Here is a 72,089-nt window from a genome sequence, read left to right as displayed (position 1 = left end):
CAACAATACACAACACTAACTAAGCCCCACTAATTACAACTTAGAAAGGCTTAATGAGACTTTTATAATAAAAAAAAACGTTATAAGGCCTACATAGATGCTTAACCAAACATTTATAAGCACATTTTTATTACAGGTCCTTCCATCTTAACTTGTTTGCCAACCTTCATATACTGTAGCATGATATTTCATTTGTGAAGCATAGGCCTTATTATAGGTAATGGTTTATTATAGGTGAAGGTTTCTTAACGCCTAAAGTTTATTAAATGGGACAGTATTTTAAAGACTGGTTAATTCTAAAAGTTTATCCCTGGTTAGGTCACATGGTCAAAACAAAGTCCTGCCCACAACTATATTCAGACACTGTGTCATTGTTTCCCTTGTATGATTATGTGGTGATAAGAGTGCACTGGGGGGTATTCCATGAACGCTAATTTCAGTGAGAGTCTTAAGTCTCGACATTAAGTCTAACCAGGCTTTTTCAATTAATTGCTTACATAGTTAGCAACGTTAATGAAATACCGCCCTGGTCGTGCTTGAGATGAGGTTAAGGTTAGCAATATCATCATGCAATATTATCTGTGTTACAAGCTACATAGACCTAATATGAAATAATTTAGACCATTGTAAATCATCATTAAACCATACCCTGACAGGTGTACGTATTCAACTCCACACTTGATTTATTACAAAGCACACACGCACAACTGCTTAACCATGAACATAATGTTATGTCCATGTGTGGTGCCTGCCTGCCTGCCTGTGTGTGTGTGTGTGTGTGTGTGTGTGTGTGTGTGTGTGTGTGTTTGTGTGTGTGCACAGTCACTTCCTCTTCTCCACCATCCACCTCTGCTTCTCTGTCTCATATAAGGCAGACTGTTGGAACAACGTCCTGGTCTCCTTTACCCTGCCCTTTGAATGAATGAATGAATGAATGGTCTTTATTGTCATAGCTACAGTACAGGTACCAAACAACGAAATTTAGGAGGGGTGGCTCCCCTGGTGTTAGGAAAGGGGGAAAAAAAAAACTTTTAAAAAAATCACAAGAAGGGAAGGAGCTGGTTTACGTAAATAAAGGCTATGTACACAATCCACTGTACTATACTGTACAGATAGACGACTAGGGTTGTCATATTGCACAATAGTATTGTTTCACGTTATTTAAAGTGTCACAGTTTGCAGGCTTGAAATGCAGGCTTGAAATGTACATGTTTGTGCCTCAGCACTACACCTGATTTTTGAGAGGGAAGAAGACGTATTTTCCTGCCACCCCAGGGAATCCAGTGTATTTATGAAGACTGTTGGGACCCTGCTTCAGCAGCTGGTGGCAGAACCTGCACAGGCGGCCGGAGGGCTGCTGCTCTGAGATGTTCCTTTTCTCCGGTACCTTTGTTCTCTTCTGCAACACTGCCACCCTCTGGTTCAAAAGCTTCAGCTCCGGTTTGAAGAATTCAGTGGCAGCAAAATGTAATTAGATTCGACTTTTGGTTGTTGCACAAAGTACAACAAAATGTATTTTTTGCTCTAGGCACAGCCATAGTCAGTGCCCCAGGAGCGATTATGGGTTAAGTGCCTTGCTCAAGGGCACAACGGTAGTGGTAGGCACCATAGATATGATGCCAGCAACCCTCCAGTCACCAGCTCACAAACAGCTCCCTCTTGAGGGGATGGAACCAGCAACCTTCCGATTGCTACCTGGAATTGATGAGGCCTTCTACTGCGTATGACTGGAAGACTTTTGTAGAGCAATAGAAGTACCTCACTTCTCCAGTTTGATTAAAAAAAGAAGTGAATGGAGGAGCCATCACCAAGGTAGCGGGACTTGTAGGGAGCTGACCACACACTGGACAGATCCTGGTTCTCTTGTGCTGGTGTTCTTGCGCTTGGCTAGATGATTAACATACCTGGAGATAATGAATGAATGAATGAATGAATGAATGAATGAATGAATGGTTGTTGCTTTGTGGTAGCGTGGAGGAGGCTGCACATACTCTGCACCAGCATAATCCTCCAGCTTCAGGAAGTCTTTCTCCCATAGGCGTTTCTAAATCTGGTTATCTATTTAAACAGGGGTAAGCTGTGACATTGTCTAAATACATTTTTGACTGAGCTGGGCAGCTAGGGGTGTATACAGATAAATAGTATAAATGAAGCAGCAATGGAAGAATGTGTATATTGTGCAGTGTGAGTGGAAATATTGGAAAATATTTCAGGTACAATGGAAAATGTGCAGGTAGTGCTGCTGGGCAGCTAGGGGTGACCGTTCAAAAGTAGTATGACCTGGAGATTGAAGCTGTCTTGAAACCTGTCGGTCTGAGACCAAATGCTCTGTTACTGCCTGCCTGGAGGCTAGTGGAGAGAACAGGGTGTGACACTCAAGGTCAGGACTGACGTGTCGTAGAGAGGAAACTCAATGTGTGTCCAGTGCCCTTAACAGATCTTATGAAACATTGTCTGTGCCAAAATGCATAGTAAAAACAACCACAAAATCACAAAGGAACGTTTTTTTAATGAATGCTCAGAATTTCACCATGAAAATCATATTTTATGTTTTCACAATCGGTGCAGCACAGAGTGTGTGGTCTTGTTTATTCAGCCTCTTTGCCCTGTGAAACGAGAAAGAAGATAAGGGATAAACATCAATGAACCTCTTAAGTATGATCACTTCAAAGAACAAAATAGGCTGTTTAGGACAAGCACTTCTTTGGCTCTGGGCTTAGCTTTGAGTTTAAGTTTGATTATCAGCTTGGTTTGTATGAATCTGTCATTAGCAGGAGGACCCTAATGCATTGTGCAATGCCCTCCCGCCTGAAGGATACGTTTCTCAGAGACTTCCCAGACAGTTGTGAATGTAAAAGTCAATATTGACCTCTATGTGTACAATGAACCTGAAATGGTGTTGTTGATGAGGTCATATTGGGACAGGAGTCAGGTATAGGTTTCATAGCAGCTTTGTACCTTTCCAGAGTCGCGGCTCTTAGCCCTGAGCTTGTTGACCTGGGTCTCAAGGCCCCCATGGCGATAACATCCCTTCCACCACCCCCCCCCCCCCCATAGTTCTTCATTACACTATATTTGGTATATCATACAATCATAATAATACAACAATTACAGGTTAACTTCACATACAACACAGCCTACAACACAGTCACTCCATCAACTCTTTTATCCTATGTATTGCAGAGGTCCATGTTTGAATTGTCCTTTCTTTAGCTCCATGTATTCTGGCTATAGATTGTTCCATGTATAGTATGTCCAGGAAAGACAGCAGCCATTGTTTACGCGTAAGAGTATGTGGAGGATTCCATCGTAATGCTAACATCTTTTTGGCTGCGGTAAGACCAGCAAATAAAACACGAAACATGGAAGCTGACAGATCTAACGATGAAGTATCATTCAAGATCAATAATCTCGGACAACAAGGTATATGGATCCCCAATAGATTAGATAAAGTGGAAGATATTAGTTTCCAAAATGCCGCCACCCCAGGACATTCCCAGTACATGTGTAAAAAGGAGCCCACATGACCGAGTGAACACAGATCACAAATTGAGGAGGGTATGATTTTCATGAGGTGGCGTCTTCTCGGAGTGAGGTATAACCTGTGTAAGAAGTTAAAGTGAATAAGCTTATGATTAGGATTTTTAGATGTGATATCCAGATTGTCCCAAACAGTCATCCAATCAATATCCCCATCAGAAAAATCAAGGTCTCTCTCCCATACCTGGTGAACAGCAAGAGGTTTACAGGAAGCTTCTAGTAAATTAGTGTATAATTTAGAGACTAAACCCCTTGTCTGTACTCCCACATCTAACATCGTGTGAAGCTCATGGGTATATAGAGATTGTCCCCAGGGAACACCATATGCACGCATGGAAGATCTAAGTTGCAGGTAAAGAAAAAATGAGAACCCTGGTAAATTGTAGGTCATACGCAGATCATTAAACATTCTAAGACCCTCATCATTAGAAATGTCAGAAAGAACATGTATACCTTTATCACTCCATTGGGGATATGAAAAGGGAACTTTTCCGGTTAGAAGAGCGAAATTGTGGAAGATAGGAGTATGGGTGTGCCACTTTAACTGAGAGTGAGTTGCCTTCTCGACAGCCAGCCATACTGATAAAAGAGAGGACATTATAGGGCCCAGCTTAGATTTGGATTGTTTAGTAGATAGACTTGAGTACACTAAGTCCTGTAAGCGGAGAGGGGAAGCCAAATTTTCCTCTATCGCTCGCCATGAAACCGATGCATTACAATCTAACCAGGTTGATAAAGGGCGCAGCACATACGCCCAAAAATACATTTTAAAATTGGGGACAGCTAGACCTCCATCCTGTCTGCTGCGCTGTAGAGTGGATAGTTTTAAGCGAGGGCGCTTGCCTTTCCAAATAAATTTTGATATAAGACTATGGATCTTGTCCCAGTAACATGCCCAAACATTCTTAAAATGTTTTTGGGATGTTATTAAAAATTCAAGTTTCAGATTTGCACCAATAACCGAGGAGGCTGAGGACGTGGCAGACCAATCAAACGACTCTGATTAGATTTCACGCCTGACTGAGATGTTCAGTGGTCGGGCACAGGTAGACGGTTTTAGTTGAAGACAGCACAAGGGAACGGGACACTGTGGATTAAACGGTAAGGTTACAATAACTGTTTTTAATTGATTAACGTTACTTTGTATGGATACATTTACTTTCTTGACCACAAACTAACCGTAAATGCGAATAACGTCGAGCGTGTGTGTTGTCAGAAATTGCTAGGAAGCTGGGCGCAAAATTTACTTTTATCCACCGTCCAAATCGACAAATTGGTGAACGTTCAGATTTGACCAGCCACTCAATAGATTAACGTCATCGTTGTTGGTTTTTTGGCTGGTGAGTGAAGCAAATCTACCAGCCCAAAAGTTTGGGCCAGGTTTGCGAGCTAGCTAGCTAGCTAGCTTTTTACTTTAATATTAACCCTGGTTGCCACCCTGGAGGTCTTTGAGCGCGACATGTGGAGGAGGGCCATGGAGAAGAGACATGTGAAGGAGGAGGGCCATGGAGAAGAGACATGTGGAGGAGGAGGGCCATGGAGAAGAGACATGTGGAGGAGGAGGGCCATGGAGAAGAGACATGTGGAGGAGGAGGGCCATGGAGAAGACACATGTGGAGGAGGGCCATGGAGAAGAGACATGTGGAGGAGGAGGGCCATGGAGAAGAGACATGTGGAGGAGGAGGGCCATGGAGAAGAGACATGTGGAGGAGGGCCATGGAGAAGAGACATGTGGAGGAGGAGGGCCATGGAGAAGACACATGTGGAGGAGGAGGGCCATGGAGAAGAGACATGTGAAGGAGGAGGGCCATGGAGAAGACACATGTGGAGGAGGGCCATGGAGAAGAGACATGTGGAGGAGGAGGGCCATGGAGAAGAGACATGTGGAGGAGGGCCATGGAGAAGAGAACAAGGAGAAGGCCCAGCAATGCTTGCATGGTAATGCAGCATACATTAAAATATTCAAAATCTGTTTGTTAACCCCAATCTCCTACTGCTCACCTCCTTCTCCTTCAACTGGGAGGTGTGTTGAGGGAAGGAGTCCTACAGTATCCTCATTGTTTTCCCATGTTGGAATTTGGAACTTTGAGGCATCAACTGTTTGTAATGAACAGTCTAGTGTTCTAATGCTTTGCATCTTCCAGAACATTCAAATCAAAACATTTCAAACAACAACAAGATGGCAGAGAGCAGTCCTTGGTCTGCTGTCGGCCTTGTTGAGGGAGCAGTGATGAGCCCGTTAGAGGACCAGGAGAGCGAGCAGAAGGGCCTCAGCACTGATGTGAGTAAACCCAACTTGTGGTGGAGAGTGTCTGGCCTGTAGAGGGAGCTAACCCTAACCCTACTCTCAACCACAGTCCTATAGCTCCCCCTACAGGCCAGACGACGCATGCTCTCCACACAACACCTCTGACATGTAGCTGCTGATGAATGCTTAGATAACCCTAACCCTACTTTGGCAAATGCCTATTGAACAGATTTATTTATTATCCTATCTTAAGAAAACTAATGTAACACTCTCATCTGGGGATTTACACGGCAAATCAAATGAAGAACTACAAATCCCTGATGACAGGGAGATGACATATGACTGCTCTGATGAATCAACCCCTATTTCATCAATTTTCTGTATATAACGACGCCGATCATTGCTCTATTATTCTACCTAGCCCAGAGTCCCCGGATGAGTGCCTCTAAAACTGAATTGTATTTTGAGAAAAACTGAATTGTATTTTGAGAAAAACTGAATTGTATTTTGAGAACTGAATTGTATTTTGAGAAAAAACGGATTGTATTTAGAGAAACTGAATTTGAAAACTGAATTAAAATAATGAAAACTGAATTGAATACAATTCAATCTGTCAAATACAATTCAATTTGTGCTCATATTCAATTAAATCTGTCAAATACAATTCAATTTCTGATGGCACTAACATAGCTCCATAGTGAGTTCTGCTACTTTCTTCGGAAGCACTTGGATTTGTTTGAGCTCTGCTATTTCAACAGTTTCAACGTTAGGTGTCATAACAGGTGCAGCTGAATTCAAGTTTGGTTTCTTGGATGAAAACCCGAAACTTTCCAGGCTTGTCGACTCGGTCGGCAGCAGTCGCCTTTTTTGGGGCGGCATGATAGCTAGCTACTGAATGTTTTCTTCTCAATAATCGTATTTTCACGTTCGCAAGCTCTCAACGATCATATTCTGCTGTTGCATACTGTCATTCACAGGATATTAATGCTGGTGCGCGTAGTTCTTTTGGAAAACATGTTTATTTTTAAATATTTATCATATAAATAAATATAAATAATACTCATTACATTGACATTTATGATCAAATAATGGTTGTGGTAATGTATTATTAGCGACTCCCACAGATGTATGATTTTACTGCTTTCATGGGAGCTCAGACCTTCCTTATGGGAGCTCAGCTCCCATTGGCTCCCACATAACTCGAACCCTGGATTTCTCCCTGCAGAGAAACGATGCCATGCGGACCACAGCCGCCACCCAGTCTGAGCAGCCCAGCGAGGGCAGAACCCTCCTGGCCCTGAGGCAGACAATCCTGGGGGAGAGGCTGGTGGGCCTGGAGGAGAGGCAGGTGGGCCTGCAGGAGAGGCTGGTGGGCCTGGAGGAGAGGCGGGTGGGCCTGCAGGAGAGGCTGGTGGGCCTGGAGGAGAGGCAGGTGGGCCTGCAGGAGTGGCTGGTGGGCCTGGAGGAGAGCCTGGTGGGCCTGCAGGAGAGGCTGGTGGGCATGCAGGAGAGGCGGGTGCACGTGCAGAAGAGGCTGGAGGAGGGGCGGGTGGGCCTGCAGGAGAGGCTGGTGGGCCTGGAGGAGAGGCGGGGGGGCCTGGAGGAGAGGCAGGTGGGCCTGGAGGAGAGTCTGCTGAGCGCGTCGGAGAGGCTGGTGGGCCTGCAGGAGAGTCATCTGAGCGTGGAGGAGAGGCTGGTGGAGAAGCTGCAGGAGAGGCTGGAGAGGAGAATGCAGGAGATGGGTGGAGGAGGGGACGCCAGAGGAGGAGGGCCAAGGGCTGACCGCCCAGTGGCGTAGTGGACGGGCCCGCAAGCGACGCACCGCGGGGGGGCCCCAGCCACTAGGGGGCCCCCTAACATTGGATCCAAACTTTAAAAATAAATAAATATATAAAACAAAGAAAATAAGTGGCCCTTCATTGTGTCAACCTTAATTTTAATATATAGGCCTATATTTAAAAATATATAGATAGTTAGCCGTATCCAATAGCAACATGACTTTGACGTCACACGTAGGCAGTGAGACACAAGGAAAATGAGCAAGCGAAAATACAATACAAAGTACAATAAGCATTCTTTAGGTGGTGGTAGATTCTGTATTCGGACATTATAGCCGCTATATGTGGGACTGTCGGTCCGATATTGTAAAAAAATCTAATAAAAAATTTATGTTTACGGAAGTACATGTCTCAAGTATTATCTCGGCGGTTAGTCGAGTGAAAGAAAAACAACACACAGATGATAATTCACACAATATAATACCACGAAAGCGTACAGCACTAAACAATAACATTTATTTGGGCAGCATCATACTCAAACTCAGGCAGAAGGGCAGGGTCTGGCCAGGTTCACAGTCACAGGCTGTCAGTGCATCATACAGGTACATAATTCAGCATGGTTAGGCTATATATAGCTGTTTCTTTTTCTATTCTACTATTCTATTCTACTTCTGCTGTCTGCGTCTCCCTGGGTATTCCTAGACCAGATGGCAAACAGTAAAGAAATGCCACAATATACCAGGACTTAAGAGGACCCCCAAGGACCCCAATTGAAATAAGCCAGTGGCTTTCTTGGGTTTTTATCCTGTTAGTTGACCTTGTATGTAATATGTACTTTCATGTACCTACTTCTGCAAATCTTCTAATAAAGTCTTCAATCAATCAATCAATCAATCAATCAAAGAAACGAGATGTCCAACAAAGGATTTGACAAACCCTGGCCTATTTTACGCAACAAGTAGACTCTGATGCAGCGGAGACAGGGTTGCCAGATGGGCTGGTTTTTGGTGGATTTAGAAGTTTTTAGATTGGTTAGGTTGGAAATTCTCAATCCCATCTGGCAACCCTTAGCGGAGAGTCTACAGCTTGTATGTTTACAGATATCGCACTGCTGTGCACACCACACTTTGTTAAAAGAAATAAAGCTTGTACTTTTCTACTTATAATACATTCTACTGATGTAGTCTACCATTTGGTTTTAGTTATTGCTCTCACTTGTTTGTACCTTTTGCTAAGTCAAGCATTTAGAATGTAGAGTGCATATTGCGGAATTTCGCAACGTCAATAACGCATCGGCCTCTAAAAAACGCACGTTTTTAAAAATATTTTAAAATAATTATTATTATTATTAATATTATTTTTATTTTTTAACCTCCGTTGCGAAAGGGCCCCCGCCGCCACCTTGCGGGGGGGCCTCGGGATTTTGCGGTACGCCACTGTGACCGCCTGGACACAGACTGACTGCCCCTCGCAAGGAGAGAGTGAGGACATGGCAGATATTGGTTGTCCTATTGGTCCTGAAAAGGACAGCTTTAAAGCAGTAAAATGTGATCATCTCAAGTCTAGTATTCTTTTGAGGTTATTGTTCTAGCCTATGTATTGTGCTTATTCTAAGAAATAATATAAGCACATTTGGATGAACTTCTATATTAAATTGGTTTAATTCCCTTCTGGTTCGGGGGCAGAACCTTCAGTGTGGCAGCACCCACCCTTTGGAACTCTCTCCCCACAGTGATCCGCAATGCCTCTACCCTGGACACCTTCAAATCAGCCCTCAAAACCCATCTGTTCACCTAGTTTAGTTTTGTCGCTGTCTCTGTGTTTTCTGTTTTGTCTGTCTGACTTTTTTCTGTAAAATGTGTAAAGCGTCAATGGGTTTCAGTGAAAGGCGCTATATAAAACCAAGACTATTATCACAGACTCTTGTTTAGCAAGAAGGCCTTGAGATGCTGTAATTATTATTAGGATTAGTTATTGGGATCCCCCCCCACTTATGAGTTCATTGGCCACCTTCCACCCTTTGAAAATGGTACAAGATGAAATGAAAGGTGCTATATAAATAAAGCTTTACTTACTTACTTACTTACTTACTTACAAGAGAGAATTGTCATGTTATAAATATGAGCCAGGGGTTTAGCTAATAACAGGGCAGAGATGGGGGTAGCTCGGTGGCGTAGCACACTAAGGCGTCAGTCATGTAATCGCAGCGCCTCCAGTTCGATTCTGGCCGTAGACATATCCTGTATGTCATCCCTCCTCTCTCCCCCCCATCCTTCCTGTCAGCCTCTACTGTCTCTATCCCATTAAAGCAGAAATGCACAAAAAAAGAAAAGAAAAAAAAGGGCAGAGATATGAATCAAGTTTGACCAGGCCTGAATGATTTGGAACTCTCTGCCTGATAGAACCAGGGAGAACAGGGTGTGACTGATAGAACCAGGGAGAACAGGGTGTGACTGGGGTGGCTGTTGTCCTTGATGATCTTCCCGGCCTTACTCTGAGGCCATGTCCACACAGAGACGAATTTGGGTGTATCCGCCAACGTTTTTTATCGTAAGGCCGTTTCGTCCACACGGAACCACGTTCTGGGAGCCTGAATACACTATTTTTTGAAAACGGGTCCCAGAGTGAACAAATCTGACAACGCCACATGCTTTTGACTGGGACTCTCTGCCTTCTCCCCAGGCAACGCTTCCCGCCACGGTGGATTATATTTATAGCTGAGCTCATAAATGTTGAGGGCCTTTACTCTTTTGCATGCTGGCCATACTGGAAATCTGAGATCAGACTTGTTTGCATATTGAATACATACTGACATAAGGCCTTAAGGCAGTGCAAATTGAAGCCAATGGTAACTGTGGGCAAGTGTAACATTGCCGAATATATGATTTTTTTTATTTTTATATATGACCTTGGTTAGGTTCTCTGACATGATTTACTTTTGATACTGTGTAATGTTACAGTATATCAACAATACACAACACTAACTAAGCCCCACTAATTACAACTTAGAAAGGCTTAATGAGACTTTTATAATAATAAAAAACGTTATAAGGCCTACATAGATGCTTAACCAAACATTTATAAGCACATTTTTATTACAGGTCCTTCCATCTTAACTTGTTTGCCAACCTTCATATACTGTAGCATGATATTTCATTTGTGAAGCATAGGCCTTATTATAGGTAATGGTTTATTATAGGTGAAGGTTTCTTAACGCCTAAAGTTTATTAAATGGGACAGTATTTTAAAGACTGGTTAATTCTAAAAGTTTATCCCTGGTTAGGTCACATGGTCAAAACAAAGTCCTGCCCACAACTATATTCAGACACTGTGTCATTGTTTCCCTTGTATGATTATGTGGTGATAAGAGTGCACTGGGGGGTATTCCATGAACGCTAATTTCAGTGAGAGTCTTAAGTCTCGACATTAAGTCTAACCAGGCTTTTTCAATTAATTGCTTACATAGTTAGCAACGTTAATGAAATACCGCCCTGGTCGTGCTTGAGATGAGGTTAAGGTTAGCAATATCGTCATGCAATATTATCTGTGTTACAAGCTACATAGACCTAATATGAAATAATTTAGACCATTGTAAATCATCATTAAACCATACCCTGACAGGTGTACATATTCAACTCCACACTTGATTTATTACAAAGCACACACGCACAACTGCTTAACCATGAACATAATGTTATGTCCATGTGTGGTGCCTGCCTGCCTGCCTGTGTGTGTGTGTGTGTGTGTGTGTGTGTGTGTGTGTGTGTGTGTGTTTGTGTGTGTGCACAGTCACTTCCTCTTCTCCACCATCCACCTCTGCTTCTCTGTCTCATATAAGGCAGACTGTTGGAACAACGTCCTGGTCTCCTTTACCCTGCCCTTTGAATGAATGAATGAATGAATGGTCTTTATTGTCATTGCTACAGTACAGGTACCAAACAACGAAATTTAGGAGGGGTGGCTCCCCTGGTGTTAGGAAAGGGGGAAAAAAAAAACACAAGAAGGGAAGGAGCTGGTTTACATAAATAAAGGCTATGTACACAATCCACTGTACTATACTGTACAGATAGACGACTAGGGTTGTCATATTGCACAATAGTATTGTTTCACGTTATTTAAAGTGTCACAGTTTGCAGGCTTGAAATGCAGGCTTGAAATGTACATGTTTGTGCCTCAGCACTACACCTGATTTTTGGGAGGGAAGAAGACGTATTTTCCTGCCACCCCAGGGAATCCAGTGTATTTATGAAGACTGTTGGGACCCTGCTTCAGCAGCTGGTGGCAGAACCTGCACAGGCGGCCGGAGGGCTGCTGCTCTGAGATGTTCCTTTTCTCCGGTACCTTTGTTCTCTTCTGCAACACTGCCACCCTCTGGTTCAAAAGCTTCAGCTCCGGTTTGAAGAATTCAGTGGCAGCAAAATGTAATTAGATTCGACTTTTGGTTGTTGCACAAAGTACAACAAAATGTATTTTTTGCTCTAGGCACAGCCATAGTCAGTGCCCCAGGAGCGATTATGGGTTAAGTGCCTTGCTCAAGGGCACAACGGTAGTGGTAGGCACCATAGATATGATGCCAGCAACCCTCCAGTCACCAGCTCACAAACAGCTCCCTCTTGAGGGGATGGAACCAGCAACCTTCCGATTGCTACCTGGAATTGATGAGGCCTTCTACTGCGTATGACTGGAAGACTTTTGTAGAGCAATAGAAGTACCTCACTTCTCCAGTTTGATTAAAAAAAGAAGTGAATGGAGGAGCCATCACCAAGGTAGCGGGACTTGTAGGGAGCTGACCACACACTGGACAGATCCTGGTTCTCTTGTGCTGGTGTTCTTGCGCTTGGCTAGATGATTAACATACCTGGAGATAATGAATGAATGAATGAATGAATGAATGGTTGTTGCTTTGTGGTAGCGTGGAGGAGGCTGCACATACTCTGCACCAGCATAATCCTCCAGCTTCAGGAAGTCTTTCTCCCATAGGCGTTTCTAAATCTGGTTATCTATTTAAACAGGGGTAAGCTGTGACATTGTCTAAATACATTTTTGACTGAGCTGGGCAGCTAGGGGTGTATACAGATAAATAGTATAAATGAAGCAGCAATGGAAGAATGTGTATATTGTGCAGTGTGAGTGGAAATATTTGAAAATATTTCAGGTACAATGGAAAATGTGCAGGTAGTGCTGCTGGGCAGCTAGGGGTGACCGTTCAAAAGTAGTATGACCTGGAGATTGAAGCTGTCTTGAAACCTGTCGGTCTGAGACCAAATGCTCTGTTACTGCCTGCCTGGAGGCTAGTGGAGAGAACAGGGTGTGACACTCAAGGTCAGGACTGACGTGTCGTAGAGAGGAAACTCAATGTGTGTCCTGTGCCCTTAACAGATCTTATGAAACATTGTCTGTGCCAAAATGCATAGTAAAAACAACCACAAAATCACAAAGGAAAGTTTTTTTAATGAATGCTCAGAATTTCACCATGAAAATCATATTTTATGTTTTCACAATCGGTGCACCACAGAGTGTGTGGTCTTGTTTATTCAGCCTCTTTGCCCTGTGAAAAGAGAAAGAAGATAAGGGATAAACATCAATGAACCTCTTAAGTATGATCACTTCAAAGAACAAAATAGGCTGTTTAGGACAAGCACTTCTTTGGCTCTGGGCTTAGCTTTGAGTTTAAGTTTGATTATCAGCTTGGTTTGTATGAATCTGTCATTAGCAGGAGGACCCTAATGCATTGTGCAATGCCCTCCCGCCTGAAGGATAAGTTTGTCAGAGACTTCCGAGACAGTTGTGAATGTAAAAGTCAATATTGACCTCTATGTGTACAATGAACCTGAAATGGTGTTGTTGATGAGGTCATATTTGGACAGGAGTCAGGTATCGGTTTCATAGCAGCTTTGTACCTTTCCAGAGTCGCGGCTCTTAGCCCTGAGCTTGTTGACCTGGGACTCAGCGATGTCAGCGCGCTCCTCTGCCTCCTCCATCTCATGCTGAACCTTACGCAGTTTACCCATGTGGGAGTTGGCTTGTTCCTCCTGGGAGAGAAAGAGAGGTAGAGAATGAGAGAGGGAGACAATAACACTCAGCCTACAATGTTGTCAAAACAAATTAACCAAAATGATATTAGTTATATTGATTACATACTTACTTATTTTTTATAGTGATCGTAATATCGAAGCAAAGGAAGTACTGTGTGTATTATTTCCTTTACAGTCACTTGTGATGTACATTGGTGGATACCAAATTTGTCCATGTATGTTGACTATGAACAAAACCGTATGTCTTATATGCTGTAAGAATATTTGACTGTATGTGACTCACCGCTTCCTCAGCCTGCCTCTTGTAAGCCTTCACTTTAAGCTGCAGCTTGTCTACCAGGTCCTGAAGTCTGCCAACATTCTTCTTATCCTCCTCAGTCTGTGGGAGAAAGTCAAAGAAACCAAAGTCAATGTCCATACTTGCTTTCAGGTGCCGGACTGTATCAGAATGTGTTACAGTGTTTCTGTTACTCTTACTTGGTAAGTGAGCTCCTTGACTCTGCGCTCGTACTTGCGAACACCCTTGATTGCGTCTGCACCCCTTCTCTGTTCGGCATCCACTTCAGTCTCAAGCTCACGCACCTGTATGGAGGGAACACAGCTATGTGTTTAGCTAGCTAGCTTTTTACTTTAATATTAACCCTGGTTGCCACCCTGGAGGACTTTGAGCGCGACATGTGGAGGAGGGCCATGGAGAAGAGACATGTGAAGGAGGAGGGCCATGGAGAAGAGACATGTGGAGGAGGAGGGCCATGGAGAAGAGACATGTGGAGGAGGAGGGCCATGGAGAAGAGACATGTGGAGGAGGAGGGCCATGGAGAAGAGACATGTGGAGGAGGAGGGCCATGGAGAAGAGACATGTGGAGGAGGAGGGCCATGGAGAAGAGAACAAGGAGAAGGCCCAGCAATGCTTGCATGGTAATGCAGCATACATTAAAATATTCAAAATCGCACAGATGATAATGAATTGACAGCATTTCTGAAAGACATCAAACTAAAAAAGCTATCTGAACCTATGGCAAAAGAACTAGATGAACCAATTGAAGAATGGGAAATACAAGAAGTGATCTCTACACTAAAAAACAATAAAAGTCCTGGACCGGATGGGTTTAGTAATGAATTCTATAAAACATTTAAAGAGACAGTATGTCCCTTATTGCTAAAAGCATACCACCATACATTGCAATCTGGAACCACGGCCCCCTCATGGAGGGACGCAACAATAGTTGTAATACATAAAGAGGGCAAGGACCCCACCCAATGCCAATCATACAGACCCATCTCACTTTTATGCACCGACCTACGTATATTAACAGCCATCCTAGCAAGACGCGTCAATAAAATTATCACACAAGTTATCCACCCCGATCAGACCGGGTTTATAAAGGGAAGATACTACGGGGACAACATAAGAAGATTACTAAATATTATGACTCACCCTAAAGTTAAGGAGGAAGAAGCAATTATATTATCCCTCGATGCCCAGAAGGCATTCGATCGAGTATCTTGGCAATACCTATTTCAAACTCTAAAACGACTCAAATTTGGCCCTAATTTTATAAAATGGATTCAAACACTATATTCAAATCCACAAGCTGCTGTAAAAGTGAATGGATTTCTGTCGGACCGATTTACTCTAGAACGGGGTTGCAGGCAGGGGTGCTCTTTGTCGCCCCTGCTGTTTGATATCAGTATTGAACCACTGGCACAGCTCATTAGAGACGACGACAACATAAAGGGACTGACAATAAATGAGGAACAACATAAATTATCATTGTATGCAGATGACGTGCTTCTTTATCTAACTGAACCTGCAACAACAATCCCACGCCTAAAAGATCTTATTTCCAACTATGGGTACTTCTCGGGTTATAAAGTAAATGTTGATAAAACAATGGTTATGGACATAGGAGGTATAATTCCACAAACAATCAAAATCCAGAGTGAGTTTAAATGGCCCAAGGATGGTATTAAATATCTTGGCATTCAAATCCCCTCATTGTTAGAAAACCTAAGTGATGCAAATTACAAAAGCATAATCCAAAATATCAGTAAAGATCTAGACCGCTGGTCAACACTTCCCCTGTCTCTATTGGGCCGTATTGAGAGTGTACGCATGAATGTGCTGCCTAGGCTTCTATACCTGTTCCAGATGCTACCCATTGATATCCCCAAATCCACATTTGATAAGTGGGATAGACTCATCTCAAAATTCATATGGCAAGGAAGGCGCCCAAGAATCAGACTTAAAACACTACAACTATCTAAACCATATGGTGGGCTGAAACTCCCAAACCTAAGATACTACTTCTGGGCGGCCCAGCTAAAGCCTCTAACAGCATGGATCCAAGACTCTTCATATACACGATGGCTCAACATTGAAAAAAGTTTATGTTCGATGCCCTTACAGACCTTGCCTTTCATAGATGTCCCTCTAAAGGAAACTCAACTAGGTGAATGGACCAGAGTCACACTAAAGATTTGGAGGAAAATAAAACTCTCATTTGGCTTACCTAAAGCAATCTCAGCATTATCCAATATTGGTCTTATGAAAAATTTCGAACCCTCCAATACAGATAGGGTTTAGAAATTGGTCGGATCATGGACTTACTAACTTACACCAACTCCATAAAGACGGTAGCCTTAAATCATTTGAACAGTTAAGAGAGGAATTTAGGCTCCCTAACACAGACTTTTTCAGATATCTACAATTAAGAAGCTTCCTAACGAAACATAGAGAATGGAATAAAGTCTTGGAGCCCACTGAAATCGAAGAGTTCTTGATAAAGCTGCAAAAAGGAAACGAGAATAAGAAAAGTATAGGTGACCTTTACCAAAGGTTTCTATCCATGGATTTGAATAATACACTACAGAGGAAAGAGAGATGGGAAACTGAAATGAACACTGACATATCACAGGACATATGGGAGGAAATATGCACTGAAGCACATTTAGTGACCAATTCAAATACATGGAGGGAATTCAAATGGAAAGTGGTTATGAGATTCTTTAGAACCCCAGAAATAGTGGCTAAAATGGGCCCAACACACTCAAATAAATGTTGGAGAAATTGCAGTACACAAATTGGCAACCACACCCACATATTCTGGTCATGCCCCAAATTAAGAACATTTTGGGAAGAGGTGTTTGAGGCCCTTGAAGCAGTATTCCACCAAAAATTTACCAAAGATCCAAAGATGGCACTACTGGGAGTTATACCAGAAGGCATTGATGGAAGGGCAAGAATATATCTCTTACAAATATTACTAACGGCAGCAATTAAATGCATTACAATTAAGTGGTTAAAACCAGACCCCCCTACATACATGTGGACAGAGAAAGTATGGGAAATCTACCAGATGGAACAAATAACATACACTCTGAGACTCCAGAAACATCTATTTATTAAAAGATGGAGCCCGGTTATGTCCATATTAATACAGTGAACCCTTCCACACATCTCGACTCGTATATTTCTGTATTCTAGACTCACTTCATATCACTACACATAGATATATGCCTGCGTTGCATTCACACACACACACACACACACACATATATACACACACACACACACACACACACACACACACACACATACACAACCCCCACCTGACCCAACCCCCCCCGACCCTACCCTTTTTCTTTCTTTCTTTTCAAAATCTTTAATTTTATTCCGTCATTGACATCTCAATGTTTTTGTTGATCGCTCTTTTTTGCTTTGTGTGTCATGCTTTGAACCACATCCATGGACCATATGTGTACAGCTAAAAGAATGGAAAGAATTGTAGACAAAACATGACATGATTGTACAAGTTGTTGAAACTGAAATAAAAACTAAGTTCCCAAAAAATATTCAAAATCTGTTTGTTAACCCCAATCTCCTACTGCTCACCTCCTTCTCCTTCAACTGGGAGGTGTGTTGAGGGAAGGAGTCCTACAGTATCCTCATTGTTTTCCCATGTTGGAATTTGGAACTTTGAGGCATCATCTGTTTGTAATGAACAGTCTAGTGTTCTAATGCTTTGCATCTTCCAGAACATTCAAATCAAAACATTTCAAACAACAACAAGATGGCAGAGAGCAGAGAGTCTGCTGTAGGCCTTGTTGAGGGAGCAGTGATGAGCCAGGTAGAGGACCAGGAAAGCGAGCAGAAGGGCCTCAGCACTGATGTGAGTAAACCCAACTTGTGGTGGAGAGTGTCTGGCCTGTAGAGGGAGCTAACCCTAACCCTACTCTCAACCACAGTCCTATAGCTCCCCCTACAGGCCAGACGACGCATGCTCTCCACACAACACCTCTGACATGTAGCTGCTGATGAATGCTTAGATAACCCTAACCCTACTTTGGCAATGACATATGACTGCTCTGATAAATCAACCCCTATTTCATCAATGTTCTGTATATAACGACGCCGATCATTGCTCTATTATTCTACCTAGCCCAGAGTCCCCGGATGAGTGCCTCTAAAACTGAATTGTATTTTGAGAAAAAACGAATTGTATTTAGAGAAACTGAATTTGAAAACTGAATTAAAATAATGAAAACTGAATTGAATACAATTCAATCTGTCAAATACAATTCAGTTTGTGCTCAGATTCAATTCAATCTGTCAAATACAATTCAGATCTGTCAAATACAATTCAATTTGTGCTCATATTCAATTCAATCTGTCAAATACAATTACATTTCTGATGGCACTAAAATAGCTCCATAGTGAGTTCTGCTACTTTCTTCGGAAGCACTTGGATTTGTTTGAGCTCTGCTATTTCAACAGTTTCAACGTTAGGTGTCATAACAGGTGCAGCTGAATTCAAGTTTGGTTTCTTGGATGAAAACCCGAAACTTTCCAGGCTTGTCGACTCGGTCGGCAGCAGTCGTCTTTTTTGGGGCGGCATGATAGCTAGCTACTGAATGTTTTCTTCTCAATAATCGTATTTTCACGTTCGCAAGCTCTCAACGATCATATTCTGCTGTTGCACAATATTCTACTGCGCCCCATAGTGTCTTGGTGGTAAAGTGCAGGCAGTCAAAGGCATACTGTCATTCACAGGATATTAATGCTGGTGCGCGTAGTTCTTTTGGAAAACGTGTTTATTTTAGAATATTTATCATATAAATAAATATAAATAATACTCATTACATTGACATTTATGATCAAATAATGGTTGTGGTAATGTATTATTAGCGACTCCCACAGATGTATGATTTTACTGCTTTCATGGGAGCTCAGACCTTCCTTATGGGAGCTCAGCTCCCATTGGCTCCCACATAACTCGAACCCTGGATTTCTCCCTCCAGAGAAACGATGCCATGCGGACCACAGCCGCCACCCAGTCTGAGCAGCCCAGCGAGGGCAGAACCCTCCTGGCCCTGAGGCAGACAGTCCTGGGGGAGAGGCTGGAGGTCCTGCAGGAGAGGCTGGTGGGCCTGGAGGAGAGGCAGGTGGGCCTGGAGGAGAGGCGGGGGGGCCGGGAGGAGAGGCAGGTGGGCCTGGAGGAGAGTCTGCTGAGCGCGTCGGAGAGGCTGGTGGGCCTGCAGGAGAGTCATCTGAGCGTGGAGGAGAGGCTGGTGGAGAAGCTGCAGAAGAGGCTGGAGAGGAGAATGCAGGCGATGGGTGGAGGAGGGGACGCCAGAGGAGGAGGGCCAAGGGCTGACCGCCCAGTGGCGTAGCGGACGGGCCCGCAAGCGACGCACCGCGGGGGGGCCCCAGCCACTAGGGGGCCCCCTAACATTGGATCCAAACTTTAAAAATAAATAAATATATAAAACAAAGAAAATAAGTGGCCCTTCATTGTGTCAACCTTAATTTTAATATATAGGCCTATATTAAAAAATATATAGATAGTTAGCCGTATCCAATAGCAACATGACTTTGACGTCACACGTAGGCAGCGAGACACAAGGAAACTGAGCAAGCGAAAATACAATACAAAGTACAATAAGCATTCTTTAGGTGGTGGTAGATTCTCTATTCGGACATAATAGCCGCTATATGTGGGACTGTCGGTCCGATATTGTAAAAAAATCTAATAAAAAATGTATGTTTACGGAAGTACATGTCTCAAGTATTATCTCGGCGGTTAGTCGAGTGAAAGAAAAACAACATACAGATGATAATTCACACAATATAATACCACGAAAGCGTACAGCACTAAACAATAACATTTATTTGGGCAGCATCATACTCAAACTCAGGCAGAAGGGCAGGGTCCGGCCAACTTCACAGTCACAGGCTGTCAGTGCATCATACAGGTACATAATTCAGCATGGTTAGGCTATATATAGCTGTTTCTTTTTCTATTCTACTATTCTATTCTACTTCTGCTGTCTGCGTCTCCCTGGGTATTCCTAGACCAGATGGCAAACAGTAAAGAAATGCCACAATATACCAGGACTTAAGAAACGAGATGTCCAACAAAGGATTTGACAAACCCTGGCCTATTTTACGCAACAAGTAGACTCTGATGCAGCGGAGACAGGGTTGCCAGATGGGCTGGTTTTTGGTGGATTTAGAAGTTTTTAGATTGGTTAGGTTTGAAATTCTCAATCCCATCTGGCAACCCTTAGCGGAGAGTCTACAGCTTGTATGTTTACAGATATCGCGCTGCTGTGCACACCACACTTTGTTAAAAGAAATAAAGCTTGTACTTTTCTACTTATAATACATTCTACTGATGTAGTCTACCATTTGGTTTTAGTTATTGCTCTCACTTGTTTGTACCTTTTGCTAAGTCAAGCATTTAGAATGTAGAGTGCATATTGCGAAATTTCGCAACGTCAATAACGCATCGGCCTCTAAAAAACGCACGTTTTTTAAAATATTTTTTAATTATTATTATTTTTATTTATTTTTTATTTTTTTATTTTTTACCTCCGTTGCGAAAGGGCCCCCGCCGCCACCTTGCGGGGGGGCCTCGGGATTTTGCGGTACGCCACTGTGACCGCCTGGACACAGACTGACTGCCCCTCGCAAGGAGAGAGTGAGGACATGGCAGATATTGGTTGTCCTATTGGTCCTGAAAAGGACAGCTTTAAAGCAGTAAAATGTGATCATCTCAAGTCTAGTATTCTTTTGAGGTTATTGTTCTAGCCTATGTATTGTGCTTATTCTAAGAAATAATATAAGCACATATTTGGATGAACTTCTATATTAAATTGGTTTAATTCCCTTCTGGTTCGGGGGCAGAACCTTCAGTGTGGCAGCACCCACCCTTTGGAACTCTCTCCCCACAGTGATCCGCAATGCCTCTACCCTGGACACCTTCAAATCAGCCCTCAAAACCCATCCTAGTTTAGTTTTGTCGCTGTCTCTGTGTTTTCTGTTTTGTCTGTCTGACTTTTTTATGTGTAAAGCGTCAATGGGTTTCAGTGAAAGGCGCTATATAAAACCAAGACTATTATCACAGACTCTTGTTTAGCAAGAAGGCCTTGAGATGCTGTAATTATTATTAGGATTAGTTATTGGGATCCCCCCCCACTTATGAGTTCATTGGCCACCTTCCACCCTTTGAAAATGGTACAAGATGAAATGAAAGGTGCTATATAAACAAAGCTTTACTTACTTACTTACTTACTTACAAGAGAGAATTGTCATGTTATAAATATGAGCCAGGGGTTTAGCTAATAACAGGGCAGAGATGGGGGGAATCGGTGGCGTAGCACACTAAGGCGTCAGTCATGTAATCGCAGCGCCTCCAGTTCGATTCTGGCCATCGACATATCCTGTATGTCATCCCTCCTCTCTCCCCCCCATCCTTCCTGTCAGCCTCTACTGTCTCTATCCCATTAAAGCAGAAATGCACAAAAAAAGAAAAGAAAAAAAAGGGCAGAGATATGAATCAAGTTTGACCAGGTCTGAATGATTTGGTACTCTCTGCCTGATAGAACCAGGGAGAACAGGGTGTGACTGATAGAACCAGGGAGAACAGGGTGTGACTGGGGTGGCTGTTGTCCTTGATGATCTTCCCGGCCTTACTCTGAGGCCATGTCCACACAGAGACGAATTTGGGTGTATCCGCCAACGTTTTTTATCGTAAGGCCGTTTCGTCCACACGGAACCGCGTTCTGGGAGCCTGAATACACTATTTTTTGAAAACGGGTCCCAGAGTGAACAAATCTGACAACGCCACATGCTTTTGACTGGGACTCTCTGCCTTCTCCCCAGGCAACGCTTCCCGCCACGGTGGATTATATTTATAGCTGAGCTCATAAATGTTGAGGGCCTTTACTCTTTTGCATGCTGGCCATACTGGAAATCTGAGATCAGACTTGTTTGCATATTGAATACATAAGGCCTTAAGGCAGTGCAAATTGAAGCCACTGGTAACTGTGGGCAAGTGTAACATTGCCGAATATATGAATATATTTTTTTAAATATATGACCTTGGTTAGGTTCTCTGACATGATTTACTTTTGATACTGTGTAATGTTACAGTATATCAACAATACACAACACTAACTAAGCCCCACTAATTACAACTTAGAAAGGCTTAATGAGACTTTTATTAAAAAAAAACTTTATAAGGCCTACATAGATGCTTAACCAAACATTTATAAGCACATTTTTATTACAGGTCCTTCCATCTTAACTTGTTTGCCAACCTTCATATACTGTAGCATGATATTTCATTTGTGAAGCATAGGCCTTATTATAGGTAATGGTTTATTATAGGTGAAGGTTTCTTAACGCCTAAAGTTTATTAAATGGGACAGTATTTTAAAGACTGGTTAATTCTAAAAGTTTATCCCTGGTTAGGTCACATGGTCAAAACAAAGTCCTGCCCACAACTATATTCAGACACTGTGTCATTGTTTCCCTTGTATGATTATGTGGTGATAAGAGTGCACTGGGGGGTATTCCATGAACGCTAATTTCAGTGAGAGTCTTAAGTCTCGACATTAAGTCTAACCAGGCTTTTTCAATTAATTGCTTACATAGTTAGCAACGTTAATGAAATACCGCCCTGGTCGTGCTTGAGATGAGGTTAAGGTTAGCAATATCGTCATGCAATATTATCTGTGTTACAAGCTACATAGACCTAATATGAAATAATTTAGACCATTGTAAATCATCATTAAACCATACCCTGACAGGTGTACGTATTCAACTTTACACTTGATTTATTACAAAGCACACACGCACAACTGCTTAACCATGAACATAATGTTATGTCCATGTGTGGTGCCTGCCTGCCTGTGTGTGTGTGTGTGTGTGTGTGTGTGTGTGTGTGTGTGTGTGTGTGTGTGTTTGTGTGTGTGTGCACAGTCACTTCCTCTTCTCCACCATCCATCTCTGCTTCTCTGTCTCATATAAGGCAGACTGTTGGAACAACGTCCTGGTCTCCTTTACCCTGCCCTTTGGGAGGGAAGAAGACGTATTTTCCTGCCACCCCAGGGAATCCAGTGTATTTATGAGGACTGTTGGGACCCTGCTTCAGCAGCTGGTGGCAGAACCTGCACCGGCGGCCGGAGGGCTGCTGCTCTGAGATGTTCCTTTTCTCCGGTACCTTTGTTCCCTTCTGCAACACTGCCACCCTCTGGTTCAAAAGCTTCAGCTCCGGTCTAAAGAATTCAGTGGCAGCAAAATGTCATTAGATTCGACTTTTGGTTGTTGCACAAAGTACAACAAAATGTACTTTTTGCTCTAGGCACAGCCATAGTCAGTGCCCCAGGAGCAATTAGGGGTTAAGTGCCTTGCTCAAGGGCACAACGGTAGTGGTAGGCACCTTAGATATGATGCCAGCAACCCTCCAGTCACCAGCTCACAAACAGCTCCCTCTTGAGGGGATGGAACCAGCAACCTTCCGATTGCTACCTGGAATTGATGAGGCCTTCTACTGCGTATGACTGGAAGACTTTTGTAGAGCAATAGAAGTACCTCACTTCTCCAGTTTGATTAAAAAAAGAAGTGAATGGAGGAGCCATCACCAAGGTAGCGGGACTTGTAGGGGGCTGACCACACACTGGACAGATCCTGGTTCTCTTGTGTTGGTGTTCTTGTGCTGGTGTTCTTGCGCTTGGCTAGATGATTAACATACCTGGAGATAATGTTGCTTTGTGGTAGCGTGGAGGAGGCTGCACATACTCTGCACCAGCATAATCCTCCAGCTTCAGGAAGTCTTTCTCCCATAGGCGTTTCTAAATCTGGTTATCTATTTAAACAGGGGTAAGCTGTGACATTGTCTAAATACATTTTTGACTGAGCTGGGCAGCTAGGGGTGTATACAGATAAATAGTATAAATGAAGCAGCAATGGAAGAATGTGTATATTGTGCAGTGTGAGTGGAAATATTGGAAAATATTTCAGGTACAATGGAAAATGTGCAGGTAGTGCTGCTGGGCAGCTAGGGGTGACCGTTCAAAAGTAGTATGACCTGGAGATTGAAGCTGTCTTGAAACCTGTCGGTCTGAGACCAAATGCTCTGTTACTGCCTGCCTGGAGGCTAGTGGAGAGAACAGGGTGTGACACTCAAGGTCAGGACTGACGTGTCGTAGAGAGGAAACTCAATGTGTGTCCTGTGCCCTTAACAGATCTTATGAAACATTGTCTGTGCCAAAATGCATAGTAAAAACAACCACAAAATCACAAAGGAAAGTTTTTTTAATGAATGCTCAGAATTTCACCATGAAAATCATATTTTATGTTTTCACTATCGGTGCACCACAGAGTGTGTGGTCTTGTTTATTCAGCCTCTTTGCCCTGTGAAAAGAGAAAGAAGATAAGGGATAAACATCAATGAACCTCTTAAGTATGATCACTTCAAAGAACAAAATAGGCTGTTTAGGACAAGCACTTCTTTGGCTCTGGGCTTAGCTTTGAGTTTAAGTTTGATTATCAGCTTGGTTTGTATGAATCTGTCATTAGCAGGAGGACCCTAATGCATTGTGCAATGCCCTCCCGCCTGAAGGATACGTTTCTCAGAGACTTCCCAGACAGTTGTGAATGTAAAAGTCAATATTGACCTCTATGTGTACAATGAACCTGAAATGGTGTTGTTGATGAGGTCATATTTGGACAGGAGTCAGGTATCGGTTTCATAGCAGCTTTGTACCTTTCCAGAGTCGCGGCTCTTAGCCCTGAGCTTGTTGACCTGGGACTCAGCGATGTCAGCGCGCTCCTCTGCCTCCTCCATCTCATGCTGAACCTTACGCAGTTTACCCATGTGGGAGTTGGCTTGTTCCTCCTGGGAGAGAAAGAGAGGTAGAGAATGAGAGAGGGAGACAATAACACTCAGCCTACAATGTTGTCAAAACAAATTAACCAAAATGATATTAGTTATATTGATTACATACTTACTTATTTTTTATAGTGATCGTAATATCGAAGCAAAGGAAGTACTGTGTGTATTATTTCCTTTACAGTCACTTGTGATGTACATTGGTGGATACCAAATTTGTCCATGTATGTTGACTATGAACAAAACCGTATGTCTTATATGCTGTAAGAATATTTGACTGTATGTGACTCACCGCTTCCTCAGCCTGCCTCTTGTAAGCCTTCACTTTAAGCTGCAGCTTGTCTACCAGGTCCTGAAGTCTGGCACCATTCTTCTTATCCTCCTCAGTCTGTGGGAGAAAGTCAAAGAAATCAAAGTCAATGTCCATACTTGCTTTCAGGTGCCGGACTGTATCAGAATGTGTTACAGTGTTTCTGTTACTCTTACTTGGTAAGTGAGCTCCTTGACTCTGCGCTCGTACTTGCGAACACCCTTGATTGCGTCTGCACCCCTTCTCTGTTCGGCATCCACTTCAGTCTCAAGCTCACGCACCTGTATGGAGGGAACACAGCTATGTGTTTAGCTAGCTAGCTTTTTACTTTAATATTAACCCTGGTTGCCACCCTGGAGGACTTTGAGCGCAACATGTGGAGGAGGGCCATGGAGAAGAGACATGTGAAGGAGGAGGGCCATGGAGAAGACACATGTGGAGGAGGAGGGCCATGGAGAAGAGACATGTGGAGGAGGAGGGCCATGGAGAAGAGACATGTGGAGGAGGAGGGCCATGGAGAAGAGACATGTGGAGGAGGAGGGCCATGGAGAAGAGACATGTGGAGGAGGAGGGCCATGGAGAAGAGAACAAGGAGAAGGCCCAGCAATGCTTGCATGGTAATGCAGCATACATTAAAATATTCAAAATCGCACAGATGATAATGAATTGACAGCATTTCTGAAAGACATCAAACTAAAAAAGCTATCTGAACCTATGGCAAAAGAACTAGATGAACCAATTGAAGAATGGGAAATACAAGAAGTGATCTCTACACTAAAAAACAATAAAAGTCCTGGACCGGATGGGTTTAGTAATGAATTCTATAAAACATTTAAAGAGACAGTATGTCCCTTATTGCTAAAAGCATACCACCATACATTGCAATCTGGAACCACGGCCCCCTCATGGAGGGACGCAACAATAGTTGTAATACATAAAGAGGGCAAGGACCCCACCCAATGCCAATCATACAGACCCATCTCACTTTTATGCACCGACCTACGTATATTAACAGCCATCCTAGCAAGACGCGTCAATAAAATTATCACACAAGTTATCCACCCCGATCAGACCGGGTTTATAAAGGGAAGATACTACGGGGACAACATAAGAAGATTACTAAATATTATGACTCACCCTAAAGTTAAGGAGGAAGAAGCAATTATATTATCCCTCGATGCCCAGAAGGCATTCGATCGAGTATCTTGGCAATACCTATTTCAAACTCTAAAACGACTCAAATTTGGCCCTAATTTTATAAAATGGATTCAAACACTATATTCAAATCCACAAGCTGCTGTAAAAGTGAATGGATTTCTGTCGGACCGATTTACTCTAGAACGGGGTTGCAGGCAGGGGTGCTCTTTGTCGCCCCTGCTGTTTGATATCAGTATTGAACCACTGGCACAGCTCATTAGAGACGACGACAACATAAAGGGACTGACAATAAATGAGGAACAACGTAAATTATCATTGTATGCAGATGACGTGCTTCTTTATCTAACTGAACCTGCAACAACAATCCCACGCCTAAAAGATCTTATTTCCAACTATGGGTACTTCTCGGGTTATAAAGTAAATGTTGATAAAACAATGGTTATGGACATAGGAGGTATAATTCCACAAACAATCAAAATCCAGAGTGAGTTTAAATGGCCCAAGGATGGTATTAAATATCTTGGCATTCAAATCCCCTCATTGTTAGAAAACCTAAGTGATGCAAATTACAAAAGCATAATCCAAAATATCAGTAAAGATCTAGACCGCTGGTCAACACTTCCCCTGTCTCTATTGGGCCGTATTGAGAGTGTACGCATGAATGTGCTGCCTAGGCTTCTATACCTGTTCCAGATGCTACCCATCGATATCCCCAAATCCACATTTGATAAGTGGGATAGACTCATCTCAAAATTCATATGGCAAGGAAGGCGCCCAAGAATCAGACTTAAAACACTACAACTATCTAAACCATATGGTGGGCTGAAACTCCCAAACCTAAGATACTACTTCTGGGCGGCCCAGCTAAAGCCTCTAACAGCATGGATCCAAGACTCTTCATATACACGATGGCTCAACATTGAAAAAAGTTTATGTTCGATGCCCTTACAGACCTTGCCTTTCATAGATGTCCCTCTAAAGGAAACTCAACTAGGTGAATGGACCAGAGTCACACTAAAGATTTGGAGGAAAATAAAACTCTCATTTGGCTTACCTAAAGCAATCTCAGCATTATCCAATATTGGTCTTATGAAAAATTTCGAACCCTCCAATACAGATAGGGTTTAGAAATTGGTCGGATCATGGACTTACTAACTTACACCAACTCCATAAAGACGGTAGCCTTAAATCATTTGAACAGTTAAGAGAGGAATTTAGGCTCCCTAACACAGACTTTTTCAGATATCTACAATTAAGAAGCTTCCTAACGAAACATAGAGAATGGAATAGTCTTGGAGCCCACTGAAATCGAAGAGTTCTTGATAAAGCTGCAAAAAGGAAACGAGAATAAGAAAAGTATAGGTGACCTTTACCAAAGGTTTCTATCCATGGATTTGAATAATACACTACAGAGGAAAGAGAGATGGGAAACTGAAATGAACACTGACATATCACAGGACATATGGGAGGAAATATGCACTGAAGCACATTTAGTGACCAATTCAAATACATGGAGGGAATTCAAATGGAAAGTGGTTATGAGATTCTTTAGAACCCCAGAAATAGTGGCTAAAATGGGCCCAACACACTCAAATAAATGTTGGAGAAATTGCAGTACACAAATTGGCAACCACACCCACATATTCTGGTCATGCCCCAAATTAAGAACATTTTGGGAAGAGGTGTTTGAGGCCCTTGAAGCAGTATTCCACCAAAAATTTACCAAAGATCCAAAGATGGCACTACTGGGAGTTCTACCAGAAGGCATTGATGGAAGGGCAAGAATATATCTCTTACAAATATTACTAACGGCAGCAATTAAATGCATTACAATTAAGTGGTTAAAACCAGACCCCCCTACATACAATATGTGGACAGAGAAAGTATGGGAAATCTACAAGATGGAACAAATAACATACACTCTGAGACTCCAGAAACATCTATTTATTAAAAGATGGAGCCCGGTTATGTCCATATTAATACAGTGAACCCTTCCACACATCTCGACTCGTATATTTCTGTATTCTAGACTCACTTCATATCACTACACATAGATATATGCCTGCGTTGCATTCACACACACACATACACACACACACACACACACACACACACACACACACACATACACAACCCCCACCTGACCCAACCCCCCCCGACCCTACCCTTTTTCTTTCTTTCTTTTCAAAATCTTTAATTTTATTCCGTCATTGACATCTCAATGTTTTTGTTGATCGCTCTTTTTTGCTTTGTGTGTCATGCTTTGAACCACATCCATGGACCATATGTGTACAGCTAAAAGAATGGAAAGAATTGTAGACAAAACATGACATGATTGTACAAGTTGTTGAAACTGAAATAAAAACTAAGTTCCAAAAAAATATTCAAAATCTGTTTGTTAACCCCAATCTCCTACTGCTCACCTCCTTCTCCTTCAACTGGGAGGTGTGTTGAGGGAAGGAGTCCTACAGTATCCTCATTGTTTTCCCATGTTGGAATTTGGAACTTTGAGGCATCATCTGTTTGTAATGAACAGTCTAGTGTTCTAATGCTTTGCATCTTCCAGAACATTCAAATCAAAACATTTCAAACAACAACAAGATGGCAGAGAGCAGAGAGTCTGCTGTAGGCCTTGTTGAGGGAGCAGTGATGAGCCAGGTAGAGGACCAGGAAAGCGAGCAGAAGGGCCTCAGCACTGATGTGAGTAAACCCAACTTGTGGTGGAGAGTGTCTGGCCTGTAGAGGGAGCTAACCCTAACCCTACTCTCAACCACAGTCCTATAGCTCCCCCTACAGGCCAGACGACGCATGCTCTCCACACAACACCTCTGACATGTAGCTGCTGATGAATGCTTAGATAACCCTAACCCTACTTTGGCAATGACATATGACTGCTCTGATAAATCAACCCCTATTTCATCAATTTTCTGTATATAACGACGCCGATCATTGCTCTATTATTCTACCTAGCCCAGAGTCCCCGGATGAGTGCCTCTAAAACTGAATTGTATTTTGAGAAAAACTGAATTGTATTTTGAGAAACTGAATTTGAAAACTGAATTAAAATAATGAAAACTGAATTGAATACAATTCAATCTGTCAAATACAATTCAGTTTGTGCTCAGATTCAATTCAATCTGTCAAATACAATTCAGATCTGTCAAATACAATTCAATTTGTGCTCATATTCAATTAAATCTGTCAAATACAATTCAATTTCTGATGGCACTAAAATAGCTCCATAGTGAGTTCTGCTACTTTCTTCGGAAGCACTTGGATTTGTTTGAGCTCTGCTATTTCAACAGTTTCAACGTTAGGTGTCATAACAGGTGCAGCTGAATTCAAGTTTGGTTTCTTGGATGAAAACCCGAAACTTTCCAGGCTTGTCGACTCGGTCGGCAGCAGTCGCCTTTTTTGGGGCGGCATGATAGCTAGCTACTGAATGTTTTCTTCTCAATAATCGTATTTTCACGTTCGCAAGCTCTCAACGATCATATTCTGCTGTTGCACAATATTCTACTGCGCCCCATAGTGTCTTGGTGGTAAAGTGCAGGCAGTCAAAGGCATACTGTCATTCACAGGATATTAATGCTGGTGCGCGTAGTTCTTTTGGAAAACGTGTTTATTTTAGAATATTTATCATATAAATAAATATAAATAATACTCATTACATTGACATTTATGATCAAATAATGGTTGTGGTAATGTATTATTAGCGACTCCCACAGATGTATGATTTTACTGCTTTCATGGGAGCTCAGACCTTCCTTATGGGAGCTCAGCTCCCATTGGCTCCCACATAACTCGAACCCTGGATTTCTCCCTGCAGAGAAACGATGCCATGCGGACCACAGCCGCCACCCAGTCTGAGCAGCCCAGCGAGGGCAGAACCCTCCTGGCCCTGAGGCAGACAGTCCTGGGGGAGAGGCTGGAGGTCCTGCAGGAGAGGCTGGTGGGCCTGGAGGAGAGGCAGGTGGGCCTGCAGGAGAGGCTGGTGGGCCTGCAGGAGAGGCTGGTGGGCCTGGAGGAGAGGCAGGTGGGCCTGCAGGAGTGGCTGGTGGGCCTGGAGGAGAGCCTGGTGGGCCTGCAGGAGAGGCTGGTGGGCATGCAGGAGAGGCGGGTGGGCCTGCAGGAGAGGCTGGTGGGCCTGGAGGAGAGGCGGGGGGGCCTGGAGGAGAGGCAGGTGGGTCTGGAGGAGAGTCTGCTGAGCGCGTCGGAGAGGCTGGTGGGCCTGCAGGAGAGTCATCTGAGCGTGGAGGAGAGGCTGGTGGAGAAGCTGCAGAAGAGGCTGGAGAGGAGAATGCAGGAGATGGGTGGAGGAGGGGACGCCAGAGGAGGAGGGCCAAGGGCTGACCGCCCAGTGGCGTAGCGGACGGGCCCGCAAGCGACGCACCGCGGGGGGGCCCCAGCCACTAGGGGGCCCCCTAACATTGGATCCAAACTTTAAAAATAAATAAATATATAAAACAAAGAAAATAAGTGGCCCTTCATTGTATCAACCTTAATTTTAATATATAGGCCTATATTAAAAAATATATAGATAGTTAGCCGTATCCAATAGCAACATGACTTTGACGTCACACGTAGGCAGCGAGACACAAGGAAAATGAGCAAGCGAAAATACAATACAAAGTACAATAAGCATTCTTTAGGTGGTGGTAGATTCTCTATTCGGACATAATAGCCGCTATATGTGGGACTGTCGGTCCGATATTGTAAAAAAATCTAATAAAAAATGTATGTTTACGGAAGTACATGTCTCAAGTATTATCTCGGCGGTTAGTCGAGTGAAAGAAAAACAACATACAGATGATAATTCACACAATATAATACCACGAAAGCGTACAGCACTAAACAATAACATTTATTTGGGCAGCATCACACTCAAACTCAGGCAGAAGGGCAGGGTCCGGCCAACTTCACAGTCACAGGCTGTCAGTGCATCATACAGGTACATAATTCAGCATGGTTAGGCTATATATAGCTGTTTCTTTTTCTATTCTACTATTCTATTCTACTTCTGCTGTCTGCGTCTCCCTGGGTATTCCTAGACCAGATGGCAAACAGTAAAGAAATGCCACAATATACCAGGACTTAAGAAACGAGATGTCCAACAAAGGATTTGACAAACCCTGGCCTATTTTACGCAACAAGTAGACTCTGATGCAGCGGAGACAGGGTTGCCAGATGGGCTGTTTTTTGGTGGATTTAGAAGTTTTTAGATTGGTTAGGTTTGAAATTCTCAATCCCATCTGGCAACCCTTAGCGGAGAGTCTACAGCTTGTATGTTTACAGATATCGCGCTGCTGTGCACACCACACTTTGTTAAAAGAAATAAAGCTTGTACTTTTCTACTTATAATACATTCTACTGATGTAGTCTACCATTTGGTTTTAGTTATTGCTCTCACTTGTTTGTACCTTTTGCTAAGTCAAGCATTTAGAATGTAGAGTGCATATTGCGAAATTTCGCAACGTCAATAACGCATCGGCCTCTAAAAAACGCACGTTTTTTAAAATATTTTTTAATTATTATTATTTTTATTTATTTTTTATTATTTATTTTTTTACCTCCGTTGCGAAAGGGCCCCCGCCGCCACCTTGCGGGGGGGCCTCGGGATTTTGCGGTACGCCACTGTGACCGCCTGGACACAGACTGACTGCCCCTCGCAAGGAGAGAGTGAGGACATGGCAGATATTGGTTGTCCTATTGGTCCTGAAAAGGACAGCTTTAAAGCAGTAAAATGTGATCATCTCAAGTCTAGTATTCTTTTGAGGTTATTGTTCTAGCCTATGTATTGTGCTTATTCTAAGAAATAATATAAGCACATATTTGGATGAACTTCTATATTAAATTGGTTTAATTCCCTTCTGGTTCGGGGGCAGAACCTTCAGTGTGTCAGCACCCACCCTTTGGAACTCTCTCCCCACAGTGATCCGCAATGCCTCTACCCTGGACACCTTCAAATCAGCCCTCAAAACCCATCTGTTCACCTAGTTTACTTTTGTCGCTGTCTCTGTGTTTTCTGTTTTGTCTGTCTGACTTTTTTCTGTAAAATGTGTAAAGCGTCAATGGGTTTCAGTGAAAGGCGCTATATAAAACCAAGACTATTATCACAGACTCTTGTTTAGCAAGAAGGCCTTGAGATGCTGTAATTATTATTAGGATTAGTTATTGGGATCCCCCCCCCCACTTATGAGTTCATTGGCCACCTTCCACCCTTTGAAAATGGTACAAGATGAAATGAAAGGTGCTATATAAATAAAGCTTTACTTACTTACTTACTTACTTACTTACAAGAGAGAATTGTCATGTTATAAATATGAGCCAGGGGTTTAGCTAATAACAGGGCAGAGATGGGGGTAGCTCGGTGGCGTAGCACACTAAGGCGTCAGTCATGTAATCGCAGCGCCTCCAGTTCGATTCTGTCCGTCGACATATCCTGTATGTCATCCCTCCTCTCTCCCCCCCATCCTTCCTGTCAGCCTCTACTGTCTCTATCCCATTAAAGCAGAAATGCACAAAAAAAGAAAAGAAAAAAAAGGGCAGAGATATGAATCAAGTTTGACCAGGTCTGAATGATTTGGTACTCTCTGCCTGATAGAACCAGGGAGAACAGGGTGTGACTGATAGAACCAGGGAGAACAGGGTGTGACTGGGGTGGCTGTTGTCCTTGATGATCTTCCCGGCCTTACTCTGAGGCCATGTCCACACAGAGACGAATTTGGGTGTATCCGCCAACGTTTTTTATCGTAAGGCCGTTTCGTCCACACGGAACCGCGTTCTGGGTGCCTGAATACACTATTTTTTGAAAACGGGTCCCAGAGTGAACAAATCTGACAACGCCACATGCTTTTGACTGGGACTCTCTGCCTTCTCCCCAGGCAACGCTTCCCGCCACGGTGGATTATATTTATAGCTGGCTCATAAATGTTGAGGGCCTTTACTCTTTTGCATGCTGGCCATACTGGAAATCTGAGATCAGACTTGTTTGCATATTGAATACATACTGACATAAGGCCTTAAGGCAGTGCAAATTGAAGCCACTGGTAACTGTGGGCAAGTGTAACATTGCCGAATATATGTTTATTTTTATTTTTATATATGACCTTGGTTAGGTTCTCTGACATGATTTACTTTTGATACTATGTAATGTTACAGTATATCAACAATACACAACACTAACTAAGCCCCACTAATTACAACTTAGAAAGGCTTAATGAGACTTTTATAAAAAAAAAAAACTTTATAAGGCCTACATAGATGCTTAACCAAACATTTATAAGCACATTTTTATTACAGGTCCTTCCATCTTAACTTGTTTGCCAACCTTCATATACTGTAGCATGATATTTCATTTGTGAAGCATAGGCTTTATTATAGGTAATGGTTTATTATAGGTGAAGGTTTCTTAACGCCTAAAGTTTATTAAATGGGACAGTATTTTAAAGACTGGTTAATTCTAAAAGTTTATCCCTGGTTAGGTCACATGGTCAAAACAAAGTCCTGCCCACAACTATATTCAGACACTGTGTCATTGTTTCCCTTGTATGATTATGTGGTGATAAGAGTGCACTGGGGGGTATTCCATGAACGCTAATTTCAGTGAGAGTCTTAAGTCTCGACATTAAGTCTAACCAGGCTTTTTCAATTAATTGCTTACATAGTTAGCAACGTTAATGAAATACCGCCCTGGTCGTGCTTGAGATGAGGTTAAGGTTAGCAATATCGTCATGCAATATTATCTGTGTTACAAGCTACATAGACCTAATATGAAATAATTTAGACCATTGTAAATCATCATTAAACCATACCCTGACAGGTGTACGTATTCAACTCCACACTTGATTTATTACAAAGCACACACGCACAACTGCTTAACCATGAACATAATGTTATGTCCATGTGTGGTGCCTGCCTGCCTGTGTGTGTGTGTGTGTGTGTGTGTGTGTGTGTGTGTGTGTGTGTGTGTTTGTGTGTGTGTGCACAGTCACTTCCTCTTCTCCACCATCCACCTCTGCTTCTCTGTCTCATATAAGGCAGACTGTTGGAACAACGTCCTGGTCTCCTTTACCCTGCCCTTTGAATGAATGAATGAATGAATGGTCTTTATTGTCATTGCTACAGTACAGGTACCAAACAACGAAATTTAGGAGGGGTGGCTCCCCTGGTGTTAGGAAAGGGGGAAAAAAAAAAACTTTTAAAAAAATCACAAGAAGGGAAGGAGCTGGTTTACATAAATAAAGGCTATGTACACAATCCACTGTACTATACTGTACAGATAGACGACTAGGGTTGTCATATTGCACAATAGTATTGTTTCACGTTATTTAAAGTGTCACAGTTTGCAGGCTTGAAATGCAGGCTTGAAATGTACATGTTTGTGCCTCAGCACTACACCTGATTTTTGGGAGGGAAGAAGACGTATTTTCCTGCCACCCCAGGGAATCCAGTGTATTTATGAGGACTGTTGGGACCCTGCTTCAGCAGCTGGTGGCAGAACCTGCACAGGCGGCCGGAGGGCTGCTGCTCTGAGATGTTCCTTTTCTCCGGTACCTTTGTTCTCTTCTGCAACACTGCCACCCTCTGGTTCAAAAGCTTCAGCTCCGGTTTGAAGAATTCAGTGGCAGCAAAATGTAATTAGATTCGACTTTTGGTTGTTGCACAAAGTACAACCAAATGTATTTTTTGCTCTAGGCACAGCCATAGTCAGTGCCCCAGGAGCGATTAGGGGTTAAGTGCCTTGCTCAAGGGCACAACGGTAGTGGTAGGCACCATAGATATGATGCCAGCAACCCTCCAGTCACCAGCTCACAAACAGCTCCCTCTTGAGGGGATGGAACCAGCAACCTTCCGATTGCTACCTGGAATTGATGAGGCCTTCTACTGCGTATGACTGGAAGACTTTTGTAGAGCAATAGAAGTACCTCACTTCTCCAGTTTGATTAAAAAAAGAAGTGAATGGAGGAGCCATCACCAAGGTAGCGGGACTTGTAGGGGGCTGACCACACACTGGACAGATCCTGGTTCTCTTGTGCTGGTGTTCTTGCGCTTGGCTAGATGATTAACATACCTGGAGATAATGAATGAATGAATGAATGAATGAATGAATGGTTGTTGCTTTGTGGTAGCGTGGAGGAGGCTGCACATACTCTGCACCAGCATAATCCTCCAGCTTCAGGAAGTCTTTCTCCCATAGGCGTTTCTAAATCTGGTTATCTATTTAAACAGGGGTAAGCTGTGACATTGTCTAAATACATTTTTGACTGAGCTGGGCAGCTAGGGGTGTATACAGATAAATAGTATAAATGAAGCAGCAATGGAAGAATGTGTATATTGTGCAGTGTGAGTGGAAATATTGGAAAATATTTCAGGTACAATGGAAAATGTGCAGGTAGTGCTGCTGGGCAGCTAGGGGTGACCGTTCAAAAGTAGTATGACCTGGAGATTGAAGCTGTCTTGAAACCTGTCGGTCTGAGACCAAATGCTCTGTTACTGCCTGCCTGGAGGCTAGTGGAGAGAACAGGGTGTGACACTCAAGGTCAGGACTGACGTGTCGTAGAGAGGAAACTCAATGTGTGTCCAGTGCCCTTAACAGATCTTATGAAACATTGTCTGTGCCAAAATGCATAGTAAAAACAACCACAAAATCACAAAGGAAAGTTTTTTTAATGAATGCTCAGAATTTCACCATGAAAATCATATTTTATGTTTTCACTATCGGTGCACCACAGAGTGTGTGGTCTTGTTTATTCAGCCTCTTTGCCCTGTGAAAAGAGAAAGAAGATAAGGGATAAACATCAATGAACCTCTTAGGTATGATCACTTCAAAGAACACAATAGGCTGTTTAGGACAAGCACTTCTTTGGCTCTGGGCTTAGCTTTGAGTTTAAGTTTGATTATCAGCTTGGTTTGTATGAATCTGTCATTAGCAGGAGGACCCTAATGCATTGTGCAATGCCCTCCCGCCTGAAGGATAAGTTTCTCAGAGACTTCCCAGACAGTTGTGAATGTAAAAGTCAATATTGACCTCTATGTGTACAATGAACCTGAAATGGTGTTGTTGATGTGGTCATATTTGGACAGGAGTCAGGTATCGGTTTCATAGCAGCTTTGTACCTTTCCAGAGTCGCGGCTCTTAGCCCTGAGCTTGTTGACCTGGGACTCAGCGATGTCAGCACGCTCCTCTGCCTCCTCCATCTCATGCTGAACCTTACGCAGTTTACCCATGTGGGAGTTGGCTTGTTCCTCCTGGGAGAGAAAGAGAGGTAGAGAATGAGAGAGGGAGACAATAACACTCAGCCTACAATGTTGTCAAAACAAATTAACCAAAATGATATTAGTTATATTGATTACATACTTACTTATTTTTTATAGTGATCGTAATATCGAAGCAAAGGAAGTACTGTGTGTATTATTTCCTTTACAGTCACTTGTGATGTACATTGGTGGATACCAAATTTGTCCATGTATGTTGACTATGAACAAAACCGTATGTCTTATATGCTGTAAGAACATTTGACTGTATGTGACTCACCGCTTCCTCAGCCTGCCTCTTGTAAGCCTTCACTTTAAGCTGCAGCTTGTCTACCAGGTCCTGAAGTCTGGCACCGTTCTTCTTATCCTCCTCAGTCTGTGGGAGAAAGTCAAAGAAATCAAAGTCAATGTCCATACTTGCTTTCAGGTGCCGGACTGTACCAGAATGTGTTACAGTGTTTCTGTTACTCTTACTTGGTAAGTGAGCTCCTTGACTCTGCGCTCGTACTTGCGAACACCCTTGATTGCGTCTGCACCCCTTCTCTGTTCGGCATCCACTTCAGTCTCAAGCTCACGCACCTGTATGGAGGGAACACAGCTATGTGTTTAAGGTGGTGAAATCAGTCGTGAGTTATTGGAAAGAAGTAGAGATTAATATGGATAGACTGTGTGAACAAAAGTTTGCTGAATGAAGTTCTGCAAAGTTACCCTGGACTCCAGTTTCTGGAGCTGTTTCTTGCCGCCCTTCATTGCCAGGTTCTCAGCCTCATCCAGACGGTGCTGCAGGTCCTTGACTGTGACCTCAAGGTTCTTCTTCATCCTCTCCAGGTGAGAGCTGGTGTCCTGCTCCTTCTTCAGCTCCTCTGCCATCATGGCCGCCTGAAATGTGTTTTTGACTCATTTAATTCATCCACAATGTGTCACAGATACCTTTCAACACCCAGTGTCGTGCTATTCAACAGGTAGCCATTTTGTGCCAGAACCCTCATCACATCACATCTGTTGTTCCTCAATGTTGTTGTTTCATTATTTACTGGTCAAAAGACATGGCCCAGTTCCACAATGGACCCGTGGATTTCCGACTCCAACCAGGAAGAAGTCTAACTTTCTGTTTTGGTCTACCTTGGTAAATGAGTCCTGCTCAGTGTGCCAGAGTGCTCTCCGATACTTGGAGAGACAATTGATGCATGCATCCATTAAGTTGAAGTGAATGATTTAATGTGACATGAAGAACATGACTGTGCAAACACTAAATGTTATGACGTGATTGTTTTGAAATGTGTGATGTTATGATGTGAAACATATCTTCTGTCTTGTAGGAATCTGGACAAATAGCCAAATTGTGGTGAGTGTGTTCACCCTAATCCATGTCGCATTCCATTAAAGTATGCCCCATGTATAACATTTAAATGGATGACCTGGTGGTTGGGATGTCTTACAAAAAAAAGGGTACTTGTAAAAAAGGGGACCAAAATATGGGGACTTACATCAGTGATGGCCTTCTTTGCCTTCTCCTCTGCATTTCTGGCCTCCTGCACAGTGTCGTCCACCTCTCCCTGCACCTGAACCAGGTCAGTCTCCAGCTTCTTCTTAGAGTTCAGAAGGCTAGTGTTCTGTATGAGGAAACCCAATGATTAGTTGGAACTGTATTTCAAGAAAGCATATAAACGTCACACTGTGGGTAAGATGAGACTGCCTAGAAATCACCTATACCTGGGAGTTAAGCAGTCCCAAACGCTCGCTGGCATCCACCAGCTCCTGTTCAGCCACTTTGCGGCCTCTCTCTGTCTGCTCCAGAGCAACCCTAAGCTCCTCAATCTCAGCCGCCATCAGACCGTTCCTGCGCTCAACCATGGCTGCCTGCTCCTTAAAATCTTCTGCGGCGCGAACAGCATCATCAAGGTGCAATTGGGCATCCTGGGATTCACAAAGACATAGTAGCGTATTAAAACTTGTTGTTGAAGGCCGATAGGATCGGTAAGGGATGCATTCATTCCCTGATACCCCTTCTATTATTTTATATACCAGTCTACTTTATTCCTGTGTTGTATTATATTGACAAATAGACAAAACCCTCTCTTCATTTTCACTTTTGTTCAGCAGATTCAGGAGAGTTCACCAGACACTGATGATACAGGTTGAGATTATTATCTATTTTTTTCATCGTTAAAGTTAGTAATGTATGGTTGAGGGTATTGTTTACCATTTCTGATTTCCCAGCCCCTTACCTTGAGCTGTCCCTGGACGTTCCTCAACTGTTTCTGGGCCTCGGCTGCCTGCCTGTTGGCGTGGCTCAGCTGGATCTCCATCTCGTTCAGGTCTCCCTCCATCTTCTTCTTCACTCTCAGGGCATCGTTCCTGCTCCTCACCTCTGAGTCCAGGGTGCTCTGCATGGAGTCAATCACCCTCTGGCTGTTCCTCTTGATCTGCTCCATCTCCTCATCCTTCTCCGCCAGCTTCCTGTCCACCTCACCCTTGATCTGGTTTAGCTCCAGCTGCACACGCAGAATCTTGGCCTCCTCATGCTCAAGTGTACCCTGAACAAAACAAAATAGTAGTTATGCATTGCTTGTGGGGGAGAGTAGTGGACTGGCACTCAGTAACTATGGCTTGTCCTGGAAAGGGTGCTGCTACTGTATTCAACGAAATGTGGTAATAGGATAGGTCTAAAATGGTTTTATCTCAATTAGAGTAACCTGGACAGTAATGCTTAAATGAAAGTATTAGTATATGTTCCAAATGAACAGGATTAAACTGCATTAGTTTCTACCTCAGCCTCCTCCAGGGCAGTCTGGATCTCAGACTTCTCTGTCTCCACAGACTTCTTGGCCTTCTCCAGCTCATGGATGCTCTTGCCAGTCTCCCCGATCTGCTCAGTCAAGTCAGAGATCTCCTCTGGAAACACAGAATTTATTCAGAAAATCAAGATTTTCTTTGAACTCTGGAACACATTGCAGAACATATTGAATTATCACAAGAATAAACAGTAAATGTTTGTACTGTCCGGTGTAGCTAAGTGTCTTAAAATAAATTGTAAGAATAACAATTTAAATATTGTTCTGTAGAAGCTGTTAACTCATGTAGCTTGATCAAATGAGACACCCCATCATGAGCCAAATGAAACTGCTGCCATTTGACTCACGTTGCAGGTTCTTGTTCTCTCTCTTCAGAGTCTCCAGTTGATCCAAAGCCTCCTCATAGGAGTTCTTCATTTTGAAGAGCTCTGTGCTCATAGAACGAGCCTCTTTCAGAGCTCCTTCCAGCTCTGCCTGGCCCTCCTCAAACTTCTGCTTCCACTCTGCCAAGACCTAGGGAAATCCATGTGATTTTAATATTCAACTTTTTTCTTTTATCTGCCATGAACCAAATGATGTTACTTAGTTATTTCACACCTTGTCAAAGTTCCTTTGCTTCTTGTCGAGGTTGGCAGCAAGAGCATTGGCTCTCTCCACGTCAATCATGAGGTCCTCCACCTCTCCCTGCAGCCTCTGCTTGGTCTTCTCCAGAGAGGCACACTTTGAGTTGGTCACCTCGATTGTCTCCTCTGCCTCCTGCAGACGCTGGGCCAGCTTCTTCCTGTTAGACAGATGAGGGACTGTGTCATAGAATGTCTGCACATCTGGCTCTTACAGGTGATGGGAGAAACATGCTACAGTTATTAGCAGTATATTAGGCCTGTTCAGATTAATCCATTCATTTAACAGATTAATCTATGAATGCTTGAGTTGACAACCCATTTTTTTATTTATCTGATTTTATATCAGACCAAGGACAAGAAGATAGAGTGACATGTAGCCAAATAAACAAGGGTCTTGTACATTTCTTTTAGGCATTTATCTCTCCTTTGTCTTAATCTATGGGAATGTAAATTTCTACTTTCACATTCTGGTTTCCTTTCATTGTCAACCTACTGTATATCAAAATAGATAATACAGTGGAATAGACTGTGTTTTTGCTGTTGTGTATTACTCATTTGGCTTTCTTGACATATCCATCTGGTGATTAATAACATTTCTGTTCAGTAAGCAATTCAAATTCAAGAATGGAAAAATCCTTGTTTGTGATAAATATGCCCTTCTTAAATTATTTAATTAACATGGGTCAACTCATCTCCAGAATGAGCAGAACAGAAATGACATATCCCCCAACCCTGGTGAATAAGGGTGTTGTGTGTAACTCACTTCGCTTCCTCCAGCTCCTCAGTGCGCTGGACGGCATCAGTCTCGTACTTGGTCCTCCACTGAGCCACCTCACTGTTGGCCTTGGACATGCCGCGTTGCAGCTCTGCCTTGGCCTCCTGCTCCTCCTCAAACTGCTCCCTCAGGAGGTCACAGTCATGGCGGGCAGATTGCACACCGTGGGCCAGTGCGTTCTTAGCCTAGGGGATAGGGGGAAGAGAGGTGGAAAGGAGCAGGAGAAATAGAGGGTGTAAAATCGTCATTGAAAAAGAAAAAGACAAAGAAAGAGACATGAGTAGAGACTAAATATTACAGTTAGAAGTCACTGGGTGGCATAATCACATTCAACATGAAGCTGTAGTTTAAAACTATGTGGTCGTTGGTTTCTATTTTGAGTTCCTTACCTTGACTTCCTCCTCAACGTGTCTCTTCAGCTCCTCAATCTGCTGGGTGAAGGCCTGTTTGCCTCTGGTCAGCTGGGACACAAGGGCCTCCTTCTCCTCAAGCTGGCGACCATACTCACCTGTGGGGAACAGAGCATCTTGTTAATGGGGTCTCTGTTGTTGTTGGAGTAAGGTCAGTTATATTTCTGAGTTCATAGGATATTTAAACTTTCTCTATGTGCTGTTGTAATATAATGTTATCTTTCCAATGCTATTCTAATTTGTGTCAAGTTTGATTCATGGTCAGTTTAATGATTATGGGTAGGATTTGGGGTGGGTAAGCTGATACTACATGAACTCTTCTACAGTATTTGCAGTATGATTGGTACCGTTCTCAGTCAGGAGTCTGGCCCTCTGTGCGCTCATGTCATTGAGCTGGCGCACATTCTCATCATTCTTAGTCTTGGTCTCGCTTAGCTGATCCTCAACAGTACGGCACATCTTCTCCAGATTGCCCTGGTAGTGAAACATCAACCATTATTACTTTACATGATTATCTTGTGCCAAGCTTTCCTTTTTTCCACTTCTATTTGAATTGACCCCCACACGCTGCTCCATCCAAACATTGCTACTGACCTTAGCCTTGGCGACAGCCTCCATGTTGCTGGAGAGGTCATCAATCTCCATCTTGTACTCGCTCTTCTCCTTCTCCAGCTTCTGCTTGACGCGCTGCAGGTTGTCGATCTGCTCTCCGAGCTCTGCCACGCTGTCTGCCTGCTTCTTCCTCAGAGCGGAGGATGTGGCCTCGTGCTGCAGGGTGGACTCCTCTAGGTCGCGTCTCAGTTTCTGAAACTCGGCCTCACGCTTCTTGTTCATCTCTATCTGAGAAGTGGTAGCACCTCCGGCCTCCTCCAGCCTCTCACTGATCTCCTCAAGTTCCCTGGAGAGATCGGCCCTCTGCTTTTCCACCTTAGCCCTGGCAGCACGCTCAGCCTCGATCTCCTCCTCCAGCTCCTCAATACGGGCCTACAAGAGATACAGGAGACACAAAGAGAGAGATGAAATCTACAACACAGTCAAAGCAAAAGACCTCACCAAAAAATCATAATATTATTATTAAGATGTGTTTATCGAAAGCAACTTACACTTAACATACAGAATGTACTGTATAGTATTTGTGCATCATGCTTAAACCAGCTGAACCATTGCAAACCAGGAGAGTGCTAAGAGAAGGATGAATTGATCATCTCGTAGCAATCCTGATAATGTTAACTGTAGTGTCGTTAGACACTATACAGCCAACTGAGCCATCTCACGGTCCTGTTCTGTACCTGGAGTTCCTTGATCTTCTTCTGCATCTGAGCACCCAGAGACTGTTCATCCTCAATCTTGCTGAGAAGCTGGGAGGTCTCGAAGTCCTTCCTAAAGAACACAAACACATTGGTTGCAGTTTGATAGTGTAAACAGAAAGTCTATTGTACCATTCACTTCGGTTTATAGAAATACATTTGTTCAGGTCTTTTTTCTAATTCAATTTCTTTCTTTTTTTGTTTCAACACAATGATGATTGTGAAAATGAATATTCAATTAATATCAAATACAACTTGTAATCATTTATTTGCGTTTACTTCTTGATCTTCTCCTCAGACTGCTGCTTGTCGTTCTCCAGGTCCATTACAGACTCCTGGGCCAGTTTCAAATCTCCCTCCAGCTTTCTCTTAGATCTCTCTAGGTCCATACGGAGCTTCTTCTCTTGCTCCAGAGAACCCTCAAGCTAGAAGATAAACACATATTTTTCATCAAAATCGATTAATAAAGTAATGCCTTTGAGAGTATAAGCCAGGGTGCAGGTTCATGATCATTGCCTCAAACTAAATGACTAACCTTTTGATTGATTGATTGAAAACTTTATTAGAAGATTTGCAGAAGTAGGTACATGAAAGTACATATTACATACAAGGTCAACTAAAAGGATAAAAACCCAAGAAAGCCACTGGCTTATTTCAATTGGGGTCCTTGATTTTCAATTCATCCTTGCCTTTCATATTATATAATCTATCTAATAATTCTTACCCTGTATGTGACTGTTTCATGTTCTTGTGTGTTTTAACTTTAACTCTGGAAAATAATAAGCTTTTCTCTTCTATTACAATCTTGGTTGATACTAGCAGAGCTTTATGTTTGTTGGCCACTCACATCGTCCACTTGCTGTTCCAGCTTGGTCTTAGCCTTGGTCAGAGTGTTGACTTTGTCCTCCTCTGCCTGCAGGTCGTCCAGTGTCTGCTGGTGGGCCTCTTGGAGGGCTTTCTTCTCCTTGGTGAGCTTTACAACAGCCTCATCCTGAGACGCCATTTCCTCAGTCAGGTTTTTAACCTGAAAGCAGCCACAACAGAGAGAGAGATAGTCTTTTTGTCACTTCACCTCTCAAAGGGAAATGCAGTTTGTATTGCATATAATGTAACTTGCAAATGTTAGCATGTACTCAAATTGATCCTCTAGATGGCAGTGTATACAATTAATTTATATCAGATATAGAATGAAGGGTCCAGAATAATATGTTATGAATGTGGGGAATGCTCCTGAACTCATTCCAGGACCAACATCACATGGATTTAGTTATTGTTTTTCTATGGTTGGATTAATTGATTGTTTGACATTGACAGTTTGATCAGATTGTAGTTTGTATGTGTTATGAGACCTTGTTTTCAGTGGCGTGTTTCTCCTTCTCCACTTTGGCCAGAGTTAGCTCCAGGTCATCGATGTCTTTCTTCAACTCAGAACACTCATCCTCCAGCTTCCTCTTCTTGGCTGTCAACTCAGCATTGATCTCCTCCTCATCTTCCAGCCTCTCGGTCGTCTCTTTGAGTTTGGCCTCCAGCTGGATCTTGCTCTTGATGAGCCCCTCACACCTCTCCTCAGCATCATTCAGACAGTCTCCTTCCTGGTTTCAGAAGGGAAGAATAGGCAAATGGCTTCAAAAATGTATTTGCATGTGCATGTGAGTGTGCGTGTGCGAGTGTGTGTGTGTGTGTGTGTGTGTGTGTTTGTGTGTGTTTGTGTGTGCCCTTTGTGTCGCTCACTCACAGATGCAATTTGGAGGGCAAGGTCATTCTTTTCCTTCAGGAGGGATATCATCTTCTCCTCCAGCTCCTTCTTACGGGCCTCTGCCTTAGTCAGGGCAACTTTGCACTTCTCAAAGTCCTCCTTCATGTTGGCCAGCTCCTTCTCTGTCTCAGCGCTCTGCAGCATGGGCTTGATCTTGTAGTAGAGTTTCATCCATGGCCAATGTTTGACATTCATGAATGAGCGGATATTATACTGGATGCTGAAGATGGACTCTCTGGTTGACGCCAAGGAGGAAGGCAATTGTGGTGAGTTTTATGCTTTTGAAGGGCTCAATGATTACAAAGTTACATGGCAAAGTAACCTAGGCTACATTATGATATGATTATATAATTGCATTCATAATGCATCACATATAGGTGGTTAATACGTAGTGCTAGAGAGATTATCTTCCATCCTATACCTCCTCTCCATCATCTTTACAAACTCCTTCCTCATTACGTATCCGCGGGCGAGAGCTTGCGTCATGGTTACCAAAGTTGCCAGCTTCTCATCTCGCATCTCCTCCAAGACACCCAGCAGACCAGCTTTGAAGAACACCTAAGCACAATTAAGCAAACATGTCAAATGGAGGAGCTAGACACTGTGACATACATATAAGAATGGGCAGAATGGGGGGTTCAACACCACCAGACTTGGTTGTAACAACTTTGAAAAGCATGTCATTTCACCATGAGATTTTGAAGAACAGATTGCTAATGCTGTGGGACAGATTAGCTATAATCATACCACTCAAACACAAAGCACTTAAAAAGGAATTCAAGTTATATAAAGCTTGCATTTTTAATGTATAATATACATTAAAGAGATGCTCTGCGACGAAAGTATGTCTGTATTTTTTAAACCTCTTATTTTGGGCATGGATGGTCAATGTTTAGTTTGTACTGAAATAATTGATCAATCATTGTTTTATCTCATTCAGTCACGGCATCATGAGTTGTTCAATGCCAATATTTTGGGGTAGCAGTATTTTAACTTTTACGTTCGGCTAGCGTGCCCTTGCCTTTGGCTTAATGGTATCCCCACACACACTCCCACAATGGAGGGCTAATCTACTTTTAGAACTGTATGCTGAAATTATACAAACAATCCTGTATCTATTTAATGTTTTAGTCCTGTTATGTGGTAACATTTCCTAGGTGAATTTGAGCACTGACCTTGGTGTGTCCAAACTTGTACTCATCCTGAGGAACATCAATCGACCCAAGCAGCTTCTCAGAAGCCTTCTTGTTGTCCATGAACTGACCCTCAGGGATGACAGCGGCATTCAGTACTTTGTACCTGTATGGCGAGAATTGATAAATATGTTAGTGTCAAGGCTATTTCTTATTTCTTCAAGGAAGGACACTGTGTGTGTGTGTGTGGGTGTCTGTGTCTGTGTCTGTGTGTATTTGTATGTGTGTGCTGTGTACTCTACCTCTGCTTGAAGTCAGCATAGAGGATTCTGCTGGGGAAGCCCTTTCTGCAGATCCTGATACCTTCCAGAACACCGTTACACCTCAGCTGATGGATAACCAGGAAGTTCTCCATCAGACCTGGAAAACACAAAATACATCTTAACCCCTAAATAAACCTGTAAAATAATGTAGAGACTTGAGGATAGTAATGATAAGTAGTTTAATCATGGGCTTAGTCTGTAATCTCTCTGTGTTGTACCTGGAGTCTTTGACTCGTTGGGGATGAGGCAGCGCACAAAGTGAGGGTGGGTGCTCCTCAAGTTGGTCATCAGCTTGCCCAAGTTCTCCTGTGAGGGGTTACAAACCATAGTGCTCTCACAATAATTCAGACTTAATTTACACTTTTTCAAAAGATAGTACCTTTCAACAGACACTCTGGCAGGCAGGACTAAAGCTCACCCTGAACTGGGAAGAGACAGTCTGCATGGAACCTCCCTTCTTCTTGCCTCCCTTCTTTGTGGTATCTTTGTCAAAGAGTAAAAATACAAAAAGTGTTACAAATTATAGAAATCTCTGGCCAACTCCCTTCAATGTGTGTTCATTGAAGTCGAAATGGTCTGGCCAACTACATAATACACACTACATCCAATTACGGGCAGGAGGGGTTGTCTATTCATCAAAAACTGTTGGAATTTGTAACAATCATGATCATTTTCGCTGTATATATATATATTATAGCGTGAGGTGCAAATATTGTATTAGCATTTTTGTAAAGACGACACACCCTCCTCTTTGAGCCAGGTACAGGTGTAGCGCAGGTGTTTGCACCCCATATCGTCACTTTAGAAAATTGGCCAAGATTGCAAATCTAACTCAAGCCTCAGATTACGCTTGCGTATCGGCCACTGCCTGTTTAACATTCTATTGTAATGTGGCTATTGACTATGGTCCCTAACGACACTTGTTTTTTGCCATTGTTTACAGCATCCTGGATTCCCATTGGTTGAGTTTCTTGTATCGCCCCGTAGCACCATCACACTGCACGTGTAGAAAGGAGCCGCAATAACAAAATAGCGTCTTCTCTCTATGTTGTTGAGTGACTCATGCTGTTCAGGTCAAGGGTCACTGCAGATGACCCACGTTTACAGCCGATATGTACATTTACTCAGGCAAATTTGTGGTTGAAATCATGTAATGTCTGCCTGGCTTAATGCTAATTATCATACTAATGCTTGGTTATTAACATGATGCTAATGTTACCTTCAGCTGCAGCAGCAGGATAAAGGAGGGGCAGCAGTTTGACTGATGACTTCTGGTAGAGCTGAACCACAGAGTCGTTCAGGGGATCCTTGTTCTTGTCCAGCCAGCCAGTGATGTTGTAGTCCACAGTGCCAGCGTAGTGCACCAGGGAGAAGTGGGCCTCAGCCTTGCCCTTGGCAGGCTTGGGCTTCTCAAACGCCTTGGTTTTGCCCAGATGGGTGTTGTTCAGCTTGTCCTTGAAGGTTGTGTCTGAAGCCTTGGGGAACATGCACTCCTCTTCAAGGATGGAGAAGATGCCCAATGGCTGTGCAAAAATAGTTGTGAATTAAATTAGTATGTTCATATTTGCATGTTCTTTACTTCAACAGTCACCGTTATATGATGACATGTTTGTTTGTTTGTTTGTTTAGATCCACCATTAGATACAGCAAATATGCAGTAGCTATTCTTCCTGGGGTCCTCATACCATACATTCAAAAAAAATGTCATCTTAAACACAATACAGACAATACACTTCCGTAATATTCATACATACATACATACATACATACATACATACATACATACATACATACATACATACATACATACAGTAGCTCTATTATTTACTTTTTAGTTGAAGACAACTTAATAACGAAATAAAGAAAAATAATACAGAAAGAAAAGTGGAGAGACAAAAACATAACTCTCTTTACCTTTGGGATCACAAGATAGCTCAATTCACCAGTGAGAAACACGTAATTGTTTTCAGGGTATCCCATATGGAAACAGATAAAGCAACTTTTGTTATTATTTGAAACTGAAAAGCTTGGCAATGAATTCCATGCCACCGTTGCTCTGTAGTGAACCGTTCCTTTTGTTACATTTGTTACATTTGTTCTGCATGGAGGCAGATACTTCATGGATGTCGTGGAGGGCTATTAAGCGGGGGCACCGACTATGGCTGATCCTGTGCCTAGAGCAAACAATACCAAATTCCAACAATTGACTGACCAGTTGGTTGCATGTCAATCATTTTAAAACATTTTTAACATGTTGAGTTACTAACACCAAGATGTGTTGTACCAAAATGAGGACATCTTACAGTAGTCTCAAAACACCTACCTCTATTAAGTTTGCTTTTGACACTGATAATTAGTATTACCCTCACAGGCTGCTTACCTTCTCAATAAGCTCAATGCAGGCAGCCAAGTCCATGCCGAAGTCAATGAACGCCCAGATGATTCCCTCCTTCTTGTACTCCTCTTGCTCCAGGACGAACATGGTGTGGTTGAAGAACTGTTGCAGTTTCTCATTGGTGAAGTTAATACACAGCTGCTCCATGCTGTTGTACTGGTGATTGAATTTCAAAATAAAGGCATCTTGTCGTCATACATGGCTGTAATCTTTAATAATTTCAAGTTATTTTCTCGTCCTGACAGTATACTCACATCAAAGATCTCAAAACCGGCAATGTCGAGCACCCCTATGTAGTACTGCCTTGCCTGCTTGGTGTCCAACTGTTCGTTGATACGGATGACCATCCACAAGAACATCCTCTCATAGATGGACTTAGCCAGAGCCATCACGGAATTATTCACCTGTAAGAAGTTATACTTTGAGTTAATACATCAGATCATGACCATGTGTAGTTTAGGTGATGCAGGTGGAGGGTGATATGGACATTAGAGGTTTTTTTAGGGTTAAAGGATTAGGGCACTGAATCAAAGAAACGATAAGTGTTGTGACTGCATATACTTGGGGGAGAGGGAGGGGTGCTGTTTGTTTGTCTTTATTTTTCTGTGTTGTTTCTGTGAGATTGATATTGGTGTTGACTGACTGATTGATTGATTGATTGATTTGGGTATTTGTGTTTTAATGATTTGTCATCATTGTTGAACCACAGGATTGCACTTACATGCAAGCACTATAAAACCAAATGTTGGAGGGTGATATGGACATTAGAGGGGTTTTTAGGGTTTAAGGCACTGAATCAGAGAAACTATACAAGTGTTGTGACCACATAAACTTGGGGGAGAGGGAAGGGGGCTGTTTGTTTGTGAGAAAATAAAATGTATGCCCTACCTGAGGCACTGTCTGTCCCTTGGTCACATACTCATTGCCGACCTTCACTCTGGGGTAGCACAAAGCTTTAAGCAAGTCAGCTGAGTTCAGGCCCAGGAGGTACGATATTTTATCAGCCACTGGAAAGAGAAGGAGAAACAACAGACTCAAGGACAGAGCCATACAAGATTGTTTGTGTCTAATGACACAGATACTCTGTCACTCAATCAGCCTGGCATTAACAGAATACCAGAGAGAAACAAAATAAAATGAAATAATAATAATAATAACAGTAATAATAATAATAATAATAACAGTAATAATAATAATAATTGTACAAATTCAAATACATTTCTAATAATTTGTAGAGGGTCTACATATTCTGTCTGGCCTGAGTGATCAGCTATTCTGATGTTTCATGAGGAACAACTTCTGAATGTAATTTCTTCCATGTTTGGGACCAGAGGTGGAACTCACCCTCTGTGCCGTCTGGCTCTGCCTGCTCCTCACGCTGCTTCTGCTTGAAATGCATGTTGCCATGTTGCATGACAGCACCTGTCAGTTTGTAGATGTACATTTTCTCATCACCGACGAAGCCCAGGATGTCAATGGCATCCTGAAAGAGAGGGATTTAATGTTAGATGGGGAGAAAACAGTGAGGAATTGAAGACAAACTCACTCTGTTAGAGTACCGCTCTGTAAGCTCTAAATCTAGCAGAATGGATGGAAATGTCACACTTCTCTATTCCTCTAGTAGACTAGCAGCAGAATAGGATTTTAACAATGTTACACAGGGGATTTTTGTGGATGCCGTATGCACCCCTATAAGAGGTGTCATTAACACTAAATCATTGATACAAAGAGAACCCCTTCGTGTGACTCACATCTGTGGCGTCCAGCTCTACCGTGTCGTCGATGCTGGCCACAGTGATCTGCCCCTGGCTGATCATGGGGAAATCGTAGGGGTTGGTGGTGATGAGGCACATTTCTGTGGAGAACAGAGAATGAAGTTGTCTGTTAAATCAATCAAATGCATGTAGATATATGGACCACTTGTACTCAATACATAATTTACTCAATGACAGATGTGCTCAATAATCAGTGGATTGTTTTACCTATTCCCCCTGCCAGGCATATTTCAACAACTCAATCAAAGGCTAATTCTTATACCATCTCTGACTCTACTTAGTGCAGCAGCTACTGTATGGGTATTCACTTTCACAGCAGGGAGCTAGTTTTCCCAGATCTCTGCTTTGGCGTACCAACTATCTCAGGTTTGTGGTTGGTCATCATCTGGTAGAAGATGTGGTAACCCCTCTCATCAGGAAGCTGGAAGGCCACCCTGGACTTCTCCAGCAGATCTGATAGAGAGAACAGGAGGGAAAGATGTAAAGTATTGCAGTATTTCTTTGTAGAATAAGTATGGAGAAATGATTAATACCAACTTACAGGTCTCAATGTCAGCACTAGCCAGTTTGCCGGACGTAGCGAAGTGAATCCTGATGAATTTACCCTACAGTAGTGCAAGGCAGTTAGAAATCAGTCATCAAAAAAAGTAGAACTGCCAAAGTGTTTCCCTCATACTTACAAAGCGAGACGAGTTGTCATTCCTCACAGTCTTGGCATTACCGTAAGCCTCCAGCAGGGGGTTAGCTGCAATGATCTGATCCTCAAGAGACCCCTGAATGAGACAAAGTTGGTGAAGCGTTAGTAACTGAAAATCTCTTATTTTTCATGTTTTTTCAACAACATCTGTTCCTTTTAGCTGAGAAGGTGGCTATAGTGAAGGTACAGACCTCATGAAAAATCTCCCACCCGAAAACCACCCAGCTGTCTCTGATTCTCACTGGTTCCCAACAGCACACCCTCCCCAAATCCTCTGTCAAACTAGAGTTCATTTGAGAAAAAGTTGATGTGTTTTCAATCATTCACCTCAACCTACTCTAGTTTTCGACACAGAAGCACAATTTACCTTGATTTTACCAGAGCTCCCAGATGATTCATCCTTCTTTCCTCCAGCCACAGCAATGGTGGCAAAGTACTGGATGACACGCTTGGTGTTGACAGTCTTTCCTGCACCGGATTCTCCACTGGTTTATTGACAGAGAAAGAGGTGTTTAGGCTTAGGATCTTATCAGCATTCATTAAACAAGAAATTAAAATGGCATTGCTTTAACTTGTTTCATAACCAAATGAATGTTATATATTTTCACTCAGTTATTCAATATTGACTTCATAATACCCAACATATCGCAAAAGGAACACTTTTTGAAAAGTAAGATGTTAATGAAGAACTTACGTAATCAGGACCGACTGATTCTCTCTATCTGCAAGCAAAGAAACATTGTTCATACCCATTCACTGGATTTTGGTACATTATTGCATTCATGGCATTATCATAAAGTCACACATCTAACTCTCCATCCATCCATGAGTCTACTTACCAACCATCATGAACTGAAAGGCGTTGTCAGAGACAGAGAAGATATGGGGTGGAGCCTCCATACGCTTCTTCCCTCTGTAGGCGTTCACAACTGACTGGTCGTACACGGGGAGCCACTTGTAGGGGTTCACCGTGGCGCAGAAGAGCCCAGAGTAGGTCTGGATAAAGTGGATCAAATATGGGAATTAGCCAAATCAGATTAGCTGGAATGTGGAAGTTTATGTATCTTTTGAATATACTGATTTTATGTATGATTTCGTTCTCTGCGTTTTACAAAATGTGCTAGGTTTCTGGTGTTGACTGATGTGTATGTGTCTCTTACGTAGATCATCCATGCTGCGTAACGCTCTTTGAGGTTATACAGCACAGAGGCTTCATTCAGGTAGGTCATCATGGCCATGTCCTCAATCTTGTCATACTTTGGGGGATTTATTTGCAAGATGTCATCTTCTTTGAAGTCTTTAGTCTGAAACAGTGGGATATTTTGATAATACTCAAATCACACTATATGGATAAAAAAAAATACTGATAAAGAAATAGAACATTTTTCATGATTTGTAGCATAATCTATGCAATTGACCTATTTCCATTTCAGTATCAGTGCTATGCTATCATCCACTCTACTTGAATGCCATTGTTTTAAATAATATGTTTGATAATTGTGTGCTGAAAGGTTTATCCTGGTTATGGAAGCTGCAGTTTGGTTATTGTCTTACCTCCTGAGTGTCCAGAACTTTCACAGATATTTTTGCCCCATCCCTGGCAACAACTAGACCCTTGAGGTACAGCTCCACCTTGTCAGTCACATAGCAGGAGTTCTTAGCATCAAAGGGTTTGCTCTGAGCTTCGATCCTCTCCCTCTCTGGCTTACGAAGGTATATGGCAGCTGCGCCATAAATGGCCATCTCCGCATCCGTACTCATGGTGGCGGCTCACTAGGAAAGAAAGAATAAAAAACAAACATGTTTGAGTCTGTACTACTAACCCCTCCCCAGTCAACAGAGTTAGAGGCAGTATATTTAACAGAATGTATCTAAAAATGTGAATAATCAAACCATGTCTCACCTTCTTTTCTCCACCCAGATTAAATCGTATCTTTGTGGTAACCCAAGGTCCTACAAACACAGTCAGCTGAAAAGAGAATTAAAGAAGAATGATATAAAGGTTGAATACATGGTTACATATAGTGACCTCCGTAATTATTGGGACACTGAAGCATTTTTTCTTTACTAAGTATAGATTCTCAAGCATTATTTGAGGGTGTTTTTCTTTTCTTTCTTTTTTTTTTTTTACATATTAGCTTCAACACTTAGAAATAACAACACTTTTAGTCATAGTCCCACCATTTTTTAACCACTGTTTTGAACTGTTTTGGATAACTGTTGATGTTCAGTGGGCCTCATTTACAAACATTTTGAATCAATTGAATTGTCTAGGCCCTATGGTATAATTCAAAACTGAAACCACTGTCAGGTCCTACTGTATTATTCAAAAGTGAAACTGTCAATTTCAAGCTCAATAACGATTCCCACAAAATAGGCCCTGTGCTAACGCTAAAATAACCCATTTGGAAATGTGTAACATTGAGAACGAGTTACACACAATGTGTTCTGCTCACGTTTTATTAATTATCCTCATTATTACTATGATTCCCCTCCTCCATAAGCACCTGTGGACGTTAGGAATATCAACGCTCCTGATACGTCATTTTCTCAGGTGAAACAAAAATGCACATGACCAAATTGATGGTCAGTTATTGGTTTGTGTTCAAATTAATTCTTCCATCCAGTTGGTGTGTCTTCCAAACGGATAAACGAGGCTAGAGAACAGTGCATCCCATGTGGTTTGATCTATTCAATCACTTTGTATGCAGACTATCGAAACAACATAAACATTTAAACTCTTCCTATAGCCTGTATGTAAATGTTTTAAACGGTTTTGTGCAGGGATAGCCTAAACTCAAAAAGGCCCACGCTGTAATCTCTATGACGAACAGGGGCATGCGGTAATTAGCCACACACTGTAAACTGTTTAGATTGTTTTTAGCAAACTGTAACCTGACCGCCCTGTTTTTTAATTTAACTAGTAGTTTGCACTTTGTAGTCTTCTGTGGATGGTAGTCTCTGCACGCTTAACTCCTGGAGAGGTATTACCTCCTGTTCCTGATCAGTAGGAACGTTGTTTTGGGGGTTTTCTTTATCACGGTGAGCATTTTTCAGTCATCCACTATAGAAGTCTTTCTTGGCCTCCTAGTTGTTGCTAATTAACTTTTCCAAACTCTTGTTTTTGGTAAGCCGAAGGTTTTTGCTATGTTTCTAATATATTGAATATGAATGAATATCAGACTCCGAAGGCAAACGCAAAGCCTAGAATCAAGACACCTTTTGACAGCTCTCTTATTCTTGCACAAATTATGTGACTGAACACACTTGACTAACCAGAAACACTTTTTAAGCCAATTTTCAAGTACTTTTGGTGCCATGAAATAGGAGGACTACATTGTCAAATGGTGAAATGGATATGCACACAAGAAACGTTTTAAGATTGCACCTTTAAATGTCCACTTGGTATAAACATGCCCACTTGCTTAAAACATGTTTTGATTTATCTATCACAACTTAAAAACAATGCCACTTTACTGTCAAATAGAATGCAGGACTTGCAATAGAATGAATCAAGTGGAATATAAATACATCCAGAACAACTCTTACAAAGCATCAGATAAGAGCTCATAGATAAGACAAGTGAAATCATGTAAGGAGGTAGAGGGTCTTACCACAGAGGTTGAATCTGCCTGAGGATGTTGTGGTCTCAGACTCCTTATATCTGGTTCCAGAGTGCTACCCAAGCAGAAGTTAATTATGGACCACACTGCTAGAGGAGATGGATTGGATGAGAGACATAGCTGTTTCCCTATGCCCTTTTCTGATTTTCCTGTGTGATATTCATTTCTTAATGCCAGGTCTAGCCCACTCCAATTGCTCTTGTTTTTTTTGTAGAGGTCATGAGAGGAATAAAAAAACGGATCGGTTATTTGCAGATAAGTTAATGAACAACTATGTGATGAAAGCTCCTTCTCTGAAATAAATCCAATAATATAGATTTTTTTTCCAGTTTTGTTTCTTCAATAAAAGGGAGTAGCTCCTGGACTGTACCAGAGCTTTTATATGAATGAATGAATGAATGAATGAATGAATGAATGAATGAATGAATGAATGGTCTTTATTGTCATTGCTACAGTACAGGTACCAAACAACGAAATTTAGGAGGGGTGGCTCCCCTGGTGTTAGGAAAGAAAAAAAAAAGAAAAAAAAACTCTGGGGTATATGGAAGGCCAAGAGGCCGGTATCGTCTCATTTTAAACACTTTCCTTTATTCACCTGGCAAAAACAATGAGTAGTGGTAGAGAAATACACAACAGAGGAAAAACTGAAAACTCATGTGTCTGATTCATGTTTTATTCAAACATATTCAAAAACAATTGTTTTATTTTTCTTCAGAAAGGATATTCACGTATGTTCTTAGTGAGGCATATTCCTCATTGTAGGCTATTATTCCTAAGTGTTTCATATTCACAACACATTATTATTCCAGAGGTGGACATCAACTCATAATTTTGGCTTCAAAGTATCAACCTATCCTACACAACTAACAGTTGTGCTGTATGTACATTTGCTCTTGCCCAAAAACAATGCATACCTACTTCATAAAAAATAAGTTTGGGGAAATATTATGCACACATTACAAGGTGGTTGTTAGCATCATCCTGAAAGTTGTCAAATTCCACTTAGATAGATACCCTACCAATACCATAATTCTTAATTCTTACATTTCATACAAAACATTTGCACACCTTCTTTTAAAAAGTTGCATCCATGAATATATTGAGGTTTATAAACAATGCGTAGATCACACATTCGCAAGTTTTCAATTATGAATCAGACCCGTCTGACTTATAACTGACACAACTACGAAGCCAGTGGGAAGACCCCAGCTGAACTTTCCCTTTTCAACTAGTGGATTATTATTTCACTAGTGGATATTATTCATTCATTCATTCATTCATTCATTCATTCATTCATTCATTCATTCATTCATTACGGCAGTTATTAAAGGACAGTGAGTCGTGGCAGATGTGGAAGATACAGACTCTAGAAGACGTGTCTTCTCCACATGGAGATCACAAGTAATGACGTCAAATTAAGCCACAACGTCTAATTGATGTTCCTGTATCATGCTGCTCCAAAGTCCAATTAAACGTATATAAAATGATAAACAATAAACCATTGTACAGTGTATAATATTCACACCTTACATACGTGGTAGCAGATGCTTTAATCTCCAGTTCATAATATCCACGTCTTACATAATATAAGAATAATAGATAAGAGGAAAATATAAAATGTCTGTAGCCCCTCTAACAAATATACACATGGTCAGAAGTTTGCAGAGCTAAGCACACACGTGTTGGGGTCTATTTAGTGTACAATGGTTATAAATGAGGCTCCAGAGGCCCAGAAGAGAGCAGAAGGGAACAGCTGGAGAGACCCCTGTAGTGTATTATCAGAGCTGTCGCTGCTGCTGCTGACACCAAGAGGGGTATACGGTCCAAAGCCGTGGTCTGCTAACCTGGGCTTCTATATTGGCCAGCGTAGCCCTGCAAGGGGTTCAGTATCTCCCATCACATGTGTACTAAACCAGAGGGGGGAGCTGAAGGGAAGTGGAGAAGGGAACTGTGGTTGACGATCAGGTGGAGCAAACCAGCAAGGCTGCTACTGTATGCGCTCTTCCCATCTCTGCAGCTTAAGCTGTTGTAAACTTTTTGAATGACTGTGTAGCAGCCAACTATTTTGTACACTCGTTCTTGAATCTAAGCCACTGTAAGGGCTCAGAGCAAATGCTCTTGGCTTGTTTGTGTGTAGAGAGCATTCAAAGCATGCAGACATTCAAATGGGAAATCTGCCATTATTTCTCTGAGGGTGGGTTCCAATCTGGCAGTTATTCTCTGCGTCTTTGTGTGTGTGTGTGTGTGTGTGTGTGTGTGTGTGTGTGTGTGTGTGTGTGTGTGTGTGTGTGTGTTTGTGTTTGCTGAGCATGTAGAAAAGATTGAGTGAGATAGAATGATGAAAACAAAACATGGTCATTATTATCAACCTAAAACTTTTTACTATTTAACTTTTACATAATCAATAATATTGATTATGTACAAGTTAAACAGTAAAACATAATAGTAATAGTCATAATACCATAATACCATTACAGTTCTAACAATGACTTTGAAAACATATATTATATTAATATATAATTATAATCATAATATTTTAGCTGGTAACAGACAATCTAGTCTGAAATTGTCAGAATGAATGTCAGTATATTAATATAATTCTAAGTCATTGTTAGAATTGTAATGGTATTATACGTACTCAGTATCTGTACTCGGTATCGGCAAGTATACCCAAATGTAAGTACTGAAAAAAGTGGTATCCGTGCATCCGTAGTTTAAACCATTAAAATGTCCCCACAGTAAAAATCTAATTTGGGATGTGAAACATCACAAGCAGTGGCAGGGCTCTATTTGGGACTGCTTCATGGCTCAGTCATGAAGATGAGTATCAACACAGATCTGCTGCCATTTGAGCTGTGCACCAGGGAATATGGCCATTTAGGGATCAGCCCTGAGGCAAATACGTATTTAACAACTATATTTTTAGACTTTAGGGTTAAGACCGGACAAGTTTATTACAATAGACAACTTAATTAACACCAGTGGCCCCCCAAGCTCAAGGCGAGAGTTGCTGCTGTTGGGATACGGGGTCCTGGGGGGGTCCAGTCCAACCCCTTGTATTCCCAGGTTTTACCTAGCACAGTTAGAATTATATGATAAATCATGTAACTCTTTAGAAATATTTAAAGCCGGCGTTGATTTAAGACCCGCAAGAATTTGGGGAGAAATACCAGAAGGAAAAACAATTTTTGATTGGGAAAAGTTTTCTTCTTCCGTCTGGCATTTCTTTTTTGGTGGGGTGGGTGGACGACACACTATTCCAAATATAATTCATAATTTCAGCAATCAATCAAAGAAGAAATGTTCCCTCTTAATTCCACCCCGCAAGCGAGACAGATAAGACAAATAAATAAGTTCATTGCAATGGAAAGAAATGTAAAGTTGATACTGAAAATAGACTTTTTAATGCAGATTGGACTGATTAATTTGCACAAATCAGCATTTATGTGCAAAAATGTGTGGTACGATAAAAGAAACCATGGATACTGTGATGTCCCTTCTTGTCTATCCATTAATATCTTAAATACAGTCCGAGGTTGTTCATTAGTTTAGATCTCTAACTAGCCATCATGTAAAAATCCTAGTATGTGTGAAATTGTAATGATGATGACTTGTTGGAGCCAAATTAAATTCTGCTGCAAAGCATTGCCTTGGCTTCTCTGTAAGGTGTCTAGTAAAACTTGGCTGACCATCTGGCACCACCGCCTCTAAGAGAATGCAGTGGTCGCACTGTTCAGTCATGGCTTTTCACTGTCTTGGCACCCAGGTTGTGGAACTAGCTTCCCACTGCTGCCAGGACTGCAGAGGTCTGCTGTAGACCCATCTCTTCAGGCTACACCTTGACTGTCCCTCTTAAAGACCTATTCACTCCCCACTACCCTGCTGTACAGTTCCTCTACTGTAAATAATAATAATTTCTAGCATTGTGACCAATGGCATTTGGTTCTAACATAGATCGTTGCTTATTATGACTGATGTATAGATGATTCACTTACTTTAGGCAAAAGTACTTGTTGTCACTTTGCATAAAAGCCTCTGATAAATGTCAAAAATCTAAATGTAAATGGGTCACCCCCTTTACCCACAGTCACCAATGGTTTGAAGTTGCACTGACTTATGGCTTCAGTACCTTGTCAGGATGTATTTAATCATCAACCATTAAACAGCAATGAAAGGTACATTATTGTGTGTCCTGGTTAAGGTTCTGGAATCCCTTGGATTTATGTTGTTTACAAGTAGATAGCAAACCAAAGTTGTGTTGATCCATCAGGAGAAAATCCTAGCTTTTTTGTGGGTCAGAAGGTTGACACATTATTGGCAGATGTTAATGAGCAATGATGTATTTCAGATAAAGGTCAACAGACACAGCAATACTATTGAGTCTTTGGTGAGGAGAATTTAATCTGCCTTGGTTCAAATGTAAATAAAGTTTACTATTACTATTATGCATAGTATTGGACAAACGACTCAATCAGAACGAGTTGTGGTTTCAGTGCTGTGTGTAGTCTAGGGCGACAGATACCATGCTGCAGTAGGCTAGTGTTTAAATCAATGAAATGAGGTCAGATTGTCAGCTTTTATTTTAATGTATTTGTAATATTCATTACCAAAACCTCAATAACCTTAACTACATGCTAGCATTATACAGTAGATATGTTGTTAACTGCCAGCTGTGACAAGTTAACCAAATAAACTGTCGTTGAATATATTCGAAGTATTTTTGTATTAAAGTGTAGATATTTTTATGGGTGCTTTAAAAGTGTACTTTAAAAGCCAAGAGTCATCACCAACAGCATGAGTTTGTTAGAGAGGCTGTTGGCTCAAATCAGCATTTTTTTGGTAACCTGATTTAATCCACTGAAATGTCTCCAGAGTAAAGAGTCTAATTTAGGATGGTGAAATGTCACATGCGGTGGCAGAGTGCCACCAAGGAAGTCCGACCTTTTTTTTTTTTAACGTTTTTTTTACCATTCAGCAGATGCTTTTATCCAAAGCGAATTACAATTACAGATTACAGGGACAGTTTCCATGGAATAATTTAGGGCTAAGTGTTTTACTCAAGGGCATACTAGTGGTGGTTTTCCCAGGTGGGATTTGAATTCATGATCTTTTGATCATCAGTCCAACACACTATCCACTACTAGGACACCACTACCCCCTTGGGGAGGCTTAATTTCCAAGCCACATAACAGGGCCAACAAATATGGTCAAGACTAAATAGCTGACGCTTATTAATTATGTGCTGCCCTACATCTGATCTTTACCACTGTATATGTTTTCATCTGAGTGTATGGAGCGGTAACTATGGCCATGTTCAGAAACTGAGGAGTCAGTAATACATCTATGCATCACAGCACAGACGTGGGTCATGTGTGAGTGCTATATGACCCTCAGAGAGATGAGTATCAAAGCAGATTCCTGAGCTGTGCATCAGGGTATTATGGCCATTTAGGGCTCAGCCCTCTGGCAAATAGTGTCTCTTTTTTTAATCAATGACATTTTTTGATTTTCAGATTTACTGACACCACAGACTGTGGGGAGAGAATGTCTGCTGTTTGCAACAACTTGATATCTGTTTTATTGGTGCCATTGCCAAGCTATGCTGTTGGGCTCAGCCAAACAGTTGGGTTTGCTGTGGTGGAGTGAGTGTAACCGAGTTGAAATGGTACAACTGACTTCTCAGGTTCGAATACCGCCAAATCCAAAGCGACTTACATTGCAGTGAGTGCCTACATTTTTCACTATATATGGTCCCAGTGGGAAGTTTGAAGACGCCATGAAAGGAGCGTCAGCTATTTAGTCTGGCAATCCAGCCCGCCAACATGGACCATATGTTGACCCTGGGTGTGAAGTTGAACTGATGAAGGTTGGATTTGGACTGGTTCCAAATTAAATTATACTGCAAAGCATTGCCTTGGCTTTCTCGTGAGCTGTCTAGAAGTGGATTCTAACACTCAGTGCCATGTGGTTTTGACTGGGACTCTGTTGCTTCTCCCCAGACATCTAATAGATTATATTTATAGCTGTCTCATTAAGGTCCATGGTGGGCATACTGGAAATCTGAGATCAGACTTCAGTACATACTGAATACATACATAAGGCCTTTAGTCAGTGAAACTTGAAGCCATTGGTAACTGTGAGCAAGTGTAACATTGCTGAAACTAATGAATACACATTGTTTATATATGACCTTGGTTAAGTTATCTGACATGTTTTACGTTAGTGTGTATAATGTTACAGTAAGTCAAGAATAAACAGCACATGTCCCCAGTAATTACAGCTTGCACATGCTTAATTAGACTTTCATAAAAACCTTTATAAGGCCTACATAGATGCTTAATCGAACATTTATAGGCACATTTCGTTATTACAAGTCCTTCCATCTTAACTCTTTTGCCAACCTTCATATACTGTAGCATGATATTTGATTTGTGAAGCATAGGCCTTATTATAGGTAATGAAGGTTTCTTGAAGCCATTAAAGTTGATTAAATGGGACAGCATTTTAATTGTAACAATTTTCCCTGGTTAGGTCACATGGTCAAAACAAAGTCCTGCCCATAACTATTCAGACCCTGTGTCATTGTTTATGTGGTGATAAGAATGCACTGGTCATGCTGGAGATGACATAAGGTTAGCAATGTTATCATGCAATATTATCTATCGTACAAGCTATGTTTAGTTTAGTTTAGTTTAGTTTATTAGTTTATGATGTCGTGGACAGTCCCCATTAATTAACTGTAACAACAGTAAATGGAGCAGCTTTAGCCTACATGGCTAATTTCCAGCTGTAGTCCCCGGGCCAGTTGACAATAGGCTCCCTAAAATAAAATACATTAGTTTAAAAAATTACAATTGCAGCAAACACAAACAAATGGAGCAGGACATACAAACATATCAAGCACAATTGGAGCAAGCACAAACATGCCGGGGAGACAAGACATTCAAGCACAAATGGCAGCAACATCAATACAGTACATGAGATAAGAACAGTACAAAGGAAGAGCAAATAGTCATAGCAATATACAGACATAGCAGCATACAGACACAGCAACATACAGGCACAGCAGCATCCAGACATTGAAGCACACACAGACATATGCAGGCGGGTAGTAGACCTAATATTAAATAATTTAGATCATTGTAAACAATTTCCACCCAGCAGTGCTAATTTTGAAACAGGATTTACCTATTTAGTTTCATGGCTGGCAACATAATGCACCATAACATTCTGTACCGTAATTGCCATGTGTCTAGTTAAAAGTTGCTGAGTCAACACCACAGCTTTTCTTATTTCACAGTTCCTCACACTGTTTTAGAAATTGCGTGCGCGATGCAGGCTAGAATATATTCTCAGTCTGATCAGTGATTACCGTTGCAGATTAGATTAGATGTAATCAAATCCATAGAACCCAGTCTATAGAAAAAGACGATTGTGTCACTGAAACCATCTCAACCAGGCAGTACTAACCCGGATTTAGAATCTGATTGAACTGAGTGGCACAGGCAACATTGGGCATACAGTACAGAGGCACAGACTCTTGTCTTAATCCAATATGACGTCACCACACAGGGGTGTATATCGTTTCCGTAGTGTAGTGGTTATCATGTTTGCCTCACAGAAGTAGGCCATGTTGGTATAACAAAGATTTTGACCTTTCCTTGCTATGTTTTCAGACTGGGTTGGAATTCTACCTCAGGACACCACTCTCAAAACACATGTTCTTAAGGGATTCTTTTTGGCCACTTTGTTATAGGCCAATTTTGTAGAGTGACTGAGATGATGTTGTCCCATCGACTGTGCTTTTTCCTCTCCACCATTCAACTTTGTAGATTTTTGCAAGACTCCCCAGGCCTCAGGCTTGCATTCCTGAGCATTTGTTCCTCTCCATTTGCTCAATATATAATGACAACCTGATCCACACAGTGTGTAATTGATTGCAATCAGAGACCTTATAAAAACAAAGATATTGATTCCAGAAGCTGCTGCTCTGGGATTTTTCTTTTCTCCGGTTGTCTTCTGCAACACTGCCACCCTCTGCTTCAAAAGCTTCAGCTCCGGTTTGAAGAATTCAGTGGCAGCAAAATCCTTAAATGGCATCCTTGAAATTATGAGGCCTTCTACTGCGTATGTCTGGAAGACTTTTGTAGAGCAATAGAAGTACCTCACTTCTCCAGTTTGATTAAAAAAAAAAAAGTGAATGGAGGAGCCATCACCAAGGTAGCGGGACTTGGGGGCTGGCCATATGCTGGACAGTTCCTGGTTCTCTTGTGTTGCTGCTACTTCTCCTACTGCTTCTGTATGTACTCCTGCACGATCCTCTCCACTGTTGTCTGGGTTGCAGAGGCATCCTGGGCTGGGTTTACCGCTGGTGGTTTGACTAGTTGACTGACTCTAAATCTGGGTAGCTATTTAAACAGGGGTGCGCTGTGACATTGTTGAAATACAGTACCAGTCAAAAGTTTGGAGAAAGTCTCCCATTCACTTGAATGGGGCAGTGTGTCCAAACTTTTGACCGGCACTGTACATTTTGTGAGCTGGACAGCTAGGGGTGGACACAGAAAAATAGTATAAATGAAGCAGCAGTAATGGAAGTATGTGTTGTGCAGTGTGAGTGCAAATAGTCTCTATTGCAGGTAGTGCTGCTGGGCAGCTAGGGGTGACCGTTCAAGAGTATTATGGCCTGGAGATAGAAGCTGTCTTGGAACCTGTTGGTCTGAGACCAAATGCTCTGGTACTGCCTGCCGGAGGATAGTGGAGAGAACAGGGCGTGACACTCAAGGTCAGGACTGAGGAAAATCAATGTGTTTTTTTCCCCAGTGCCCTTCATAGATCTCCATTGTTTGTGCCACAATTCATAGAGGGTAGTGGTGGTCGACTCTAGTGGATAGTGAGTTGGACTTGGGATCGGAAGGTTGTGAGTTCAAATCCCGCCTGAAGCCACACCACTACTAGTGTGCCCTTGGGTAAGGCACTTAGCCCTCAGTTACTCCAGGGGGAATGTCCCTGTAATTCGTAATTGTAAGTCGCTTTGGATAAAAGCGTCTGCTAAATGGCAAAATTATAGACAAAACGACCACAAAGTCACAAAGGAAACAATTTAATCAATGCTCAGAAATTCCGCATGAAAATCATATTTTATGTTTTCACAATCGGTGCACAACAGAATGTGTGGTGTTGTTTATTCAGCGTCTTTGCCCTGTGAAAAGAGAGAAAGAAAATAAGGGATAAACATTTATGAACTTCTTGTATATGATCACTTCAAAGAACACAATGGACTGTTTAGGACAAACTCTGCGCTCAGCTTTAAGTTTAAGTTTGAATGTCAGCTTGGTTTGTATTAATCGTCATCAACAGGAGGACCCTAATGTACACTGAGCCTGAAATGGTGTTGCTGATGAGGTCATATTTGGACAGGAGTCAGGTATAGGTTTCATAACAGCTTTGTACCTTTCCAGTATCGCGGCTCTTAGCCCTGAGCTTGTTGACCTGGGACTCAGCGATGTCAGCGCGCTCCTCTGCCTCCTCCATCTCATTCTGAACCTTACGCAGTTTACCCATGTGGGAGTTGGCTTGTTCCTCCTGGGAGAGAAAGAGAGGTAGAGAATGAGAGAGGGAGAGGGAGACAATAACACTCACACTGTTGTCAAAACAAATAAACCAAAATGATATTAGTTATATTGATTACTTACTTACTTATTTCTTATAGTGATGGTAATATTGTAGCAGAGGAAGTACTGTGTGTATTATGTCCTTTACAGTTACTTGCGATGTACATTATAGATACCAAATTTGGTCATGTATGATAACTATGAACAAGACCGTGTGTCTTATATGCTGTAAGAATATTTGACTGGTAGTATGTGACTCACCGCTTCCTCAGACTGCCTCTTGTAAGCCTTCACTTTAAGCTGCAGCTTGTCTACCAGGTCCTGAAGTCTGGCAACATTCTTCTTATCCTCCTCAGTCTGTGGGAGAAAGTCAAAGAAATCAAAGTCAATGTCCATACTTGCATTCAGGTGCCGGACTGTATCAGAATGTGTTATGGTGTTTCTGTTACTCTTACTTGGTAAGTGAGCTCCTTGACTCTACGCTCGTACTTGCGGACACCCTTGACTGCATCTGTACCCCTTTTCTGCTCGGCATCCACCTCAGTCTCAAGCTCACGCACCTGTATGGAGGGAACACAGCTATGTGTTTAAGGTGGTGAAATCAGTCGTGAGTTATTGGAAAGAAGTAGAGGTTAATATAGATAGACTGTGTGAACAAAGGTTTATTGAATGCCATAAGTTCTGCAAACTCACCCTGGACTCCAGTTTCTGGAGCTGTTTCTTGCCACCCTTCATTGCCAGGTTCTCAGCCTCATCCAGACGGTGCTGCAGGTCCTTGACTGTGACCTCAAGGTTCTTCTTCATCCTCTCCAGGTGAGAGCTGGTGTCCTGCTCCTTCTTCAGCTCCTCTGCCATCATGGCCGCCTGAAATAGCAGTGTGTGGACTCATTTAATTCATCCACAATGTGTTACAGATCCTGTGCTCAGCCCAGCTACAATTGGACCATGGCGTAGAGGTCTTTACAGGTCAAAAGACATGGACTTTGCGACCGAAATGGGCAAATTGTGAAGTGTGCTTGCCCCTCACAGCCAGTAGGGGGAAGGTCAGTGGCCACCCCCCTGCACCCCCCCGCAAAGACCGCGTGTCTCTAACCCACCCAGGGGCCAAGTTGTGGGGTTCGGGCGTCTGTGTGTGTGTATGTGTGTGTGTGTGTGTCTGTGTGTACGCATGTGTTCAAGTGAATGTGTAACTTAAAACCTTTATTTTGAAGTGTAACACATATCTGTGTGTGTCTCTGTGTGTGTGTGTGTGTGTGTGTGTGTGTGCGTGTGTGTGTGTGTGCGCGTGTGTATGTGTGCGTGTGTGTGTGCGTGTGCGTGTGCCGTGTGCGTGTGCACGCATTTGTTCAAGTGAATGTGTAACTTAAAACCGTATTATTTTGAAGTGTAACATATCTGTGTGTGTGTGTGTGTGTGTGTGTGTGTGTGTGTGTGTGTGTGTGCGTGCACTCGTGTGCAACCATGTTCCAGTGTTGCTTTAGATCTGTAATGATGTAAAATGAGTGTATGTTGACTTAAAATTGTAGCCTTAGCGGAAACATTTGTGAAAATGTTGAAAAAGGGAAGTGGCACACTCTAGGATCTGACAGTTCTACCATTCATTCCTATGGGGCAAAAGTGTCCACAAAAACTTGATTATAGGATAAACCGTTAGACAAACCGTAAGACAAAACAATAGCAACACTAATGGGAACAAGCCGCACATTTTGACACCGTTTTGTCACCTTACAGCAAGCACACTAACTATCTGTTTCTGTCTACCTCGGTAAATAAGGCATACTCAGTGTGCCAGAGTGCTCTCTGATGCTTGGAGAGGTAATTGGTGTACGCACCCATGAAGTTGGAGTGAATGATGTGAATGTGACATGATGAACATGAGTGTGCAAAGACTAAATCCGGTAAATCTGTCGTTTACCTTGTTCTCAAGCTTTTGTGTTCAAGTGTATCTGGAAAGACCTCTGCCTTGGAGACAAATAACTTTCATCATAATGTTTTGTTTTGAATATGGGGACTTACATCAGTGATGGCCTTCTTTGCCTTCTCCTCTGCGTTTCTGGCCTCCTGCACAATGTCGTCCACCTCTCCCTGCACTTGAACCAGGTCAGTCTCCAGCTTCTTCTTAGAGTTCAGAAGGCTAGTGTTCTGTATGAGGAAACTCAATGATTAGTTGGAAATATATTTCTAGAAAGCATACAAAAGTCACACTGTGGGTAAAATGAGACTGCCTAGAAATCATCAAGACCTGGGAGTGAAGCAGTCCCACACGCTCGCTGGCATCCACCAGCTCCTGCTCGGCCACTTTGCGGCCTCTCTCTGTCTGCTCCAGAGCAACCCTGAGCTCCTCAATCTCAGCTATCATCAGACCGTTCCTGCGCTCCACCATGGCTGCCTGCTCCTTCAAATCTTCTGCTGCGCGAACAGCATCATCAAGGTGCAATTGGGCATCCTGGGATTCACAAAGACATTGAGCTTTAAAACTTGTTGGTGTAGGGACATAGGATCGGTAAGGGATGCTTTCTTTGTGTTCTCTGATAACCCTTCTATTCTTTTATACACCAATCTACTGTGTTTTTTTAATTCCTGTGTTCTATTCTATTGAGAAATAGACAAAACCCTCTCTTCATTTTCACTTTGGTTCACCATACTAAAGACGTTTCCCCTGATACAGGCTAAGATTATGATATGTTTTTTAATCGTTAAGGTTAATAATGGGTTGTATTATCTGATCTGAAATGTATGGTATGGGGTAATCATTACATTGACTGATTTCCCAGCCCCTTACCTTGAGCTGTCCCTGGACGTTCCTCAGCTGCTTCTGGGACTCAGCTGCCTGCCTGTTGGCGTGGCTCAGCTGGACCTCCATCTCGTTCAGGTCTCCCTCCATCTTCTTCTTTACCCTCAGGGCGTCATTCCTGCTCCTCACCTCTGAGTCCAGGGTGCTCTGCATGGAGTCAATCACCCTCTGGCTGTTCCTCTTGATCTGCTCCATCTCCTCATCCTTCTCCGCCAGCTTCCTGTCCACCTCACCCTTGATCTGGTTTAGCTCCAGCTGCACACGCAGAATCTTGGACTCCTCGTGCTCCAGTGTACCCTGAACAAAACAAAATAGTAGTAATAGTAATTAAATGAAAGGTATATGTATACATGAGTATATGTTTCAAATGAACAGGATTAAACTGTATTAGTTTCTACCTCAGCCTCCTCCAGGGCAGTCTGGATCTCAGACTTCTCTGTCTCCACAGTCTTCTTGGCCTTCTCCAACTCATGGATGCTCTTGCCAGTCTCCCCGATCTGCTCAGTCAAGTCAGAGATCTCCTCTGCAAACAGAAACACAGAATTCATTCAGAACAGGGAGATGTTCTTTGATCATTGGAACACGTTGTAGTTCATATTGAATTATGACAAGAATAAATGTAAATGTTTGTTCTATCTGGCAAAGCTTAGGGTCTTCAAATGTTTTAGACAATATGAACATTGTTCTGAAGAATCATGTCACTTATACGTAGCTTGATGAAATAAGACATTATCATCATTTGCATCATGAGACAAATAAAACTGCTGCAGTTTGACTCACGTTGCAGGTTCTTGTTCTCTCTCTTCAGAGTCTCCAGTTGATCCAAAGCCTCCTCATAGGAGTTCTTCATTTTGAAGAGCTCTGTGCTCATAGAACGAGCCTCCTTCTGAGCTCCTTCCAGCTCTGCCTGGCTCTCCTCAAACTTCTGCTTCCACTCTGCCAAGACCTAGAGAAATAAATGTGATTTTAATATTTCACTTACTTCTTTTACCTGTCTGTTAGCTTTTGTAATAAGAAATATTTAACAATACATTTAACAATACACCCTATTTATCATATCCATGTAAAGAGGTCGATATGGTGCTAGAATTAATTTAAAAAGATCTGATTTGATTTCTTTAGTTATTTCACACCTTGTCAAAGTTCCTCTGCTTCTTGTCGAGGTTAGCAGCAAGAGCATTGGCTCTCTCCACGTCAATCATGAGGTCCTCCACCTCTCCCTGCAGCCTCTGCTTGGTCTTCTCCAGAGAGGCACACTTTGAGTTGGTCGCCTCGATGGTCTCCTCTGCCTCCTGCAGACGCTGGGCCAGCTTCTTCCTGTTAGACAGATGAGGGACTGTGTCAGAGAATGTCTGCACATCTGGCTCTTACAGGTGATGGGAGAAACAGTATACAGTAACTGCTGAGGAGCTCCTACATTTCTACTTCTAAATTCTGGTTTCCTTTCTTTGTCAACCTGTATCAAACAGTGGGATAGACTGTTTTCAATGTGTGACTCACTTGGCTTCATTGAACTCCTTTTCTATTTAGGATTAAATAGAATGGAAAAAAATGTAATTTATATTATTTGATTTAAGTGTGTCAACTCATCTCCAGAATGAGCAGAACAGAAATGAAATACCCCCCAACACTGGTGAATAAGGGGGTTGTGTGTGACTCACTTGGCCTCCTCCAGCTCCTCAGTGCGCTGGACGGCATCAGTCTCGTACTTGGTCCTCCACTGAGCCACCTCACTGTTGGCCTTGGACATGCCGCGTTGCAGCTCTGCCTTGGCCTCCTGCTCCTCCTCAAACTGCTCTCTCAGGAGGTCACAGTCATGGCGGGCAGACTGGACACCGTGGGCCAGTGCGTTCTTAGCCTAGGGAGAGAAATAGAAGAGGTGACAGGGGATAGGGGGAAGAGAGGTGAAAGGGAGTAGGAGAAATAATGTAAGAGTGTCATTGAAAAAGAAAAAGACAAAGAGAGAGACATGAGGACAGACTAAATATTACAGTTAGAACTGTAAGAACTGTCACTGGGTGGCATAATCACATTCAACATGAAGCTGTAGTTTAAAACTATGTGTTCGTTGGTTTCTATTTTGAGTTCCTTACCTTGACTTCCTCCTCAACGTGTCTCTTCAGCTCCTCAATCTGCTGGGTGAAGGCCTGTTTGCCTCTGGTCAGCTGGGACACCAGCGACTCCTTCTCCTCAAGCTGGCGACCAAACTCACCTGTGGGGAACAGAGCATCTTGTTAATGGGGTCTCTGTTCACAAAGTTCTAATGGTTAATGTGCATTGTTGTTGTTGGAGTAAGGTCAGTTATATTTCGGAGTTCGTAGGATATATAAACTTTCCCTATGTGCTTTTGTAATAGACAAAATGTTATCGTACCAATGCTCATGTGTGTCAAGTTTGATTTAAACTCATGTGTGTCAAGTTTGTTAACTAACGGTTAAAGGTAGGATTTGGGGTGAAGAAGCTGGTCCTAGATCAACTTCAATAGTATCTGGATTATCATTGTTACCGTTCTCAGTCAGGAGTCTGGCCCTCTGTCCGCTCATGTCATTGACCTGGCGCACGTTCTCATCATTCTTAGTCTTGATCTCGCTCAGCTGATCCTCAAGAGTACGGCACATCTTCTCCAGATTGCCCTGGTAGTGAAACATAAACAGTTATTACTTTACATGATTATCTTGAGCCATGACTTGAGTGCCAAACTTTACATTTCTAACTTGTGTTTGAATTCCCCCCCACAAATCGCTTAGCTGATCCTCAACAGTACGGCACATCTTCTCCAGATTGCCCTGGTTGTGAAACATAACCCACTATTACATGATTATCTTGATTCTTGTGCCAAGCTTTCCTTTTTTCCACTTTTATTTGAATTGACCCCCACATGCTGCTCCATCCAAACATTGCTACTGACCTTAGACTTGGCAACGGCCTCCATGTTGCTGGAGAGGTCATCAATCTCCATCTTGAACTCGCTCTTCTCCTTCTCCAGCTTCTGCTTGACGCGCTGCAGGTTGTCAATCTGCTCTCCGAGCTCTGCCACGCTGTCTGCCTGCTTCTTCCTCAGAGCGGAGGCTGTGGCCTCGTGCTGCAGGGTGGACTCCTCTAGGTCGCGTCGCAGTTTCTGAAACTCGGCCTCACGCTTCTTGTTCATCTCTATCTGAGAAGCGGTAGCACCTCCGGCCTCCTCCAGCCTCTCACTGATCTCCTCAAGTTCCCTGGAGAGATCGGCCCTCTGCTTCTCCACCTTAGCCCTGGCAGCACGCTCAGCCTCGATCTCCTCCTCCAGCTCCTCAATACGGGCCTAAAGTAGGGAGACACAAACAGACAGTTGAGTTGTCACAATCAAAGGAGCTCACAAAATAATTGTTAACATATGATTATCTTATTATTAAGATGCATTCATCCAAAGCGACTTACAATTAACATACAGAACGTACTGTATGGTGTTTAACTATCATCCTTAAACCAACTGAACTATTGCAAACCCCCAGTGCAAACAGGAGGATGAATTGATCACTGTTTCTCATAGCGATCCTGAAAATGTTAACTGTAGCGTCGTTAGACACTATACAGCCAACTGAGCTATCTGACAGTCGTGTTCAAGTTCTGCACCTGGAGTTCCTTGATCTTCTTCTGCATCTGAGCACCCAGAGACTGTTCATCCTCAATCTTGCTGAGGAGCTGGGAGGTCTCGAAGTCCTTCCTAAAGAACACAAACACATTGATTGCAGTTTTATAGTGTAAACGGAAAGTCATACCTTTCACTTTGGCTTATAGAAAGACATCTGTTCAGATTTGGCTATTTTCTAATTCAATAGAAAAATAAAATGTATTTTGTTTCAACACAATGATGATTCTAACTACTGCAACAATGTAAAATAATTAATGTTCAATTAATATCAAATACAACTTTGTAGTCATTTATTTGCATTTACTTCTTGATCTTCTCATCAGACTGCTGCTTGTCGTTCTCCAGGTCCATTACAGACTCCTGGGCCAGTTTCAAATCTCCCTCCAGCTTTCTCTTAGCTCTCTCTAGGTCCATACGGAGCTTCTTCTCTTGCTCCAGAGAACCCTCAAGCTAGAAGATAAACACACATGTTTGTCATCAAAATCTAAATAATGAACAACAATGTTGTTAATAAAGTAAACCAGATTAACAAAGTAATGCCTTTGAGAGTATAAGCCAGAGTGCAGGTTCATGATGATTGTATCAAATCAAACTAAATTACTAACCTTGGCTTTGATACGATATTAATTATTATTTATCAATTCATTATTCCCACCTTGCTGATTGTTTCATCTACTTGTGTATTTTTAGTTATGCAAAACAATGAACTTTTCTCTTCTATTACAATCTTGGTTGATACTAGTTTTATTTGCCCACTCACATCATCCACTTGCTGTTCCAGCTTGGTCTTAGCCTTGGTCAGAGTGTTGACTTTGTCCTCCTCTGCCTGCAGGTCGTCCAGTGTCTGCTGGTGGGCCTCTTGGAGGGCTTTCTTCTCCTTGGTGAGCTTTGCAACAGCCTCATCCTGAGACGCCATTTCCTCAGTCAGGTTTTTAACCTGAAAGCAGCCACAACAGAGATAGTCATTTGTAATTTCACCTTACAAAGGTTTTGTATTATATTATATTGCATACTGTAATGTAGCTTGCAAATGTTTGCATAAAAAGATCCTCTAGATGGCAGCGTATACCATGAATTCATGTCAGATACAGTATGAAGAGTCCAGAATAATATGCTATGAATGTGGGGAGTACTATTCTGCTGAACTCTGCTACTATTTCACCTCTTCTCATTCCAAGACCAACACCACATGGATTTAGTTATTGTTTAGCTATGGTTGGATTCAATGATTGTTTGACATTGACAGTTTGATCAGATTGTAGTTTGTATGTGTTATGAGACCTTGTTTTCAGTGGCGTGTTTCTCCTTCTCCACTTTGGCCAGAGTTAGCTCCAGGTCATCGATGTCTTTCTTCAACTCAGAACACTCATCCTCCAGCTTCCTCTTCTTTGCTGTCAACTCAGCATTGATCTCCTCCTCATCTTCCAGCCTCTCGGTCGTCTCTTTGAGTTTGGCCTCCAGCTGGATCTTGCTCTTGATGAGCCCCTCACACCTCTCCTCAGCATCGTTCAGACAATCTCCTTCCTGTTTTCAGAAGGGAAGAAAAGGCAAATGGCTTCAAAACTCAGTGTAATGCAACTATAATCTGATTCTCGTCCAAGGGCACACAGCAAATCAATACGAATCTATGAAGAATGTATGTGTGTGTGTGTATATGTGTCTGTGTGTGTGTGTGTGTGTGTGCCCTCCCTGGTCGCTCACTCACAGATGCAACTTGGAGGGCGAGGTCATTCTTCTCCTGCAAGAGGGATACCATCTTCTCCTCCAGCTCCTTCTTACGGGTCTCTGCCTTGGTCAGGGCAGTTTTGCACTTCTCAAAGTCGTCCTTCATGCTGGCCAGCTCCTTCTCTGTCTCAGCGCTCTGCAGCAGGGGCTTGATCTTGTAGTAGACCTTCATCCATGGCCAATGTTTGACATTCATGAATGAGCGGATGTTGT

The 72,089-nt window shown here is 42.4% G+C and overlaps 2 pseudogenes across 2 annotated transcripts in view; both read right to left on the bottom strand.

Annotated features, from left to right (window-relative positions):
* Window positions 1-38,850: 38,850 nt before the first annotated feature.
* Window positions 38,851-52,256, bottom strand: LOC308174738 (myosin heavy chain, fast skeletal muscle-like; annotated as a pseudogene). The gene is made up of 32 exons: window positions 52,050-52,256; window positions 51,656-51,799; window positions 51,335-51,491; window positions 51,190-51,217; window positions 50,863-50,980; window positions 50,479-50,571; window positions 50,340-50,403; window positions 50,153-50,251; window positions 49,775-49,878; window positions 49,368-49,506; window positions 48,912-49,030; window positions 48,278-48,427; window positions 48,009-48,179; window positions 46,848-47,151; window positions 46,047-46,111; window positions 45,847-45,934; window positions 45,608-45,725; window positions 45,348-45,471; window positions 44,594-44,730; window positions 44,152-44,407; window positions 43,766-44,008; window positions 43,264-43,440; window positions 42,696-42,841; window positions 42,399-42,489; window positions 41,704-42,093; window positions 41,457-41,583; window positions 41,089-41,207; window positions 40,688-40,884; window positions 39,899-40,082; window positions 39,649-39,814; window positions 39,277-39,401; window positions 38,851-39,043 (listed from the first exon to the last, which is right to left on the bottom strand). The product of its transcript is annotated as a myosin heavy chain, fast skeletal muscle-like (transcript).
* Window positions 52,257-66,627: 14,371 nt separating this feature from the next.
* Window positions 66,628-72,089, bottom strand: part of LOC308174734 (myosin-4-like) — a 13,919-nt pseudogene continuing 8,457 nt past the window's right edge. Inside the window, exons 20-32 of the transcript in view lie at window positions 71,857-72,089; window positions 71,433-71,675; window positions 70,912-71,088; window positions 70,456-70,601; window positions 70,133-70,223; window positions 69,432-69,821; window positions 69,030-69,156; window positions 68,617-68,735; window positions 68,185-68,381; window positions 67,657-67,840; window positions 67,304-67,469; window positions 66,922-67,046; window positions 66,628-66,820 (exon numbers count right to left, since the gene is read on the bottom strand). The exon at window positions 71,857-72,089 is cut by the window's right edge and continues 23 nt beyond it. The product of the transcript in view is annotated as a myosin-4-like (transcript). The remainder of the gene's footprint in view (window positions 66,821-66,921; window positions 67,047-67,303; window positions 67,470-67,656; window positions 67,841-68,184; window positions 68,382-68,616; window positions 68,736-69,029; window positions 69,157-69,431; window positions 69,822-70,132; window positions 70,224-70,455; window positions 70,602-70,911; window positions 71,089-71,432; window positions 71,676-71,856) is intronic.

The sequence above is a fragment of the Nansenia antarctica genome (genome assembly GCF_963989245.1).
Source record: "Nansenia antarctica genome assembly, chromosome: 20".
Taxonomy (NCBI): domain Eukaryota; kingdom Metazoa; phylum Chordata; class Actinopteri; order Argentiniformes; family Microstomatidae; genus Nansenia; species Nansenia antarctica.
This window is presented reverse-complemented; position numbering and strand designations above follow the sequence as displayed.